The sequence below is a fragment of the Vigna radiata genome, chromosome 5 (genome assembly GCF_000741045.1).
Source record: "Vigna radiata var. radiata cultivar VC1973A chromosome 5, Vradiata_ver6, whole genome shotgun sequence".
In the NCBI taxonomy this organism is placed as follows: domain Eukaryota; kingdom Viridiplantae; phylum Streptophyta; class Magnoliopsida; order Fabales; family Fabaceae; genus Vigna; species Vigna radiata.
This window is the reverse complement of record NC_028355.1, coordinates 14,075,824-14,147,912: the sequence shown is the minus strand read 5'-3', so window position 1 is coordinate 14,147,912 and position 72,089 is coordinate 14,075,824. Positions and strand designations below refer to the sequence as shown.

Genomic DNA, 72,089 nt, shown 5'->3' with positions numbered 1-72,089 from the left:
TTCCTACCAATCTTCAAATTATCCTGCAATTCTAAAAACCATGCAAATGGCGTCTTCGAAATAACATCCTTCTGCTCCTCGGTCAATATCGCATTCAAACCAGCAACAAAATTGGTTTTCATTGAATGACGAACAAATAACTGCAACAAACAACACAAACATTCCTTTTTTAAAACAAATAACCAACAAAAAAATCTTCACCAAAAACCAATGCATTCTGTTACCATAAACAACTAATATCATGACCCAAAACCACAATCATGACCCAAAACCACAATACGATAACGTAACCACGATAAAGGTCATACCTTGTTTGAAGAACCATTATCACCAGACGAACCCATGACTTCAAATATCGAACACGTGAATTTCAATAACAAATCCCTACGATTGACAAAATACTGTTATACAAATCAGATTTTAAAATTAAAAAAAACATTACAAATGGACAAATTAAAGAACCACCATGTTCAAACTTCAAACAAAAACCACATTCCACAAAAACAAATAAAGAACCACAACCTTCAATCAAACGTTCCACGGAGTCCCGATAAAGCAGACCACAAACTCCACACCAAAACGACCTCCAGATTGAAGCTCAAGAGAAACCAATTGAACGAATGAAACACACAAATTAAAATAAAAAACCTTAAGATGGCAATGGGAGAAGAGAGTGCGCGTTGGAGAGAGAACGAAATTTTCAAAATGCAATCCCTAGGAGAGAGAACGAAATTTTCAAAATGAAATCCCTAGGAGAGCATGGACTGCAAAAATAACCAGGGGCACTTTCGGAAAACCACTCCAATTCAATTTTTCATATTAAAAAATGATTTCCAAATGCAACCAATGACAACGCGACACGTGGCGTTGTCAAAGGCGTTGTCAAATATGCGTTGTTAGAATATCGGGATCCTTGTTTTTAATCCCCTGGTTGAACTTTTTGATTAGGATATCACACTTCCTAACCTAGACACCACTCACACATCTTTATCCCCCACACACCACATTCCACACACTTTCACTCACATTCCACTTTCAAAGCAAGCATGGTCATGCCACAATATTTAAACAACTGTATGCATTATATTTACTAAACTTATACATTCTTTTATTGTATACTTGGGATAATAATTGTGAAGATGAGCAATTTGTAAATCTTTTATTAAAATTCAAACTTTTAAAATTCGGCTTAAAATATGTATTACTCATTAAGAAGGGTACGAAATTTCATAATAAGATATCAAATTTCAAAATTTCATTAAAAAAATTATTAGATTTTGAAATTCGATTTAAAAAATTATTGAATTTTGAGAGATAATTAAGTATTGTATTAGATTTTGAAATTTAATATATATCTATATAATTTTTATTTTAATTTTTTAAATCTTCTTTTAATTTATTTTTAATGGCTTATAGTATTGTTAGTTTTTTTTTTTAATTTTATTTATTTTGTGTGTTATTGTTTTGTTTATTTATTTTTTTAAAAAACATTAGTTATTTGTTAGGAGTATTGGCCTTTTGTTTGAATTTTGTTATAGAAATGAAAAAACATGAGGTGTTTCTACATACTGAGTTGAGAATTTTGCACAAGGTGAAGCTAAAAAGAAACTTATGGCATCTGTTTGTAGAAAAAAATGTGAAGTTGGAGAAGCTACCACATTAGTTAATACTGATGTTGATGAGCAATAGGAGAATGTTCTTCACCAAGAAGATGATAATGGTGACAATTGCTTGTTATTCACATTTATTAATTGTTTATGTGCCAGTTGAAGATAATCATCGAGCGGTGTCGTTGCCCAACGAGCTAGTACTTTTTGTCACTCACCCAATGTGTTAAAATGTTAATCCAACGAGTATGCATTTTTTGAAGAAGTGTCTAGAGAAAACCAGAAATGCACTTTTTGGTGAATGGACACAAAAGAGATTCCAAGCTCAGGTTCAAACTCTTCTAAGGTGCAAGGACTCCATCTTCCATTTCATCATTCCAACTCCATATTGTATTCTAGATGTCTATGAGTAGCTAAACTTTATATCATTGGAGTTGAATATAGTGTATCAAAACTCTTTGTAACTCTTTTTGTGCAATAAAATATCCACGGTTATCAAACTCTCAAGTTAACTCGTTAACTCAGACAAGTTTACGTTCTTAGTCGTGCTTGCCGAGTTAACTCGGTAGTAAACTCGTTGGACTTGTTAGCAAACTCAGTAAAATCGTATAAAATCGCGATTTTGCCACGATTTGGAGAGTTTAAAAGAGGTAAAAACGAACAAAGAAGATTTCATTGAGATTAGTATTTAATGACCTGATTGGGTTTCTCTTCTTCGTTGTGCTTCACTCTACCACTGTCTGCATTCGTGATCGTCATTCGTGGTCGCCGTTTGTAGCGTTCTCGTTCGTGGTCTTGTCGTCATGCTCTGGTGGCCTGGTTTGCACTCACTGTTGCATTCGCCGTCACGTTTCGTGGTCGTGCTTCGTTGGCTCGTAGTCACGCACTTCAGCCGCTCATCGTTCGCCTCATTCGTGGTCGTCGTTCGACTTTCTCGTGGTCGCGTCTTATTCGCCATCGTGATCGTTGACATGCTTGTTGTCGTAGTTCTTGTGTGGCGTCACTGTGGTGGTGAGTAAAAGAATTTTTCGTTTCAAAAACCTCCTAGAGCTCTGCTGTTAGATGTGATTACATGTGTCTTTTTTTGAATGTTTTTAGTATTCATTCAAAAGCCCGTGACTTGTGGTAAAATTTTTTTACCATACAATTATATATCTTTAATTTCATTAAAGGGTGATGTGACTATTTCCTGTCATAACTTATTATATAAATGAACTATTTTGATTAAAGAGATGAGAGGTGATGTGATGTCTCTGTGTACTTTTATTATAATATACTTTTACTAATATTATATAAAATATGTCTTGATTTTATAATGAAAATTTTGATTAAAGAGATGAGAGATGACATGACGTCTCTGTCTACTTTTATTATAATATACTTTTATTAATATTATATAAAAGATGTATTGATTTTATAATGAAAATCCGTCAATGTGTGCTTTTATCATAATGTACTTTTATTATATAAATAAGGTTCTGATTTTATAATAAAAATTACAATTTGTAGGCAGTGTTTTTTTTATTATTTTAGTATGTAAAATAAAATATTTAATATTAACTGAGTCTTTTTGTCATTGATTTTTTCGTGAAAAAGTTTACAGCATCATGTTTGGAAATTCATCAAATTCAACAAAAATTAATGTAGTTACATCTTTATCCACCAAGAGTAGAAGTAAAAAAGCTCTGGGAAATCGATCTGATATTGGATGGAAACATGGGTTTGACGTTAACGGTAATGGAAGAAAAGTGAAATGTAACTATTGCTTAAAGATTGTGAGTGAATGTATATTTAGATTTAAACACCATATTGCTGGAACAAGGGAGGATTCTGAACCTTGTGCTTCTGTTTCGGACGAAATGAAAAAATTTGATGATAAAAATAGTTATAGAAGCCAAGAATGCATCATCAAAGAAAGGAATGATAAATATCAGTGAAGACGAGAAAGAAAGTGAGAGTCTTGAAAGAGGACACAAGGTATTCGATTTTAAAGGAAAACAAAAATGTTGCTAGTACTAGCAAGGGAGGAGTCCAAGCAACTATAAATCAAATGATAGAAAAGGGATACAAAGAAGAAATTGATGCTCAAGTGGTTGAATTCTTTTACACCAGTGTCATTCCTTTTAATGTAATTAGAAATCCAGAATTTGCAAAGATGTGTGAAATGATGGATAATTATGGAGTTGGATACAAACCACCATCTTATCATGACATTAGAAAAAAGTTGTTGAAACAAGCTATGAATAAAACAGATGAAATCCTTGAGGATTATAAGGAGGAGCGGAAGAGAACTGGATGTACAATTATGTCTGATGGTTGGACAGATAGAAAAAAATGTTCTATTTGCAACTTCTTGGTGAATAGTCCTAAATGGACGATTTTTCTTTATTCACTTGACACTTCATACATCTAAAAAACAACTGATAAAGTTTTCAAAATGTTGGAGAAGAAAATGTTGTTTAAGCTGTCAGTGATAATGTTGCAAATTTCAAGACAGCTGGAGAGTTGTTGATGCAAAAGAGGGAAATATTGTATTGGACTCCATGCGCAACACATTGCATTGATTTGATATTTGAAGATTTTGAAAAAAAATTTAAAGGTCCATGAATTGACAATTAAGAAGGGAAGAAAGATTACCACTTACATTTATGGAAGATCAATGTTGATTTCCTTATTAAAAAAGTTCACTAAAGGTAGAGACTTGATAAGACCGGATATGACTAGATTTGCCTTAGCTTATTTAACTCTTACTTGTCTTCATGAATTGAAGGCATCATTATTGACCATGTTTAGCTTTGAAGAGTGGAAGATAAGCAAGTTTGGAACTTCACAGGGTAGAAAAGTAGAATAGGTGGTATTAGATAGCCGGTTTTGGAAGAATGTCTCCATATACTTGAAAGTTGCTGCCCCTCTTATGGTGGTCTTAAGATTAGTGGACCCATATGTAAAACCCGCAATGAGTTTCATTTATGAAGAGATGGATTGTGCAAAAGAGAATATTAGGTCTAACTTTAACAATATCAAAAAGAGGTAAATTTTCAAACTTGTACTCATTTAATGTTTAATTACTTATGTGTGAAATTATTTCTGATATAGCATAATTGATGTAGTTATGAAGAGGTTTGGAGATTTTTGATGCTCGATGGGATAATCAACTCCATATGCCTTTGCATGCAACTGCCTATTTTCTGAACCCCATTTCCACTATGAACCTAACTTTAGATGTGATGATGGTGGAGAGGTGAAATAAGGATTGTATATTTGCACGAGAAGATTGATACTAGATATGTCAGAAAGAAGAAAAATTAATTTACAAATTGTTGAATTTCATTATGCTAGAGGACTTTTTGGAATGGAAGATGCAAAGGAGTGTAGAAAAGAGTTAAATTATGGGGAATGGTGGGACATGTTTGGTGATGAAACTCTGAAGTTGAAGAGATTTGCTATTCAAATTCTAAGCTTGACTTGTAGTTCTTCTGGATGTGAGCGTAATTGGAACTCATTTGAATCGGTAGTTTAAATTATTTTTAATTTATAAATTTCTTTATTATGTTCATACAAAGAGAAGGAACCATTTGCATCCAAAAAAGATGAATGATTTAGTCTATGTGATGTATAACTCCAAGTTGAAAAATAGATTCGAAAAACTATAGCTCTTCCATTTGATGATATTGAATTAGATGATGAATGGATAGTTGAAGAGGGAGATGATGTTGTTGAGATTGATCAAGTTGAAAGTGAAAATGATGGTGAAAATGTTCACTTAGATGGAGCAACAATAGATCGTGTTCTAGATGTTCTTGATCTTAATAACATAACATTTTGAGACAATGAAGATGCATAACATTCATCAGAGGAAGAGTTAGATAAGGATGATGATGGAGATGATGACACCATTATTAAAGGATTAGAGGATTAGGTAGAGACTTTGACATTTCAATTTATATTTTACATTATATTTCTATGAACTTATGTATTTGAATTTATATATTTTTGTTATTTTATTTGAATTAGGATGTTATTTATATTTTTTTTTCATGGAAAGTAAAAGATTTTCACAAGTTTACGTCAATTCTCGAGTTTGACAACCTTAAAAATATCCTTCATTAATTTCATGCTCTATCCTTATTATTTACGTGCATGATGAGAATTTTTGATATCTTTGTAGTTTGGAACTGAGACACGTAAATGCTTGCTTTGGAACTGAGACATGGGTAGAACAACCAAGAAGGTTTGATCTTAAACATTACTTTTAATGTTTGAATATTTAAGAGATTAATAGTAATGATTTAAAATTTGTCATCTAAGGGATTAGAAACTTGTATGAATGTTTGATTATGTTAAAAATATATTGTGTAGATGATTGCATATAATTTGATCCATGAAATCCAACCTCACTGACATAAATTTTTAAAATTTTTACATTTACAATTTTATATATTTTTAACTTGTTCGAAATTAATGATATTCATATTTATTGTGTAAATTAGTAAATAATTATAATTAGCTAAACCAATATAATTCTTTTAAAGACATCGTGCTTGACTTACCATTTATAATATTAGTGGTTGCCAAATGGGTTATTTTGTCAGTTTCATTTGATGCCAAAAGTTTGTATTATAGTTCGATAATGAATAAGAACGTAGAGTGCATACTTTCAAAATTTATTATCCGTCTTTGCTCACATACGTAGCCATCGAATTTCAAAATTGGGTTTGTATCCAACTTTCAACCTGCAAAGAGGCAAACCAGAACAACACAACACTTACCTTTCGAGAGGGATAATGAATCAAAGAGAACGGATGGAGGTGCCGTGAAGAATGATGAGCACTAACAGAGATCGGAAAGAAGGAAGAAGGTCTGCTGCTAAAGAGAATGAGAAATTGAGTGACAGACAGAAGGGTGACTCCACAATGGATTTTCTTCAACACTTTCTAACATCCCAATGGATTTTCTTCAACACTTTCTAACATCCCAATGGATTTTCTTTTTTATATCTTTTACTTTCCTCATTTTTAATTAATACTCAGAAATATAATCATAATATATCATTTTTACAATATTTAATTATATATTCTTTTTGGTAAAAATTTCATTTTTATTAAGATAGAATTAGTTTAATCAGATTAAGTTACGTTTCAGTTTATGAAATCGAAGTTATAAGTTTTTTAAGTTTTGTGTAATCACTCTTAATTGGATTGTTATAACAATTAATACATAATAAATGTAATTATTTATTTATTTTTATTTTAAATTTGTATTTATAATTTTCAGAATGAATTCTGACTAACAACCGTCTTCAATTACTAATAATCATGTTATTCTCTAAATTAATTAATTATTGTTGATGTATATCTTGTGAAATAACGATTCAATTAATTAAGTTATAACTATTTGATCTACCAAGTAGATATGATTGTATAACCATAGAGTTCAATAACATTTAACATTTATGATTTGTAGCTAATGCGGGTGGGGTTTATATTGTTGATTTGTTTTACTAGGGAGGGCTTATTCAATTTCCGTGTCTTGGGTTGGTACGTAAAACAGCCCCTTGTTTTTGTTTGGGTCGTTCCTTGGCTGTTGGGACAGACCACGCGCCACTTCGCAATACCAAACTTGTCCCTCTCATTTTTTTCTCCTTATATAAGAAAATGTTTTCTTAACAATTTTTTTTTATAAATTTTTCATAATTATTTACGTGATAATTTATAATTAATCCGTTTTAAATATATAAATTAATAAAATAGTAAGAAGTAATCTATTGTCTAACATTATTAAAAAAATTATTAACATATTATCATGTAACACTCTACACTTTTACATGAGGTTTTAAATTATATCTTTGAACGCTCTCCAATCATGGGAATCTTGGAGACATTTGACCCCAATTGCATTGCTTTTTATTTAAACAATAAAATAAACAAGGCTAGTAGATCGACCACTCAGTTTAAACCCATTGGCCACAACAATTGTGGCACCTCGACGCAACCTTTTTGCCTCTTCAGATTCATTGGCCGCAAACTCCTACACTTTAAAAATCTATGCTGCAATAGCATCCTCATGTGCATCTCCTCTTTAGATTCGCCAAAATATCCTTACTCAAACAAACAAAAAGTGCAACACTTGTTTCCTTTTTCAAGCAAAACAACCTTAGCACGTCGATTCTTTCTAAGAACGGGGATGATATCCTAAGAATTCTCTTTCAACTTGTAAAATTTAGGCTTAAACTCTCCCTTGGTCATAATATTTGTGTGGAAATCTCAGTTTGGTTCTTAAGTTTTGAACTGTTGCAATTAGGTCATAATTTTTGTAAAAATGCACACATTTTACCCCAACCGTTAACTGGTCTCGCGTTAATTGATGTTGAGATGTATTTTTTATTTTAAGCTTAATTCCTCCCTTGGTCCTTATGTTTGTGTGAAAATCTCACTTCGGTCCTCAAGTTTTTTCTCAAGTCCTTATGAAATGCAAACATTTTACAGCATTTTACCCCAACCGTTTGAGACGACGTTAACTTTGAACTAAGCTGTAATTTTTTTATGTTTTAAAATCATTAAATCCACGTGGCTATGGTTTCTTTTTCCTTCCAATCGCTGATCACATTTCACTCATTCCTCCACCCTCAAACCCTCAAACCCCCGACTGACACCTTTTCTCCCTCTCAAACTAAAAAATGCCACCGTTGTCGACAGTTCAAAAATTATGACCCAATTGAGACAGTTCAAAATTTGAGGACCGAATTGAGATTTTCACACAAACATAAGGACCAAAGGAGGGATTAAGCCTAAAATAAAAAATACATCTCAACATCAATTAACGTCGTTTGAGACAACTTAACGGTTAGGGTAAAATGTGTGCATTTTTACAAAAATTATGACCCAATTGAGACAGTTCAAAACTTGAGAATTTTTCACACAAATATTAGGACTAAGGGAGGGTTTAAGCCTAAAATTTATTTAAGAATTCCAATTTTTATAACTATATTTGAAGAAATATATATCAATACAATTATTACAAATATTAAACAAATTTACATTGTCGTATAACGTGGCTTTAACATTTTGAACTAGAAACTAGAGAACCGTTCGGACCATTATCTACATTTAGATATGTATCCTTTGCTAGAACATTGTAACACAATCTAAAAAATCATTATTATATTTTTTAACTGTCGTTGATGTCTTCTAATATCATAGATCAATATATGACATTGTCTGTTTAAATCACATAAAGATATAAGACATAAAAACTCTATAAATACACATTATATTTCATTAAAAGAAATACTTTAAAATATATATTCATTATTTTATTTATGAAAAATTTAAACTCTTTTACTTAATTAAGCATTATAAAATCTTTTGTTCCAAATTATAATGTAGATAAAACTTTATCTTACCTCCACCTATGAATTATGTTGGCATTTTTTCTCTTAACTACTAAACATACTATGTGTTGACTAATATCCGTGTATAATCACCACATACCCTATAATATATTAGTCAATGTCCATGCACTTTTTAATGATTTGTGCAATCCATATTGTATTGGTACATCTTTGACTTCTGACACAAGTTAAATTTATCATTCCATCAAATTTCATGGTCAAATTTGATAATAATTGGAAATGTTACTGCAACTTCAACAATCATTATTGATTTTCCAATAAAAAAGAATTTGTTTAACTAAACTGCAACTACAAAACATAATAAGAATATTCTATCAAATCATAAACTCTAATAACACTCTGTTGAAAAAAAAACATCATCATAAAGAATACCACCGTCTTTTACTCCTGAAAATTACCTACGAGAAATAAGGAAAAAAAAAACAATTAACACAAGAATATAACAATATAACGTGAAAACTTAAAAAAGTGAAAAAAAAAAAAACACAATCATTGTCTAATGAAGAACATAAAATAACTGCAAAAAAAAAAAATTGCAACATATAGACCATTCCTCGATGCTCTTTGACCCAAGCATACGTCTGCGAAACAAAATTTTAACCCATACACCAAAATACTTTACAACAACAGTATAAGAAAAATCAAATAAAAACTTAAAATGTTTTTAGTGTTATGGACTTTAAATTCGATATATAACTACCATTGATGATATTAAAATTTTCAAGATATGTATTATTTTATCAATCATATATGTGACATCCCAAATATTATATAGACATACATATAATAGGATTCAGCTATTATAGTACGAGAAAGCAATTAAGAGTTAATAAAGGACAGTATTAAGCATACAATCATCCAAAATATGGTTGAAATTTAAAATTTGATACAAGTTTAATAATTCTCCAAAATACATGACCAACTAAAGATTTAAGGATGCTTAAAGAGTGTTTCCAAAAATATAGAACATGACAAAACAAAAGCTAGAAAAGATCCTAAGAACTGGAAGCTGCGTCTTCTTCGTTCTCCAATGCTTGCTCCAGTGGTACTTCATCAGCTTCTGCTCACATCCAAAGGATTGGATGATCATCGCAAGGAGGAAGGCAAATACATACAACACACACAATTGCAAGGGTAAGCTAGGTATATATAAAAAAAAGAAACATGTTATCAATCAAGTATTTCAAGCATGTAATGAGAATGATACAACACAACTGTAACCGAAAGCATTTGATTGATACCAATGACAGACCACGTGATTTGACCGTCCGGACTAGTATGAAATGTCGAGTTCCAGGGGTTTGTGCACTTGTGGTGGCCCTACTGCTTTGCAAAGCCATTGCCGAGGGGTTTCACCCAACCACACACAAGTGTAAGTCCAACCAAACTCATCTTGGCCCATATAAAATGGAGACACCCAAGACTAGGACCTCCTCCTATTCTCACCGCATGACTCATCACTCTCTAATTGAGCATGGATGGTCATTAGAATGTCAAAGTAAACCCCATCTTGAACTCCGGCCATTCATACGGTCAATCACGACAAACTATAGTAGCACCACCATGTAACCTCCCTTGAGGATCATGGAATTACGTCCAATAACCATAATTTTACTTTGAAACTTAACTCAACACATGAACCACCAAATACCATGACATTATCTCACTGAATCAATATAAAACCATGTACATGTAACCCTTCAACTTTACTTTGCATACAAACATATATATAACATTAATTTCACTTCAAAAAAACCACAAACGATCCAAAATCCAATGAACTCATTCTTAGACAAGGAAAATGACTTTGAAACCATCACCAACAGTTCCGGAAGGGTCTAAAACCCCCAGAACGACCTAAAGAACGTCCAAAACGGACATCCGGAACCCCTCAAACTATCAAAAATAAAAGCAACAGCAGAAAAGGGCGCCCAGCGCCCTTTAGGGGCGCCCGGGCGCCATATTTCTGGCAAACGCCGAATCAAAGGGCGCCCAGGCATGGATTCTGCAGAATTTTCTGCAGATTGTGCAGATTTGGAAGAACTCACACCCCTAAGTTTCGTTTTAGGCCTTTTGGTGAATTTTGGACACTCCTAACTCGAAGTATAGGTTGAATCTAACTTGTTTGAAGACTCACACACTATCCTAACTCAAAACTCTAAAAGATATGCAGAGAATTATGATCAAAAACTCTATATTGGTTCACTTAGGAACTTGGATTCACATTCACTGTTTAGAGACTCTTTCAGACACTTTTTATGCTTCTAATAAGTCATAAATGACTTACCTAAGTGACTGCAATAGCCTAAACCTAAGTCTAACCTATAATTCTCAAATTCACTACTCAAGTTCCCTAATTTGACTCAAATGTTGAAATTGACTTAGCCATTTACTCACAATCTGCAGAAAACTGAATCCTCATTCTTAAACAATAAAATTCACATCATATACATAGTCATACAATTCACAATTGCTCACTTATCAGTTCATATCAAACACAAGCCATAAAACATCAATTTCAGCACATGTTCTTTTACATCCAGTTCAAAAGTAAAGCAATTCTTCACCCAATTTATACATGCATCAAATTGTAATAATTCTACCTAAAGATCAAACAAGGATGCAGATATTGTTCAAACAAGAATTTAGAACCTAACTTCCCTTACCTCAAAATTTCACTGCACAGTACCACGAAAACCCCAATAGCTGGCTTGTAACTCAAAATAAGCTAGAACCACTATAGGTTATCAATTGGGAAAGGAAAAACAGATTTTAGAACCTAAATTTGATTGGGAATTAGTGAAATGCTCAGGAAAGCTACATGCAACAGTTTCATTGCATGATCAAAACTTCTTAAAGCACAGGTTGATGAAGAACGACTTACCGGTGGAAGAAAGGGGAAATCGATCGGTTAAATTGAAGCTTGCAGTGCCTAGATTTCTTAATTGCTTCCTGATTTTGGAACAATTGGTTCAGGGAGAGAATTCTAGTGGAAAGCAAAGAAGAAGGGAGTGATTAGCTTTGAAACGTAGCAAAGGTTTTTCAGAAAATATGAGAGCACTTTAAAATTGAGTACTTAAATACACACTACTTTTTAATAAGCTCTTTGCCCTCTCATTTTCTGTTACTTGGCTATCTCAAGGCTTACTCATTTTTTTTAAGTCTTTACAATATATATATATATATATATATATATATATATATATATATATATATATATATATATATATATATATATATATTTTACTAAAATTTGTAAGGGAAAAAAAAAGAGTGACTTTCTTCTATCTTTTTAGAATCGCATTAGTATCCATTATATATAGTGAGTTTAATATAAAGAATTTAACTAATTTATGTAATTTCTGATTAATTTCAGTATTTCTTTTTCTTCTTACAAAACCAAAATCATATTCAAACTTATAAATTTTTAGGCTCAGGAAATTGTTTTGAAAAGTAGACACTTTTTAATAGTAAAATTAAACTATCCAGGAAACAAATGATCAACGTAGTTTCTAATGATGATAATCGAAAAATGTTCCGAATTAGAGAAATTCTGATTATCTAATTTTTGAATGTATTATTTTAAAAAATATTTAAAATATTAATAAGAATAATATAAATTGTTATAATAAAAATTTTACTATTTTTAATATTAAAATCTTTGAAGTTTATAATTTTTCTCTAAGTAAACTAGATTGAACCAAAGTTTCAAAAATAAATTAAATTGAATCAAAATTTCAAAAATAAACTAATTCTAATTTTCACTTAATGAAACATATTTAATCTTTTTAAAATAATTAATTATAATTAAAATAGAAATTGAATATATTTATTTAAATTAATAATTTAAGCTAATATTAATAGTAATTTAATAAATTTAATATTAATAACTTTAACATATTATAATAATAATTTCATATAAATTTATTTATATACCTAGTATCAAATTTGTTAAAATAGTTGCATGACACAAAATATATTCAAAGGATAAACAATAATAACTAATTAACCAAACGATAATTCAATATTTATTATATGTTACCCATTTTATTTTGAACTTGTTGAAGTTAGAAAATACTTCCTTAACATCTATCTACATATCTTATATCTTATCTTTATGCATATGTCAATCTTGTCACAACTTTTCAGACAAAACAATAGCTGTATATTTTATCGTCTTAGAATGAATTTGTCATCAATAATAAATTCAATTTAATAATAACAGTCAATTTTTTCAACTCATAAAACTTAAATTATTGTTTTGATATTTATAATATGACATTATTACTAATAAAAATATTAATTTATCATTAATAATTTAAGGTGTTAAATGAAAATTATTTAAACGCATCATTATCACTACTAAGCAAATTTTCAATTAAATATATAATAATTATTGATTGAGTAGTTCTTAATTAAATATAATGATGCAAATTTTGAAAAATACATAATTCACCTTAGCAATTATATTAATATTTTGAAAACCACTTGTTTTTTTCAAAACATTTCTTAAGAAAAAATGATGTCATTTTGTTATCATAATTCACATATTTTTCACCCATTATCTATGACGTTGAGAATTAGGTTTTCCAATAGCTTAATTCGGAACCGCTACAATATACAGGCTAACCTATAAATATTTTTTCTTTGATTTTTAGTCTAACTATTCTTCTTTTTTGAACAATAATGGTGTTTATCACACCATTTGTCTTTAGTGATAGAGAATAAATAATTAAAAGACATTTTTGAGTGCTTATCAAAATAGAGTTAACTTATTTATTCTTGAAATTTTAGTTTTTTTGCCACGTATTTTGTGCAATTTCTTGCTTTTTATTTACACCGCTATCTTTATTTTAGTAGATTTCCTTCTTATGTACACTTTTTTTGTTGTTGGAGTATATGTCGTTGCTGCATGTAAGATAACCAGTTTACCTTTTTATTACAAAGATCATGAACCTAATTAGAATATAATATCCGAAATATATGTTTTATGTTATTTGTCAAACACAGTATAACCATTAACATCTATAATAATTATTTTAAAATCAATACGGAACAAAATATTTAAAAGTGAAACTTTAGCTTTTATAATAATAAGAATATTGAGAGGAAAAAGAGAGTCTATTAAATAGTTATATATCCTCTCATTTCTTTAATACAAGAAACTTCTAATATTATTACATAAATCAATAGAACAATTGGTTTGATTAATTTTTTAAAATGTTATTACGGTATTAAATTGACATTCAATGTTCGCATCATATTTATTAAAACTAGAAAAGTCTAAAGTTAATTATATAGAAATCATAAGACATGCTATAAAAGATGTGATAATTTTTGTAATAAAGAAGGTGATTATTATTTTTTTAATAAAATGAGGCTAATATGTAATAAGTTGATTGATTTATGTAGAATAAAGAAAGCATATGAATAATGAAAAATGATTGATTGAGATAGTGTAAGATTAATTTAGAGAAGAATATTTGAAAAAAGAGGCTTTTTGTTTATAATAATAGAATAAATAATTTATGAAAAGGGAATGGGTGGATTATAGAAGTTTGGTTTGAGTGGGACATGGTATATGGTACACAGAATAGTCTCACTCTTTTCCCTCAACATCATGGTTTCGTAAATTTCCTTTCGTACCCCCACCAGTCTTGTATATAACTCCCCCAATCCCTGCATCTTCCTTCATTCAAAAACAATTTTCCTTCTATCAACGTATAATCACTTCTTAAACAAAACTCATCTTTCCTAATTTCCTACTGCTCTCACTCCCTCCATTCCCTCAATGGCGGCTTCAGTCCACAACCGTCCGTTCACCGTCCACCAACACACCGTCGTTCGCTCCTACAAGCCCGCTCCGGAACTCCCGCGTCCTATCAAGTTACCCCTCCCACCACCACTCTCCGATTCCTCAAGCGACGACGAAGAAGAAACCACTGTGTTGAAGGAACTCATTCTAAAGTCCAGCGTGGAAGTTGAATCCTCCATTTTCGACCCTCGCGACGATGGAACCTCCGACCACTGGGTCAAACGAAACGCTTCCCTGATCCGGTTGACGGGGAAGCACCCCTTAAACTCAGAGCCACCCCTCTCTCGTCTCATGCACCACGGTTTCATCACTCCGGTTCCCCTCCACTACGTCCGTAACCACGGACCCGTGCCACGGGCTCGCTGGGATGACTGGACCGTTGAGGTCAAGGGCCTCGTTAGTCGGCCCACGTGCTTCACCATGGAACAGCTGGTCAACGACTTTCCCATCCGCGAGTTCCCTGCCACACTTGTCTGCGCTGGGAACAGGCGCAAGGAACAGAACATGGTGAAACAGAGCATCGGCTTCCACTGGGGGCCCGCCGCCATATCTACTTCGGTGTGGCGCGGTATACCGTTGCGGGCCCTGTTGAAGCGGTGCGGTATCTACAGCCGCGCGAAGGGAGCCCTTCACGTGTGCTTCGAAGGCTCCGAGGATCTGCCAGCTGACGGTGGGTCAAAGTACGGGACCAGTATCACGAGGGAGGTTGCACTCGATCCCTCTCGCGACATCATCCTCGCTTATATGCAAAACGGGGAGCTTTTGTCCCCGGATCATGGCTTCCCCGTTAGGGTGATAATACCCGGTTTCGTCGGTGGCCGCATGGTGAAATGGTTGAAGCGGATCGTTGTCTCTACCCAGCAATCTGAAAGCTATTACCATTACATGGATAACAGGGTGCTTCCATCTCACGTTGACGCCGAACTTGCCAATGCAGAAGGTATTTCCCTTCCCTCCAATTACTGGGTTTATAAATTATTATCGATTGTGATCAAAAGTGCGTATATATTGTCTGTGTATCAAAATTTGTAGCTTGGTGGTACAAGCCAGAGTATTGCATCAACGAGGTGAACATAAACTCCGTCATAACAACGCCCTCTCACGAAGAGATCTTGCCCATCAACTCATGGACTACTAAGATACCTTATTTCATCAGAGGCTACGCCTATTCTGGTCAGTTTCATCTCTTATCATCAAATATTGCCAGTTCTTTTTTGGACGCTGATGGTTTGAGAGAGAAAGAAGAGAAAATACACTGATATGATTGTTGATGCAGGAGGTGGGAGAAAGGTGACACGTGTGGAGGTAACGCTGGACGGTGGTGAAACGTGGCAAGTGTGCAGCGTGGAATGTCCGGAGAAGCCGAACAAATATGGGAAGTACTGGTGTTGGTGTTTCTGGTCCTTGGAGGTGGAGGTTTTGGATCTTCTCGCAGCAAAAGATATTGCGGTGCGAGCTTGGGACGAGGCCCTCAACACCCAGCCTCACAAACTCATCTGGAATCTTTTAGTAATTACCTCTCTCTTTTTTAAATCCATTATTCATTACCTCTACCTTATTTTTCTCATTTAACAAACTAAATTACTCTTTCTTAATTACTACTCTTCCTGCTTTTTTCTTTTAGTTACAGTTTTTATTTTAATAATTCCTTTAATTCTATATAACTTTGTTAGAAAACAACTTCAGTAAGACTTAAAAACTCTATCTTAACATTCTAATAAAATAAGTTAAATTAAAAGAAAATAGAAAAAAATGGTAAATTATGTTTTAACTCCTGCACCACAATATGTTTTTATTTTATTTTACCTATTATGATCTTATGACGTCAACCTCTCTGTCGTTTTTCTTTCCCGCGTGCTCATCGACAGCGACCAAGGTTTGGTAGGTTCACATCGCACACAACTTTGGCCCGATTAAAATAGTGACAGTTGGTAAATAGCTATTTCCATGACTTAGGCATCTAGGTTTAGTATTAGTAGCTTTAAGTAATTATAACAGTTATAAAATATGAGAATAAAAATACATAAGATTAAAAGTAATTGGGTTTTTAATAATTATTTATTAAAATTGATGTTAATGAATAATTTACGAAATAAGGTTTTGAATTGCAGGGAATGATGAATAACTGCTGGTTCAGAGTGAAGACGAACGTGTGCAAGCCGAAGAAGGGTGAGATTGGTATAGTGTTCGAGCACCCCACCCAACCAGGCAACCAATCTGGCGGATGGATGGAACGAGAGAGACAGCTGGAGATATCATCGGAGTCCAACCCATCCCTCAAGAAGAGTGTTTCCTCCCCATTCATGAACACATCCCCCAAAACCTATTCCATCTCCCAAGTCAGAAGACACAACAACAGAGATTCGGCTTGGATCATAGTCCACGGCCATGTCTACGATTGCACCCGCTTCCTCAAAGACCATCCTGGCGGCGCAGATAGCATCCTCATCAACGCCGGCACCGACTGTACCGAAGAGTTCGAAGCCATTCACTCCGAAAAAGCCATGGCAATGCTCGAAGACTACCGAATCGGTGAGCTCATGACCACCGACTACACCTCTGACTCCTCTTCCCCCAACTCCTCCGTACATGACAATTCTGAAACCACCCACTTGGCCCCAATCAGAGAAGTGGCTCTCAACCCACGCGAGAAAATCCCATGCAAGCTCCTCTCCAGAACCTCCATCTCCAACGACGTCAGGCTCCTCCGCTTTGCGTTACCCAGCGAGGACCAGCTGATGGGTTTGCCAGTCGGGAAGCACGTATTCTTATCTGCCACTGTCGACGAGAAGCTATGCATGCGAGCCTACACCCCCACAAGCAGCATAGATGAAGTGGGTATCTTTGACCTCCTCGTCAAGGTTTACTTCAAAGGAGTGCATCCTAAGTTCCCCGACGGTGGGGCCATGTCTCAACACTTGGACTCGCTCCCCATTGGCTCTGTCTTGGACGTGAAAGGCCCACTAGGCCACATAGAATACACCGGCAGAGGAAACTTCCTGGTCGAGGGGAAGCCTAGGTTTGCCAAGAGGCTAGCCATGTTGGCTGGTGGCACCGGGATCACACCCATCTACCAAGTGGTTCAAGCCATTGTAAAGGACCCAGAGGACCACACCGAAATGCATGTGGTATACGCGAATCGAACCGAGGATGATATATTGCTGAGAGAGGAGCTTGATGAATGGGCTAAGAAACATGACAGGCTGAAAGTGTGGTACGTGGTGCAAGAAAGCGTAAGAGAAGGGTGGGAATACAGTGTGGGGTTCATCACCGAGACTATCCTCCGAGAGCATGTTCCACCTGCATCTCCTGATACCTTGGCGTTAACTTGTGGTCCACCACCCATGATTCAGTTTGCGGTGCAACCCAATTTGGAGAAGTTGGGCTACGACATCCACAAAGACTTGCTCGTGTTTTAGGGTAATGAACTACTTTTTACCGATATGATATTCTCACAACTATTTCTAATAATTTTTTGAGAAGATGATAAATATCATTTATTTTATCAGTCTATTTGAATTCATAATTAAAAAAATATTTGAAATACATCTGTTTCGGTACGGAGACGAGTTACTTCTGAGCTACACAATTTCTTCTCGAGATCTTCCAATCCTAGCTCCTCTCGGCTTAAGAAATTGGTCTATAGTTCGTTATCGTCCGATCAGGTATCTGTCACAAATACTCCGACGCTCAATTCAGTAAGAGGCAATATTAATGGTGTAATAAATGTTCAGAATCCTCTTTACCTGTCAATAGTGCTCGCTATTTATAGGCTTTTATCATGGGCCGTGTTTAGTGATTTTTTAATCACGGCCCAATCTAGGCCCATTCTTAATAATTGCAACTTACATTAATTAATCATACCAATGTTTAACCTCTTAATGGCCGTCCGGGCATAGGTTTTGCATGGTCCTGTGCCTGGTCGTCCGGTCATAGGTTTTGCATGGTCCTGTGCATGGTCGTCCGGCCGTTTCGGCTGATCTTAAATATTGCTGATGTGGCTTTTGGATTTTGGTTTCTTTGGTTCGTCCGGCTCAACCAGTCGACCAGTACATTAGGCCCCCCAAGCCCTAGTAACCGGTGTGACGTTGGGCTTGAAAATGCTTCGTCTGCGAATGGAGCGCTATTTTGAAATTAGGTTTAGGCGGGAAACACACGTGTCGAATGGGGGTGCTTTCGACGTGGGGAAGTGGAATCGCCCTTCAATCTGGTTCGTTGGATGAGGACCCGTTTAAGGGTCTAGATGTTGCGAAGGATTTGGGTGGTTTTACTATAAAAAGGGGGTTAGGTCGTGAGAGTAACGCACTTAACTTCTTTTCCCTTGCTAGAGTATTCTTTTTCCCTCAGGTAATAATGTCTTCAGCCAGTATGTATTCCTCAGAGGAGTCCGCGGGTCAGGGCGGCGTGGTTAGGGCGGGCGGTGCAGAGGGTGGCACGTCAACGGGTCCCGGTATTTCAGGTGCCCGTGCGTCGGGGATGGTGGTGCGGTCTCCTGATGAAGTTTTGTCGTCGTTTCTTGAGGGGTCAGATGATTCGGGGCCTTCCTCACCTGTGTATGGAGGAGAGCGGATAGTAAATGGGATCGGGTTATTCTTGTTGCGTGGCGGTATTCGGGTTGACTCGGAAATGCCCGAGCCCGCTGGTGGATGGCCAAGAATCCAAGGGTACCGCTGGGCGTCACCAGACGTCGATCTTTATACTTCGGATTTTGGCACTCGCGCAGAACTTTTGTGGTGGTCCAAGCGGTCACAAGTTGCAAGGGATGTCGAAGACGCCCGGTTTTTTCGTTTGGGGGTCAGTCATCCAAATGAACGTGTCTTCCATGGGAAGGGTAATTGTAGTGAGGATTTTTTCTTTGTATATACTTATATGTTCGACCAATTGTACGTCCGGATTTCCTTTACCTCGTTCCAAGCTTCAGTTCTTCAAGAGTTAAACATCGCCCCAAGCCAGTTCCATCCGAACGGTTGGGCCGCCATCCAGGCTTTTACTTCCCTGTGCGCCGCCGTTGGAGTGCCTCCTATGGTGAAGGTCTTTCTTCATTACTTTAACGTCCGTCCATTACCTCGACGCGGTTGGGTATCGCTGTCATCGGTATCCGACTGGACGCTGTTTAAATTCTTTTCAGAGTCGTTTAAAAATTTTAAGACAAGGTATTTTAAGGTGATAATAAAAGGATCGGGCCGTTCGGAATTCTTCGACGACGGAGCTCCAATGTTTCCTTTTTATTGGACTCAGGATCTGCGCCGAATGAATGCCTTCGCTATCGGCCGTATGAACCCTGAGGAACGCGACGTTGTCAGGGTGATCAATGACCTGTCCCGCCGCCTTAAAGCCCGCGGCTTCGTTGATAGCTTGAAATATGAGGATTTTGATCAAATTGCTTTCGGTACGCTTATCTTTCTGATTATTTTTCCTTTTTCGTTGTTTTAACTTAGCTGAATTTGATTTTTGACCTTAGGATACATGAGTTTGCCCGCACCTCGCAAGACCAGCTGAGCGACTTCGTCGCACCGAAAGAAGGGTCCTCAACTTCAAAAGGGATCGGAGGTCCGTCCGGAGCTTCTAGTCGGGCAGCTTCCAACACTGGGTTGGGGGTTAATGCCCAGGGCCAGGTGACGGTGGTCGTCCCTCCTCCTCAGCCTGAAGTTAACGCCCTCAATGTTAACACAGCTGTAGAGCGGGACCCCTCCAAGTCTTGAATCTGGAGGAGTCGTTTGGGACTCCTACCGAATCTGCTGCGCCTCTGGAGAGGAAGAGGAAATTCGACGATGCTGAGAAGTCGAAGGAAACAGAGAAGTCTTCGTCGAAGAAGAGTCATCGGGAGCCGCACCCTCCCCCTTCTCTCCCGGCCGGCATATTCGATCCAAACTTTAACGCTATTGCGCACTCAAGTCTTCGGGCAGGCCCTTCACAACGGGCGGTGATTGAAGGGATGACACGGGATGAGATGTTAAGCGCTGGCTTGGAGTTTACATTCGGGGTGCTATGATGACCCTTAGTGTGCGGGAGTTCGATCGGCGTCAATCCAATTCGGATGTAAATCGCCAGCTGGCCGAAGAAAGGAAGGCGAATGATGTCTTACGTGCCAAGGTGGAGAGGTTAACTTTGGATCACCAAGGGTGCTCCGAGAGAAGCGGCCCTCTTCAGGCGGATTTGGATGAAGCTCGCCGTGAACTAGCAGAGACTAAGGAAGATTTGAAGGCGTCTCGTGCACTGGGGGAAACGCTTTCGGAGGATGTGAAGAAGTTGAAGGTGGAAGTTCGTAGGGTGGGTAAACGTGGGGAGGAGCTGGCCGGTCAGAGTGAAAGGTTGTCTACTGATTTGCGTGCCGAAAAAACCGAGTGCTCTCGTCTGGCTACTGAGCTGGTGAAGGTGAATGAGTAGATTACTTTGCTGGACAAAAACGTCGCCATAGAGCATGAAGAGGGTTTTAACAAGGCTATGAGGTAGGCGGTTTATCTTCTGAAGGTCGATCCTTTGGCCGTGGGATTCGATATGAATCAGGATGTTTATAATGGGGTGATGAAGCCGATCGAGGATTCCGACAGTATTGACTTTAGCGGTGCAGGTGATCAGGATGGAACGGACGGTGGTGATGGTGGCGACCGAGCGAATCCTTGAAGGAACAACCTAGTTTATTGTTTTTTTTTTTGTTGGTGGGCATACATATACTTTTTGGTGGTCGTATTCTATCGGCGTTTTTTGATGTAACCGCTATAGCAATTGACCGTGCGGTGAATACATTTTGTTAGCCTGTTATTTTGAATACATGTTTATTTTACGCATCCTCGCTTCTCATTCGTTATTGCTTGCTTGAATACTTAAGTTGTTTTATCTGGTTGGTGAGGGTTCCATTTGAACGCTATTTATCGGCGAGGTTAATGTTTGAAAATCTTTAGAAATCGAGGACCAGATGGCAGGGGTTCCACCGAGGGGAACTTCGTTCACCATCCGGTTAAGCTAATGGTGCGTTGAATCCGGACGGCAGGAGTTCCAGAGGAGGAACTTCGTTCACCATCCGGTTGAGTTAGTGGACCCGGACGGCAGGGGTTCCATAAAGGGGAGCTTCGTTCACCGTCCGGTTAAGTTAATAGTGGTTCTTTTTCATAACACTCCGTTCATTAACTTAGTATGAGCATCTTTCTAGCTGAATATCTTTCGCATGTTGTATTTATCGTTCAATGTTACATAAAGCATTGCTAACTTTTCTTTCGGCCTGACAATAACATTAAGTTTAGCTAAAATAGAACTTCAGATGGGAGGCGTTTCAGGTGTTAGGGATTGTTTTCCCGTCCGGGTGTTGAAGGCGGTAAGCTTCGTTTCCCAAGGATTCTACTATTCAAAAGGGTCCTTCCCACCTCGCTGCTAGTTTACTGTGTGCGGTCGTCCGTCTTGCCTCTCCTACAGATCTCCTTCTTGAAAGGCTCTCGGCCTTACTTCCGTATTATACTGGCGTTCCACCATTCGTTTGCATGCTTCTGCCCGTAACGCGGCTCGGTCCCTTCGTTCTTCCAGGGTTTCCAGCTCGATTCTCAGCTCTTCATCGTTAATTTGGAGATGGCTCGCCCAGTTCCACCGGCAGCATCGCATCTGTCCCATAGGTCAGGTTGAAGGGGGTTTCCCCTGTAGAGTCGTGCGGCGTGCACCTATACGCCCATAGTGTCTCTAGTAGCTCATCCACCCACGCGCCTTTGTTGTCCCCCAACCTCCTTTTAAGCTCCGCCACAATGGTTCTATTGACAGCCTCAGCTTGACCGTTCGTCTGGGGGTGTTCAACTGAGCTGGTTACATGTTTGATGCCTAAGCCATTGTAAAATTCTCCCAACTTCTTGTCAATGAACTGCCGTCCGTTATCGGTGACGATGATTCCGAGCAGTTCGAACCGACAGATAATCTTCCATACGAATTTTTGGACTTGACTTGCCGTTATGGTGGCGAGTGCTTGGGCCTCTTCCCATTTTGTAAAGTAATCAATGGCGACCAGTAGCAATTTTTTCTGTGAACGTCCTGGAGGGAGAGGCCCCACTATATCCATTCCCCACTGAAAGAATGGCCATGGTGATAGTATGCTGTGAAGTCGGGCTGGTGGGGCCTGTGGTTCATTGGCGTGAATTTGGCAAGTCGGGCATCTCTGGACCATATTTTTGGCGTCTTCCTCCATCGAGGACCAAAAATACCCAGAACGGATAGCTTTGGCTTTCAGTGTACGCTGGTCGGTGTGGAAATCGCAAATCCCGTTATGCAGTTCGTCTAGTACGTATTGGGCTTCCATGGTGGAGAGGCACTTGAGTAGTGGTGTGGAAAATCCCCTTCTGTATAAATCGCCCCCTATCAAAACATATCTTGCTATTTTTCGTGATTCGGCCGGGCTAATCGTCTCTCCTTGGTCTTGCCCTGCCACCAGTAAGCGGATCTCATCTCTCCAATTAGCTTTCGTTTGCGTAGAAGTATTGAGGCATTCGGCGGATGGTTGTAAGAGGACCTGCCTAATGATCGTGGCTAGCTGGCCCTTCTCCTTCCCTTGACTAAGCTTGGACAGGAGGTCGGCTTGTGCGTTGTCGCTCCTCGGGATGTGTTCGATCTTGATGTTGTCGAAACCGTCTTTCAAAGTCGACGCTTTGTGGAAGTACTTGAGGAGGTGGTCGTCCTTCACTTGATATTCATTGTTCATTTGACCCACCACCAACCGTGAGTCAGTGTAACAAGTCAAGTTTCTCACCCCCATATCTGTTGCTAGTTCTAGCCCGGCTATCAAGGCTTCATATTCCGCTTGGTTATTAGATGCTTTGAACTTGAAGATTAGAGCGTGCTCTAGCAGGAAACCACACGGTCCCTCCAACACAATACCCGCGCCTCCTCCGGCTCGCCCTGAGGCTCCGTCAACGTGTAACTTCCATTCGGTTATTGTCGTGGCCGGAGGTAATTCTCCAGCGAAATAAGCCAGGTGCTAGCCTTTTATGGACCCTCAAGGCTCGTATCTCAGTCCGAATTCAGATAATTCGACCCACGAGATCTGGTTTCCTTAGAATTTTTTAGATCGGGTGGTCGGTTCGCACGACGATTTGGTGGCTTTGGAAGTACGACCGTAGCCTCCGGGAGGCGTGGAGTAATGCAGCGCGACCTTTTCCACCTGGTGGTATCTGATATCGGGTCCCTGGAGTACGCGACTTACGAATTACGAAGTAGATGAGCTTCATCTCCGGTTTCTCCTGTACCAATGTCGCACTTACGGCCTCACCTGAAACGCCTAAGTATAACTGTAACTCATAACCGGGCGAAGGGCGGCTCATGACTGGCGAGTCGGTTAGGACGGTTTTCATGTCTTGGAATGCCTTTTTACATTCAGGGTCCCATTTATCGGCTGTTTCTTTCTTCATTTTTCTAATGATGGGACGAGTTTTATCAACTAGTCAAGGAATGAACCGGGACAGGGAAGTGAGGCGGCCAACCAATCTTTGGATTTCCTTTAGATTAGATGGGCTCCGCATTTCGAGGATAGCGGCGCATTTTTCCGGATTAGCTTCGATACCTCGGGCGGTCAGCATAAAGCCAAGGAACTTTCCTGTCGCGACCCCAAATGTACACTTTGCAGGATTTAGCCTCATGTTATACCACCTAACTTGTCGGAAAACTTCTTCAAGGTCGCGAATATGGTCGGTGTTAGAGTTGGATTGGACCACCATGTCGTCGACGTAAACGTACCATGCACCGGCCTATCTGTTGTGCGAAGATTTTGTCCATCAACCGTTGGTATGTGGCTCCTGCGTTTTTTAGGCCAAACGACATGACATTGTAGCAGTAGCTCCCCTTCTCTGTGATGAAGGTTGTTTTCTCCTGGTCCGGGGCGTACATGGGTATTTAGTTGTACCCTGAGTAGGCATCGAGGAAGCTCAGGATGGTATGACTGGACGCCCCATCTACGAGTCCGTCAATGCTGGGTAGGGGATGAGAGTCTTTCGGGCATGCTTTGTTCAGATCCGTGTAATTTGTGCACATGCGCCACTTTCCGGTTGCCTCTTTTACCATTACTACGTTCGCCAACCAGGTGGTGTACTTGACTTCTCTAATGAACCCGACTTCCATAAATTTCGCTACCTCCTCCTGGGCTGCCCGTCCCTTCTTGGCCCCCCTTCTCCTCCTCTTCTGGGCAACTGGTTTTGCTTCCTTGAAAATTGCTAACTTATGGGTCATCACGGAAGGGTGAATTCTCGACATGTCGGATGCTGTCCATGCAAATAGGTCACGGTTCTTCCACAAGGTTGCTCTTAGTTCCTTTTCAAAGGCGCCTTGAAAGCCCCGCGCCATGTGTGTGATCTGTTCACTTTTCAGACCGATGGGGATCTCGTAGAGCTCCCCCATGGGTTCGATGCGGTCTTCAATATTGGTTCTCGGGTCAAGATCTGCTAGGGCGACCTCCGACCGGTTAGGTCGGCTGCCTCCCTCACGCGGGTAAAGCTTTAATCCCGCTGCATAACATGCCCTGACTATCTTCTGGTCGGCTTTTACGGCGATCACTCTTCCTGCCTCTGATGGGTATTTTAAAGTTAAATGGGGGTGGGGACGATCGCCCTGAAAGCATTGAGGCATGGCCGGCCCAACAAAACATTATACGAGGTGTTAGCCTCAACCAGCAAGTACCGCACCGTTCTCTCGTCGCCACTACGCCCGGTACCCAGGTATGTCCATAGGTCTATATATCCACGGGTATCCACTCTCAAACCCGCGAAGCCGACAATCTGTTCATGAAAGGGTACTATCAGATCCTCCGATATGTCCATCTGTTGGAAGGTTTTCCAGTATAGTATGTTAACTGAGCTTCCTTGGTCTATTAAGACTTTACTAATTTCGTATCTAGCTATCTCTGCTGTGATGACCATCGGGTCGTCTTGATCTGGGTCAGGTGCATGGAAATCGTCATCAGTGAACGTGATTGGGGGCATGGATTGGCGCTTCTGTACATTGTTGACCGATCGGAGAGTACGAAGATGGCGCTTCCTAGCCGATGAAGTGGACCCACCCCCCGAGAAGCCTTCAGAAACTGTGTTGATGATCCCTCGCACCGGTCGGTCATCATTCGGCCTACGGCTTCGGCTGTGACTACGGTCTCTCCTCATTGGACTTGGCCGATGGTGTCTTTCAGGTCGGCGTGGTGCCCGATAGTATCGGTCGTCATAACCGGATTGTTCTTGAGTGAGGCTTCCGTGAGGGCTCCTTTCTCTGTGTCTAGCGGTTTGGGCTCTCTCGCTCTTAACATACTTCTTTAAGTGCCCCGCTCGGATCAACTCTTCTATTTTGTCCCTTAGGGTGATGCACTCCTCCGTCGAGTGGCCCATGTTTTTGTGGTACAAACAATGCTTGTTGGTGTCCGCCCCGGGCGGTGTGGGGCGGCGTTTGGGTATCGGGATCAGTTCAGTGGTTAGCGCTTCTTGGAGGATTTTCTCCCTAGTGGCATTAAGCGGTGTGTATTGTTGGAATTGGGGAAGCCGGATTGCCTCTCTCGGTCCCCCAATTTTGTGTCGTCCCGTTTGGTTTTCTGGCCGTCGACCGTCTTTCTCCATTTTAGCCTCCGAGGCTGCCTTCTTATCTCCTTGTTTCATATTTTCTACCCTTATCTCATCAGCGACCCTCTCTCGGAGTTCCTCCATAGTCTTTGGGGGCCGTCTGCAAATACTGTCCTTAAAAGGTCCGGGTCTCAAAGCCGGCAGGACATATTGTAGCGCCAACTCCAACGTCAGTCCCTCAACTTGTCGTATAGTCTTCTGATACCTATCAATGAAAACTTTCAAGGATTCCTCCTTCTCCTATCTCAAGTTCATCAGGTCCACAATTGTAATGTCTTGTGTGTTAGAAGTGGCAAATTGCTTTTTGAACACTCGTTCTATGCTCTCGAAATTTTCGATTGAGTTGTTGGGGAGGGAGTTGAACCACTCCAAGGCCTCGCCTTCTAAGGATAAGGAGAACGCGCGACACCAGATCGCATCACATCCCGTTCGGAATGCCATGGCGTTGGTGAAGGCCTTGATGTGCGCCTCCGGGTCCGTGGTCCCATCGTACATTTTGAACGTAGGGGGGACGAACCGTTCGGAAATGTGCACGTCCATGATTGCTTGGACGAAGGGTAGAGGGACAGTTCTCTCAGTTTTCACGACCAGGGTCGCGCTTTCACCTTGGTGAGTCTTTGCCTTCTTGTCCTTGTCGTCTTTATTCTCTCGATGGTTCAATGCGCTGCTATGTTCCTCCTCTTGCACACGAGTTCGTTCGGTCGTCACAGTTTTCTCATGCTCGTGCTCTCCCGCAGCCTTTTCCTTTCCTTTCGCCAATCGGGCCTCGAACTCGGCTCGGACGACTCTCAACTCTTCCTCATGTTAGCGTTGCATCTCTTCCATCTTCTGTTGTAACGTTCGCAGTACTTCACCCGGATCTTCCGTACTCATTCCTCTTGTGGCTACCATTGGGTCTTAAGTTACTCGGCCCCACGGTTTTGAACATTTATTACACCATTAATATTGTCTCTTACTGACTTGAGCATCAGAGTATTTGTGACAGGTACCCGACCGGATGATAACGAACTATAGACCAGATTCTTAAGCCGAGAGGAGCTAGGATTGAAAGATCTCGAGGAGAAATTATGTAGGTCAGAAGTAACTCGTCTCCATACCGAAACAACATCAATCATAAATTTTCATTTGTCAAAATGTTTTTAAAAAATATTGTCGAAATAATTTTTTCTCTCTATCTATATATCTTATTATATTATATAATAATTCAACCATCTTCTTTAAAGATTTTTTATCTTCCCATTTTAAAATAAAAAACATGGACAACTAGCTAGCTACCAACCTAGGTTTATTTTTCCTCCTGAAATTTCATGTAGAGTATGTTAATTGCTTTTGACTACTTTTTGTATTATAAAATAAGAAAATGTATTTTTAACAACTTTTTTTTAACAACTTTTCTTTTGATAACTTTTTACAACCGTGGCTTATATGGTAGTTTGTAATTTGTCCATTTTAAATATATAAACCAATAAAATAGTGACACATGATCTGTTGTTAAAAAGTTGTTAAAATAACATAATCCTATAAAATAATATAAAACCAAGTATCCAACTATCACTTTTCAATTTATGTAACGGTGTTATATGTTAACAACTTTTTTAAAATATTTTTAAAGTAGGAATATACTTGATCCATCTTAATTGATCTTAGAGTGTACTTGAGGCATAATAATTCATCATTCCAATTTATATTTATTTTATATACATAAAGAATAATAAGAAATATATTACTTTTGTAGAACTGAGAGACTAATCTTTATGGCGTGACTTTACTGTTTTTCCTCAAGTAGATGTCTGTTTGAGGAGTCTGCTTTCAATTTGAGTATTTGGATCTAGTAGAACGTGAGTAGAACATACCTAGTTTTTGGCCTTGACCTTATATTTATAATTTGTCTCATGGATCCTAAACTAGTACTGATCCAATAAAATAAAAACAGGTTTACCTTTAGATTCGGTTAGTCCTCATAAACAATTTATTAACACCTTTAATCAGATATATTTGATTATTTTATCATCCGTTGGACTATTGGCCCAATAATAATTTAAATGCAAACCTAATTATGGTCAACATTATTAAAATCATTTTGACCTAATTGACCGTTGTTGTTGTAATGGATGAACCAATAGGTGTGAATATTAATTGCTAGATCTCTATTATATATCATATAAACTAGTTTTACTAAAATAATCTTGTTATAGATATGTTACTTTAGATAAGAAAGAAAGTAATGAATTTATAAATCTATTAGAGAAAGAAACTAATACTTAAACGTCACTATTTTTATTCTCTTGTACAATCAAAAGTAAAGTTATATTGGAATAATTAAGGTTGAAGTATATTATTCTCTTTGTCTCCTTTTATATATTTAAATTATTCATTTTCTTTAAATTTTAATAGCGTATTGTTTCTATTATATTTTTAATTCTCACAATAAGTTTTATTACGTGTATTTATTTTCATTATTAATATTTTAATAAAAAAATTTAAAATAATAGATAAATAAGTTAAACATCGATAATTTCTTAGTTTATTCTAGAATCTACAAATTAGAAAATTATTTCTTTTTCTTTTCCATCCTTTATAAATACATACGAGATTTTGACTGTAATTTTACTTTTACGTTAAGATCATCTGAAGTTGGAATAGAATATATAAAGTTCATGTGAATAAATGTTAGTTTTAAGAAAAATATTCTTTTATATATCTAAATTTTTTATATTTATTTGATATTATCTTTATTTATTTTTTATTCTTTTTTTCTTAAAAATTACAAAATTTTATACTTTTTGAACTATTTTATTCTTATATAAGTCAAAAGAGTATAAAAGTGTTTCATACTATTATTACTCTAATTTTAAATAAAATTGAAAGACCAACACCATTAAAGAAGTTCCTCTAGTGCGCTTTATAGGTCCTGAAAACATTTGTACCTGTATATTTTATACAGACATGTTGACAAATATGATAGTCTTTTTCTTTTTGTAAAATGTTTCAAACTTTTATTTATATATATAATATTAAAAAATGTTTTTTAACAATTTTTTATTAATAATTTTTTAACAAAACATATATAATATATGATTCATTTGTTTCAAATATACTTTTAGAATAAATTCAAATAGATCAAATAACATATGATTCATTGTAAAATAAAATTATTAAAAAAAATTGTTAAAATATCAAAATCAAATAATATTACAATTTTCAATTTTAAAATTATTACCGACAAGAATCGAATCTACATTAATAAATTAAATTACATAAAATTGGAGATGAGCTCCAAGGACATTGGGAGGAAGAATCAATCATTAATAAAGTCGGTGTATATGTCCATATATGATGGGTGTAAATAAACTTTTTTCTGTTGTATCGGGCGGCTATAAAAGGATAACAAAAACCGTATCATGTTTCGGGGCAAATCTGTGTGTTGCGTGTGCAGAATCACTCCCAGTAATTATATTACTATTTTAAGTTCCCTAAACTAAACCTATTCATTTTCAAATAAGTTAATTAATGCAAATTTAACAAAAAGTACCAACTCACAATAGAAAACATTTAATATATTCAAAGGTTTTTATGTATGTAGATTTGTATTAATTGTGTTTTCGTATTTTAAAAGTTTTCAATTGGATTTCTATTTTGGTAAAATTGAATTAATAATGTCGTTGTTATTAATTATTGTGGACGGTGTTAACTTTTTTATAATGTGACATGTTGAGATGTTCTTTAATTACTAAGTCGCACAATATAAGATTATTATGTGGATATTTATATCATTTTAAATTTTAAAATACAGGGGTTGACGGCAGAGGCAACAAGAGCCTAGCGGAGGCACGGTAGGACGCGACAAGAGAGTGTTTCTTCTTCGTCCCTCCGTTTTGATTCGCTGGGCAAGGAGAAAGTTTCTTCCCCTCTTCCTTTTTCTGATTTTGATTGGGTTTTAGGGGTTACTGTTCGTTATCTGACTTTTGCGAACTAGGATGGTTGTTGTGCTTCTTTTCTGCAATTGCGTTTTGAGATTTCACTGTTGCGATATTGGGGTTAGGGTTCAGATTGAGAATTTTAAGGTATTGAGTTTGAGGATTTTTGTTTTTGGCTTTTGTTCGCACTGTTCACACCTGCTTGCTCCACGAAGACGGATTTCCGAGGATGTGCTTGCCTGAAAATGATGAGGAAGAAGCGACTTTGAACGACGACCTTGCGCTAAATCCCGATTGCATTTTCTCTGATTTTGGATCTTTTTTCTCTTGAAGGTGCGAGTTAATGGTGTTGAAGCAGTGTCGCGCCACAAATTTTGATTTGCGTTTCAGGTTCTCTAGAGCTGCAATTGACAAACCATGGTTGTGCGATTAGATTTTCAATTTGGAATTCTATTGTGTTTTTGGATTTACAGGTTTGGCGAATGGAAAAACTCGCGATTAGCATTTTCACAGTAGCGCTTGGTGGCGATTTTTGGTATGTAGGTCCTGTGGCGATTTCGTGGTGGCAGCTTCAATGGAGTTGATGTGTGATTTGCGTGGTTGCCATGGAGAAGATGATGGAGTAGATTCTCGCGTGAGAAGTAGATGCACGATTCTGGGTTCTGTGGTTTGATCTTCTGCAGGTTGCTTGCGATTGACGAAGGAAGAGAGTGACAGAGGACTTGCAACGGCCGTGGAGGTTCACAACGAAGGTTGAGGGGACGACTACTAGCGAGGATGGCGGTAGCAGCTCATAGTAGCTAGGGTTTGGAAATTAAGGTTTTAGTGGAGAAGACATAGATGACGTGGCAGGAGGAGTGAGGTGGTATGTTTTGGTTGGTTAACCTATGTCACGTCATAATTAAAGGACACCTCAGCATGCCACATCGAAAGAAAATTAAAGTCGTCCCCAAATATTAATGACACCACTTTCTCATTGGCTAACACTTGTAAATACAATAGAATAAATAACAAAGAATTCAAAGTTTTCATAGTCAAATTTAACTTATTAATCTAATTTTGCTCGATGATTACGTATAGGTTGTAATTTTTGAGTTAGTTGATTAACAAATAAATCGTTTTATATGAACTTATAGAATTGTAAGAAACTATTCTATTTGTTTTATAAAGCAAAGTCTTATTATATTCAATTTGATTAACAAATATGTAATTTTTTTTTTCGATTGAAAGGGTCCAAAGTCGGTCATCCTTCTTTGCTTTGCTTTCTTTCTATCGTCCAATCTGTCAAAATGTTTCGGTTGAATTTGTTCGAAGGTCAGTTGTCCTTCCTTGCTCTGTTCTCTTCTGATCGTCAAATTCTCTCTGAGAACGCAATCCATTCCGATGGATTGTTGACATGCAGAAGAGACTCTAACGCCCAAGTCAAATATTAGAGTCGTCAAAATGGGTCACAACCCGCGGGCCAACTCGGCCCGTCACGGGTTCGAGCCGGGTTGGGTTTGAAAAATACAACCCACTTATATGCGGGTCAGATTTCAACCTGGCTCATTTAAACTCGGCTCATGCGGGTTGAACCCACGGTGAGCCGGGTTGGCCCACCAACTCACCTACCTAATTTTATTTTTTTAATTTATTATTTTTTTATGAAACCCTAAAAAATAAAATGCTTTCTTCACTTACTATGTATACCAAAAAAGTAACCTCTACTCTCATAAATCACTGTCACGGTACTTGCTCTCATTTGACGGTGCTCTCACCCTTACTTCACTGAAATTCTTCAAGTAGCAGCAGGTAAAACACCCTTTCTTTTTTCTTCTCTTTTCTCTTTCTTTTCTTTTTTCAAAAACCCTATAATGACAAAAATAGGGATTTGCGAATTTGTTTTTTGTTCTAGGGGATTTGAAGACATGGAATGATTTTTTTCATGTTCTGACATACATTATTTGAACAAATTCTTTTTTATGTCTTTGAATTTGGGAAATTATGTTACAGATTAAACTATTAATTTTTTGTTCATGTTATTGAGTATTGATTCTCTTCTTTTTTACTAATATTTTTTTATTGATTGTCGGAATTGTTCTGATATTAGTAAAATCTTTATTAGTGAATTTGGAGAGAACAAAAACAAGGGTCAAGGGTTACAACAATTGATGTGATCAACTACATTCAGGTTGGTTTGACATTCAGGATGATTCAAGAGAGCAAAATATTGTGGATTTATCTATTCAAGATTCTAATATCGTAAATGGATAAGGAACAAAAAATGATGAATATAAGAAACTTATTTGTATGTTTTTTGTATTTGTTTTTGGATGACATTTGAACTCTATTGTACTTTTTATTATTATTTTGAATTGTCTTTAATATAATTTTTTGGGAGTGAAATTTGTTTAAATTTAAATTACAGAAAGTTTGTATTTTTTTATTTTAAATAAAAATATAATTAAATGGACTAGTGAGTCAACCCGTTTACCCACCAACCCGTGGTGGGTCGGGCCGAGTTCAAGTTTTTCTGACTTGCCAATAAATGAGCCGGGTTGGGTTGGCTCACTAAGTGACTAACCCGTGGTGGGCCGGACCGGGTCGAGCTGGGTTACCCGTTTTGACAGCTCTATCAATGTCTATATTTTTACTAGGATAGATCAATGTTATCTTTACCTGAACATCAATTGTATATTTTTACAACTTGTGGCAGCCAATCCCCTTGATTAACCATTAATGCAGTATAATTTTAGAGAATCAAACCTGATAATTGATTATTAATAACTAATATTTATAAAAGGTAACACAATCTGACAAATTAATACTTGCTAATATATCTTTTAACTGCCCATAATGTCCTTTAACTCCAATTGGTATATTTTATATAATACATTGGATAATGATATTTATGATTTTAGAATAGTTTTGAAAATGTATTTAGACAACATTTTTTTGACAACATTTGAACATTATGTGTCAATATGTGATGTGATTGATCAAAAATTATTCCACAATCAATTTCCTAATTTTAGATGTGTGTTTCATCATACACCTCCAACTTTTTCAAAAGATCCTTTCTTAACCTTTAGTAAATATTTTTTTTTTAACTTTTTCTCCTCCTTATTAACCCCACACCCCTTTAACTCTACACTCTTTTAATAAAAAAATTTAAAACTTTGTTTCTTATTTATAATTTAATAAATATGTAATTTAATTTAAAAATATAATATTATTTAATATATTTTCATATTTTAATAATTATTAAAATATAATTTGGATTGTTATAATAGTTATATTAAAAAAGTTAAAATTAAAATAATTAAAATAAAAATAATAATAATTAAAATAAAGAAACACAAGTAATAAAAATAATAATATAAAATATGATTTAATATATATAAATATATTAAAATATTAAATTAATGAAATAAGATTTCGAAATTTTTACATTTCTTAATTACTATTACTTTAATTTTAATTTTTTAATATTATTATTATAATAACATAAATTATATTTTAATATTTATTTAAATATAAAATATATTAAATAATATTAAATTTTTAAATTAAATTAAATAGTTAATAAATTATAAATAAATAAAAAATTTTAAAAACTTTCTTTTCGGAATTTGAAATGTTATCGTATTACCAATATTCGATGATTATTTTGTTTTAAATTTTATTTTCTATTTAAAATTTAATAATAATTTAATTTAATTTAATATTTTTATATATATTAAAAAATATTTTATATTATTATTTTTGCTTTTTTTTTTATTTTTATTACTTTTATTTTAATCATTTTAATTTTATTTTTTTAATATAATTATTATATTAATATAAATTATATTTTAATAATTATTAAAATATTAAAAAATACTAAATTATATTTGATTTTTAAATTAAATTAAATAGTTATTAAATTATAAATAAAAAACAAAGTTTTAAAAATTTGTTAGAGGGATGCAGTGTTAAAGAGGTGTATTGTTACTTTAATAGAAAAAATTAAAAAAAAATTGAAAAATGTTAAAGATGTAAGATGAGATATTAGATGGTTAAAATTGTAATATTATTGAAAGTATAGGATGAAAATTTTGTATTTTCTATTTTAAAGTACTTGGTCTAGCTAATAATAATTTTAGGTTTTAATCCACTGATTTAGGAAGACAATATTTAGTTAATGAACTGGTTTAATTTGAGTCGGTGATCATTCTATTAAATTGTAATCATCGTGTATCAATGATTGGTTACCGAAATACAAATTGTAATGAAATTTCTGAAAAGAGTGTAATACTCTCACACTTAATTTGCATTTAACCTTCATTACTAAAAAATAAAATCAGCTCATTTATGTATACATTTATTGTATATTTGACAATAAATAAATAAATATACAAAGATATGATTTCTTTTATATGATTATAAAGAAAAAAAAAACTCTTATAACTTCTTTTAGAAACAGTTTTCTTTTTTATTTTCTCTATTCATCCTAAATTACTCTAGGTTAAACACATTTAACCGTGGAGTTCTTATGAGTTAAACTATCGAAAAACAAATGTATTTGTTGATATGAATAGTCAAATCAATTCCTTTAAGCTATCTTTCAACTGTATAGTCTCATATTTATACACTCTCTAGATCCCTCTCATTCCAGTGTATGTTCGATTTGTCCATGTGTCCCTTTCACTAGAAGCCTGCTAGGAGCTGCTCCTTATCTGTGTCTATTGCATTCCATGCCTCTTACACCGGCGATCACTCCCCGTCCTCGTCAGTGTCCGGATGTCACACCATCCAATTCAAATTTCAATTTATTACTTTTTCTCTTCTGACTTTTTATTCAAGTTATGCATGTTTTATTCAAACCATAAGTTAAAGTTATATAATCAAATTCTCTTTTACTAATTTTGATTATTTAATTTCGTTATAATATAAATAGTTTTAACATTTTAATTTTAATATTATAAAGACTAAAAAGATCATAAACATATGTCAAACTGGTAGTGGTTGATTTTACATAATTCAGTTCATATTTATTTTTCAAATATTTAATAATTGTTATAATAGACATTAAAATATTAAATCATTTAAATATTATAAATTGGAAAGGAGGAAAAGAATGAATTGGTGGGCTGTGATCCAAAAAGAAATACACACCAAATAGGGTCTGTGAAGAGAAAAAGACTTTTTAAAATGTTTCAACTACTTAATGCATTCCATCATTTAGTTTTCACTCTGTACCTCCAATATTTCTCGTTGCACCTCCAAGTAGAGTCTCTTACCCCTTATTAAATGAAGAGAAAAAGATAGATAAAAATAATTATTGTTTATTAAACGAAATTTAATTTTTGGCCAATATATTCACTGAACTCCTACACCCTCTTCATTCGTTTTCTCATTCGTTCTTTTTCCTTCTTCCTATGATTTATGGTTCTTTTGTGTTTTTGTCATTTGTTGTGCCTATTGTTGGAGTTTTGTCGGTGGTCCCTAGTAGTAGGTAGTAGTGCTTTTGTTCATCTCGTAGCTAAGTTGGTTTTACTTTTGTTTTGTTGCATTTGAAAGTTTTAGAAAATGAATCTAATGTGAAAAGTTGGTTTACAAGATCAATAAATTTTGAAATTTGGTTAAAAAATTGATTGAATTTTGAAATTCAATTAGAAAAATCATTGAATTGTATATATAATTAGATTTTGAAATTCGATTAAAAAAGTTATTGAATTTTGAAATTCAGTAAAACTTTAACCGGATTTTGAAATCTAGTGAGGTGTTAACTTGATTTTAAAATTCGGTTAAAAACTCACTGAATTTCAAAATCCAGTTAAGTTTTCAACAAATTCGAAATCTAGTTAAAACTTTATTGTATTTCGAAATTTGATTAAAACCTTATCATATTTTAAATCCAATTTAGGTCTCGTCGGATTTTGAAATTTTGTTAAAGTTTTATCTTCTACTTCTTTATTTTTTATTTAAGTTTTTTTTTCTAATTTTATTTCTAATTTATAATAATTTGTTGCACTATTATTATTAGTAGTATTAAATGAGGTGTTGAGTGATTGAGATGTTATGTTATAGGTAGGGGTGGACAAATGGAATTGCACTGTACTGCTAAAAACTATACTGAACTAAAAATTAATTTGTTTAAATTGAACTGAACTGTAAAATAGTTCAGCAAACTGAATTGAATTATTTTTTGTTTTATCAAACTGAATTGAACTGTATTGTACTAAATTGTACTAAATTACAATATAAATTGAACTGAACTACTAAATAAATTGTAAATTGTATACAATATAAACTTTGACTAAACTAGTAACTGAATTGTAAACTGCATTAATTTTAACTACTATATTATTTTTACTTTTTTTAGAGGAAAAATACTCTTATTAGAAAGAAAAAAAACACCTGAATATATAAATTAATTAGTTTATGCATAAATTTGTTTGTAAAATTTCATCTCATTAATTTTAAAGATATAAATTACATGTAGTTTATAGAAAAAATAATCTTTTTTTATTATTTTTCTTCCATAAATATTTCTGGATAAAGCTAATGCGACCCTACTAGTTTAAAAAGTATATGAATAGAATGATAAATAAAATTAATATATTTAGTACAATTTATATGAACTTCATCTAATACTGAATGCGTAAAAAGATAATGTTAACAATCAATTAGTTAAATTTAATTTATTTGAATTAATATATAACAAATTAAATTTAAAGATAAATTAACTCAATGTTTTTCACTTTTGTAACAAAGTAGACCATTTTTTTTAATAAATTTACTTGTATATAATTACATACGAGAAAAAAAAACTATAGTTATTTTAGGGCGTAAGTCAGTACAGTTAACTGCAGTTAACTGAACCAAAAATTTGTTAAGTTCAGTTTTTAAAAATAAACCATAAAACAGTATATTTAAGTTATAGTAAAAATGGTTAAGTTCTTTTTAGTATAATATAGTACAATTAACTATATTAGAGTATAATTTAGTATTTTTTGCCCAGCCCTAGTTATAGGTCCTTAATATTTTATGTAGACATTAGGCAGTATTGTCTAGTTTAATTGCTTTCTTTAATTGCTTATAGTTCAGTGTGTGTTCACTTGTGTATCAAACCTAATTTCATTTGAGAAGTTTCGTTCAAAAGGGTTTGAAGTAAACTTTGACTAGGAAAAGTTTGGTTATCAAGTAATCCTTTGTGATTCACCCCGTTTCCAAGAAGTGAACTTGAGATCATTTTGCCTCTTTGAGCCTCTCAAGGATTTTCCTTTTGAAATACAAGTTTGGATGTACATTACATCATTTTGAAAATCTTATGAATGTCTAAGATTCTTTTTGAAAATTGTTTTCCTAAATTCTTTTAAAAAGATGAGTTTTATAGTAATTTGCATTTAAGTCATCGTGAGGATGAGTTGCATCATAGAGCTGAGAGTGACATTCCTTTATTTGATGAGAATATTAGTGCACTGTCATATCTAGCTTGAGAAAAAAAGATAGAAGAGCTTCATCCATTATTTGTTAGTGAATATCATATACTTAGTTTATGCATTTCTAGATTTGTAGGACATGTAAGTGAGTGGTAAAGTCATAAGCAATCTAGTGTTGAGAAAGATAGAAAATCTCCAATTAAAGGTTAGTATGATTTTAGAGCATGTATGAGAAGAAAATTTGTTTCTCCTTCATTTAAGAGAAACCAAGATTTAATATGTGAGATGAGAGAACTCATTAAAAGAAGAAAATCATTCATTAACAGTGTAAATGATTTTTATTGTAGAGAAGATGAATTTGAAGAAAAAGTTAATAAGCTCTTGAGTCGAAAGAGGAAAAGAGAGATTAAAAGAAGGATGGATCAACAATTAATAAAGTTAGAAAAGAAAGAAAAAGATGAAGAAGCTAAGAGGGAACAATATAAAAGAAAGAGTGTCTCAAATCAATTTTTAGGGTATTTTATCTACTTTAAAGACACATTCCTCAATTAATAGATATGTCTTATTCCTTGTAAAATCACTTGAAGAATTTATAATATTATGCTGCTAAAATATTTGAGTGATCATATCTTCTCCCATGTCAAGACTAGAACATCTTGTGAGGTCTTTCTAGCGACACTTCTCTAGTTAACCCAACCTCTTAAGAGAGTTTCATTAACACCTATGTCCTACCACTAAAACTCACCAAAACCGTGAATTCTGCCATCATGTCGATAGCTTCCGTACAACTTTCACAATTATATTTTTATCTTCTTGCTTTGACCTAACTTCACTTTAAAAAGGACCCTATACTTTGTTACTTAGCTATATTATTAAAGAACCACTACCAAGCCAAATACTTTAAAAAGGATCCTATACTTTAAAATTATTTTTTCATTTCATCATTATTTTAAAAAAGAAGATTTGAAGATCATGGTGGAAAAATATATATTGCAAGTTATGTTAAGGTGTAATGAGATTGCATAACGTTTGACTTACCTCATTATGCAAGTGCATGTTGTAGAAGTTGGCTACGGTTCTTCATGTAGCAACACTTACAAAATTCTCAATGGATGAACTTGTGCTGTAGAAATGCAATTTTTGATAAAGCTATCATTTAAACTCCAATCAAACAGTGCTAAAAAGTAAATTGGCTATTCCCTGCAACTTTAAAATTACTATTTGCACCCCTATAGTAATAAGAACAGAAACAAACAACATTCGCCATTGTATCCCATCACTGCTACTGTGTTGTAAAAGAAGAAGATGGGAAGAAGAGCTCTACAGAGAAAAAAAAGAAGGGAAATGTTTCGAAACATATTTCATAAGTTTCGAAAAGCTATTTTACAAACCCATTTCATGTAGGAATATTTCAAAAAGTTTATGCCTGGAATTTTATTTCAAAAAGTTTGTTCAATCATGCATTTCAAGCATTTTGAAAATTTTATTTCAGAAATCATGTTCTGCAAATCTTATTTTGGAAAATATTATTTTAGAAATTTTGAAAAATTTATTTTAAAGAGTTTCTGGGTCATCTAATCCGGAAATTTTTAAAAGGTAAAATGGTCACTTCAAAAATTTGAAACTGCAAAAACGAAATTGCGGAGGTGCAGTAAGTAAAAGCCGAAGTATGTTCGCCAGGCCTGATCCAAAAATTGATTATTTCAATTTTTAATCATATTAGATAAAATTGAAAACCAATACTTAATAATATTGGGTTAAATAGATTCAATCTTTCTAGCTGATCTTTTAGGCTTTGTTCGTGGATTAAGGAGAGAGTAATTGAGAAGATTTGATGATAAATTTTTATTGTTGTTTATTTGAATAGATTTCTCAAATCCACTATAAGACCTTATTAATTATTCTAGCTCTTAAATTTTCTAAAAAAATAAGTCATTTAATCTTTGATTTTCTAGAAATTCGTTAATATTTTATCACTGATGATATCAGTAAAAACTATTATTGTTTAATTTATGTATTAACTTACAATAAAATTACTCATTTTTTCTTTCTATTTTTCTCTCCCATTTTTTTTTATTATAATTTTCCTTCCTATATCACTTATTTTTCTTGATTTTAGTTTGTGAGGCTTATAAATTAATATGGGTATCGATATCATAGGTGAACCAATGGACTAAATACTTTTCTAAATATTAATAATCATTTCAAGACTTCTTACTTAGGGTAATATATATCGAACTGTATTGAACACATATAACTTTGTATATAAACAACAGAGAAATTTAGTTTTTTAAGTTTTATTTGATGTTTGAGTGATGTATTAACATAGATGAAGTATTGTTTTAGTTTGAATCAATATATTTCTTATTATTTTTTCTTGTCGAAATTGCAGATATCTATCTACCTTAGACTCATGTTTGAACTATCCTAAGATTGAGTTATGAGTTCAAGTATGTTGATGTTGTGTCAGACTCAAGATTGCACGTTTACTTTTGTGTGGTGGAACTTGGAAGATGTTTGTTTTTTTTATTGTGGACAATGATTTTGTTTTAGGGTAAATTGAGGTCTAAGGCACGATCTGACTTATGTGTTGTCATTGTATTTTAGACCAAATATGTTTTTTCTTGATTGATATTGTTGATTAAACAGAGTGTCTAGTTTCGTTTCATTTTCATTGTTCTGAACCACTCTTAGGACCACCAGCAATTTCGCTGAAAAGAGTTAAAATCTTGTGATGTGATTTGATCCTTTTCATGTCCCAAAAGCTCGAAATGAAGCACAATCACATATTCAACAAAAACATTATAGGCAACAACATGTGGGCACAAACCAAACATCCCACGAGAGCCTTTCCACAATCTCTCAATTATTATTTTCGTTGACATAAAATCACAACTATTTATGTGCCTTAGTGGGCTCCTTTGTTCTCATATCCAGAGACCTTACTCATGACATTCCCTGTCTAATATGTGTGTATATATATATATATATATATATTTTATGTATAATAAAGCTTTTTTGGAAAACCATTTCAAAACAAGTTTAAAGTAAGAAATGGTTTAGGAGACGTTTTTTCACTTTTTTTTAAGTGTTTTGCAGACAAAGTTTTAGAAAACAGAAACAAGCTTTAAATAGACCATAGAGTTTAAATATATTGAAGAAACAAACAAAAGCAAGTTGTATGTTTTCGAAAACAACACAAGCAATCCAAACTTTTACAAATTTGAAGAATTTGCCAACTTGGGTCTGAGATAAGGCTTTATGGGAATTTCCCAAATCTCATGATGTACATGGCACTTCTTAAATAAGCATCATGAGAAAGCTAGTTGTAGATTCTAATTATGTGGGTTATATGATCTTTTGCCTATGATAAGATCCTACTTGATTAGCATCCATGTGGTCGGGCACTAAGAACATTATAGAAAATCTTCGAAAAGGAGCTTCAAATTTTGAAGTCAAAATATGCACAACTATGTATATGTATAGATTGAAGTGATGAAGGTTGATATTTGATGATGATTGTCTGTTTATGAATTAGAGATGGAGAATTAATATAAGGTGTGAGAGGTGGCGTTATAAGAGGGCCATTGAAGAAAAAGAGAGAATTAAATGAATGTGATTATGACATATTTGAGAAAAGTGCATGGGTCGGAGAGTTTGGCAAGTGTTTTGTTTTGCCTCTTTTGTGTAACCTTAGACAGCATAATGAAGACTTTTATTATTTAATTGCTTAGTAGGTAAGTTGGAGATGCTATTGTTCCACATTACTTTGTCTGTGCTGCATCCAATAACAAAATGGAATAGAATGTCCCCTGTGTTGGAACCTCCTGTTTCATCTTAAGTAAAAACTTCTTTTAACAACATCTTTTTAACAACTTTTTTGACAACGCATATGTAACAGTTTGTGATTGGTCAATTTTAAATATTTTTTAAACATAAATTCAAATAGACCAATAAAATGATGACACATATCTCGTTATAAAAAAAGTTATAAAAAAATGTTGTCAAAATATCATTGTCTTAATATTAATTCTTATCTTCTAAACAAGGCAAACTTCAACCCTCAAATAACTTTTTTAATATTATACTCATCTAACAATTCACTGTTAAAATCATAACTTTTTGGCTTTTGTTGCATGCACCAGTTAGGGTTTCATTATCAGTCATACACTTTACTTCATCTAAATAATTAACCATCAGACTGCATCAACAAAAAATTATAAATTATTTTATATGTTTAATAAATGTCCATCAATATTACAGATTTTACATTGTGCTCAAGAGAAAGTATAATTCTAACACTCTTCTTAACTAATAAAAAAAAGAAAACTAAAGATGCAGTTTTTAACATACTGGAATTATTGATTTAAGATATTCAACGCTATAAAAAAAATGTCACATGCATGTTATTGAAAAACAATATTAGCTGGTATATTACTTTTGTCGGAATGGCTAGTGACTTTATATGGATAGTATATGTTATTCTTTTGTGCCGACAGATTTATATATTCATGTGATATTGATTAATGTAGATCTAATATATTTATATCAACAATTTAATCACAGTAAATAATAAAATCAAACTACAAAAAAATTAGAAACAAGTAAACACTAAAACTTATGATTTTCTTAAAAATATAAATGTATTTTATAAGTAATTTTATTTTACCATTTAATTAGCAGCACTTCTTAACATTGAATTCTGGTTCTGGTTATGATTATTATAATAAAAAATTTAAATAATAATTACTTTTAATGATCAAAATATGTTTAAATATCAATTTAAATATCAATTTTTTATAATTAATATTAATGACTAATTTAAATATCAAATCATAATAAAAATTATTTTAGTTATCAATTTAAAAGTTAATTCTAATATTTTATTTATAATAGAAATTAGTTTTTAGTTTATAGATTAATATTTAAATTGATAATTATAATAATTAATTATTTTTAATTATTATTTTAGAATTTTATTGGAGTGGATTGAAATGTGCATTTATGAGTTAATACTGTGAAGATAATAAATTATGCAATGCCTGAAGTATCTCTAATGTTCATTATGTGGAAGATGGTGATAATAGAAGAAAATGTTGGAGCATTAAATGTACATATTGATGGCATGGTTGGAAAATGAGGACTCTATAATTGGTTAGAAATTGAAGAAGTGGTAAGTATTTTGTGTTTGTTATTATATTTATGTGAGTAGTCATTTGAAACTATGAAAGCAATTATTATGGTTGTGGGGAAGTGGTTTTCTTCCTCTTTTGGACAACCTTAGTTGGAAACAATTGTGGCTTTTTCCTTACATCTCCACACCACCCAATAAATAACCCTCACTTACCTTCAAACATTCTCATTACTTCTTTATTTCTCATTTAATGACTATTTCAGTAACAAATACTAGATAAAATATTACTCTTCAATAGTTTGTTGTTGTTTTATAGAAAAAAATGGAGATAAAATGAGGAAACAAAAAGTGAGATTCATTAAAACACATATTGTCATAACTTTTTATCTTTTAGAGTGTATCAATTAGAGCTTTCAAAAAGGATAATCCAGCTCAACCTGGTTCGATCCACCACGGGTTGGTTACTTAGTGAGTCAATCTAATTCGGTTTATTTATTAGCAAGTCAGAAAAATTCAAACCCGACCTGACCCACCACGGATTAGTGGATAAAGGGGTTGGCTCATTGACCCACTTAATTATAATTTTTCTAAATAAAAAAAATTACAAATTTTCTATAATTCAAATCTAAACAAGTTTGACTCCAAATTTCACTTCCAACATGGATGTTTAATTAATTTTGAGAATAAAGAACTTAAATAATTTTTCAAGAAAAAAATAATAATAAATATTTTTTTATAAAATTAAAATTTAATTTTAATAAAATAAAATTAGGTAGGTGGGTTGGTGGGCCAACTCGGTCCACCATGGGTTCAACCCGCACGAGTTGGGTTGAAATTTGACCCACAAAAAAATATAATTTTTTTAAATCCAATCCGACTCAAACCCGTGATAAACCGGATTGGTCCACGGATTGTGACCCATTTTGACAATATCAGTACGATTGTAGAGTCTGTAACATGAATTTGAAATAAAATTATATAAATAATTGTAATGAATACTTTAAAATATATTTATCAGGCCATCAGTTAATCTTATTTTTCATAATACATAAAATGAATTTTATATTTTTTTAAATATTTTAGTTCTAATACTTTCTCGTTTTGTTTTCCAATAAGGTTCTTTTACCCCCCCTAATTTTTCTAAAAGGTAATAGGAGGATTTGTAATAGGGCTACTAAATTAATTAAAAAAAGAGGATTTGTTATCAAATTTTATTAGATATTATACAATTTTGAAAATCTCATTTTTTACTTAATAAACTATGTTCACAATACAAGAACACCACTAATATTTTTATCGTTTTAAATAAATTTTTAACTCATAATATAAAGAGGTTTCTCTTTTAATAATGCTGTTTAAAATTGTAAATTAGTTTTCGTAACTAACATTACGTTTAGTACTAATATTAATTAGTATTGCGAGGTTAATCAAAACGAAAATTTAATCCAAATTATACAACATTAAACATCCAAAATATTAAAATATTATAAAAAGTACATTAGTGTGACTAGCATTATTGTAATTAATTTTTGTAGAGTACATGGTCATTTAAAGAGTTAAAAAATTATTTTCTACTTCAAATCTTCTTGTAATTGTTCGTCCATACCGTATTTGTAGAAGATATTTCCATATCAAAGTCAACTTAATGTTAAACAATTCAGATATTAATAGCGCAATAAATGTAATAATATATATTTATAGATTTTAAAGTGGGTTTTTTATTAGTAACGGCCAAGTTACCATCCAATTGTTGATAATCATACTTTACCTTAAGTTATTCAAGATTAAAGTTATATGTCTTGACAATTGACTCAACAGTAAGACTCCATGATAGTTTAGTTCTAATGATGACTTATTGTCTCATTAATTGTAACATCCCAATAAATATAACCAAAGCTATAATTCATTTTAGGAGTTAACATGAACAATAAAGGAGAACAGTAGTGAATAAGCATAGAGGTGAAAGAGATAGGAAAATATCATTAAAATTTAAAACTGTACAACAGTTAGATTAAATACAGTATTTACAAAATAGACCGAACGGTTTTACAAAACCAGAACCGGACAGCTAGTTAACTAAAAGAAAATAAAATAAACTAGTCTAAAGGCCGGATGGGTCTGCATAGCTTTCGGGTACGGCCTCCACGGGTTGCTCAGCCTGCACAGCATCCTCCAGAGTGTCTTCCAAAGTAGCTTCCAAGGTATCCTCTGCTCACATCCCAAAAGGACGATCATTGCAATGAAGAGAATAATCGAACGGTCGGATACCGAACGACAACATAGACAAAGCACAACAGATAAGGGTAAGCTTATGTAAATTTAATTAATCGTTTCATCATACAAGTAAACATACAAACAAAACCAAATCAATCATGCAGACATACAATTCCTATACATGCATACAAAGTAGATTAACTTATGACTGACTACTACGACACTGTCCGGACGGTATGAACCACGTAGCCCGACGTCCCTAGCACCCGGTGTGGTGTAATAGCTGCCTTTACTTATCAGCTGCCACCCGAGGTTAGTCCTCAAACGATCATCTGTTCGTATGACCGCGGACCTCCCGTCATTCCCACACATGAGTAACCTTTCTCTACCTGAGAAAGCGTCATCACGGAATATCAGGATCAGGACGACACAGGGTCTGACCATGTTCATACTTTACCAATCATCACCAATTCATGAGACATTCCTCCATTGGAATTCCCTTACTCAGCCAAATTCAATCAAGGTTCATTATTACTTTCAGACTGGAAGGATGTCAAGAAAATGATCGGATTATCAACGATAGAATAAATGATGGAATGAGACAAGGATNCATGACCGAATGGTCCAACAAGAACTAAAACTGGATGCCCTAGAACATTTNTAATAGTTGACCGGCTGATCCGGCAACGAATAGAANTATCCACCAAAGACTTAACACAAATAATGACCGGACATTCAAATCAAAGGTGAGACTGAATAACAGAAGAATGTCAAATGGTTGGCCGAATGGTCCGAAAAGGAATAAGACCGTAACCCAAAGGATTGACTATAAGTGATAGTCATCCGGACAGTTTGGCAAAGAATATTATAAAACAAGTACAAATCGTGGTCGAAGGCTGGTCTATAACCGGACACTTCTCAAACAGACGGAATAAGAAAGGAGAAACTCTTTAAAGAGGTAAAAGAACTTTAGTCCACAAACCGGACGTTTCAATAAACAAAAGCTCACTAGACCATTCAGTCACTAAGTGACCGAACAGTTTCAGAAGAAGGAATATCAGATTTGCATATTTTACAATTTAAGTGTCAGCCTAAGGCCGAACACTTGTAAGGTCGAACGCTAGGTTTATAACCGGCGTTCTTAAGTAACTATCAATAAAACAATTAAAGGAAACCAACTAAGTTTAGTAAACACACTAGGCCGATCAGTCCGAACAGACCGAATGGAAAAAGGGAGGACCGGACGGTCCTAATGACCTTCGATCTCAGATTCATATTTTCTCTAAGTTTTATACATACTCATATCAGTGCAGAATTTATAGTTCATACTTATCATACAACTCATACAACAACATACCATATTTCAATCATAAGAAATCAAACAAACTACTTTAGATATCAAACATACATTAAATCAGGCATACATTCAAACCATATAGAGAAATTATAATTAAACTTTATAAGCTTCCCTTAACTCTAATTCCAGCTAAGACTTCGAAAGTAGGTTGGTAGCAACTATCTCTTCTAAGTTTCCCAAGGTCTAGAGTCAAATACCAAAAGTAGGTTCAGAGAAATGGTTTCACAGGTACATGCAAGCTTTAATGGTGCATGCATGCAGGAAGTGAGAAAGCTTAAGTCAATAACGAAGTCTTTGGAACTTACCGGATGCAAACTGAAACCGAACGGTTCAAGTGAAAGGGACGAGCACCAGGAGTCTTCAGACGTGATCTGAATGATGATCAGAACAGTAGATTGGTTAGGATTTTAGAGAGAAGGTTGGGAGGTTTTAGAGAGAAGGAGGAGGATTTGAGATTTTCAGAAAGTTGAGTTTGAGGAAGATGAAGTTTGCGTGGGAAAAGTGGCGTCAGGATTTTTCATCTTACCTTAAATACTGCCTCCACTAAGAACGTTCGGCCCACTCCCAGCGTGCCACCTGACTTCCACTTTTTGGGGCTTCACTGCTCTGCTGCTGTTACACGGATCACGAAGGAAGGGAATTAAAATCTTGACAGAGTTGGTCTCCCACTTTACCAGGGAAGACCGGACGATTTGACAAATGTACTTCACTAATGAGGAGTATTAAATGGGGTGTGACATTAATAGCTGACTGTTCGATCTATGACTGACCGAACAATTATACGATACACAATTCATTACAGTATTTTTTTTTTCAAACAAGTATGGCAAGATTAGCTACATATATTGTAGGCACTTCTTTCTAAGTATAGAAGGGATGAATTTGAAAGAAGAAAAAAAAAAGCATAATCTTTATCAATTTATACATGAACTACATGTTGACACATTCATGGGTTTGTATTATGTATTTGACCTTATATGAAAAATGGTGAAGTTGAAAGAGATTGATCATTCATGCATGCATGGTAGTGGTGGCTCGTGTTTATATTATCGGAGGGATGATAATGCATACACGCGGATGGTGGACTATGGTTGTAACATGCGTAACAAAGATTATCACCATAAAAAGTAACGAGACTTTAATTTTTTATTTTTTTTGTGTATCTATGAAAGGTGTAAACTTTACATAATGCTAAAGGAATTATTACAAAATTGTAAAGAATGAAGGCGAAAAATGTTAATTATATGTTTTGTATTTCTTAAGAAAAAAGAGACAGAATGATTTTGCTATCATAAATATCTTTGAACAAATTAATGTTGACAGGTATGGTTAGGTATTGTGAGGAATGACAAAATGATGCATGTGTTTGAACGAAGAAAAAGCAGTTGGCTTCCGCAGGACATCATGTTTGTTGATTTCACCTAGCTCACTTTACCTTTACAATGTTCAAGTTCCAAAACTTTCAATTTCCAAAGCACCACCAAAACCTCTTCAGTCATCTTCTGCCTTCAAGATAAGCTTTTCCTCAACAGCAATCATATACTCGTTTATAATCATTTTCCTATTTTTCTTTATATTTTTATCATAAAATAATTTGATATTTTCATTCACCAGATCACTCTTTTTTTTACCTCTTTTGGCTGTAGAATATATATGATTTCTTCTTTCGATATTTGATAATTTAAATACTAATTGTTTTAATAACAACGTGTTGTAAATTTATTAATATTTAGATGCATATATATATTGGTAACCTTGTATAATAATTAGGACATGTTTTTAATCAAGTTTTGGGGATGTGGAATTTGACTTGAACGCCGTTGGATGGAATTTGAAACGTGGGTATTATAATAGTACTGAACTTAACTACTAAAACGGCTTAAGGTATCCATCATTGATTAGTGAGTCGATCGATGCTTTTAACAAACGTAGCAGAAGAGATTAGGTATATTAAAAACCCTTGTTTTGGTGGAAGCACATGGAAAAAGCACTGTTTCTGAGTCCTTCTGCTAGGGCAAAAGTGCAAAGGCATGCACTTATATACGGATATATCTACATTTCTCAGATCTAAATTTCTGGTAGATGATGATGATGATGATGATGATGCATCAATCCAACACATGCTCACCATGTTTCCAGGCATTAATGTTTCATATTCAAAAAGGTAAAAATATTTCATTGATGGAAGGAAGATTTTGTGAATGCGATTTGTAACTCAAGGCGAGGTTGGCATTCTGGAAATGGAACAAATAGGAATGACCCCACTTACTCACAGTGACGTTACGTTGGTCGATTGCTTCCTGTGTCAGCAAACGGACAACACAATAACCCAACAAGACAACAAAGTCAAAAACAAAATCTCTATTCTTTTTACTATCTGTACAGATTAATCAAAATAAATTGGCATAACATAGAGATATGTGTTGTTTTCTTTTTCTTGCGTTGAAGGTTTGATGAGAAATGGTTAGAGGGAATAAAAAAAAGAAGGAAAAGCATAAACTTTATGCCTCTGCCACTGACTTTGACCTCTGCAGCGAATTTCAAACTTCAATCAGACATATCTACCTTCACAACTCCCATGGTTCATTGGCATGAGCAACGCATAATTGTCCCTCCATCCCATCTCACAATTAATAATACTTTATTCACTCTACTAATCAACGTTCGCCACCACTACAACTAATCGCCTATTTCTTTTATCAAACAATTATCTTGCTTTATCTTTCTCTTCCCGTCTCTCACATTTTTTAACTGAGTAAAATGACAGTGAAAAATAAAAGTAATTTAAAAGATTTTTGTTAAATGATGTTTAAAATTGCACAAGAGATACTAAATTACAGTCCGAAAATAGGTTTTGAAGACAGGGTCAACATCCAATTTTTGAGAAATGAGAAGAAAAACAGTATAAGATGGAGTGAAAAGTTAGAAAGTAAAGAAGATGAGAGGAAAAAACAAGGGTTTGCGAATCTTTCTGGTGCTTTCTCTGCTTTTGATACCTCGCAGCCCAATGCCCCTACTTTCACTGCAAAAGTTATCATCCCCTTCAATTTTAATGTTCCTCAGCACCGTATAGAGCTGAGTCACCTTTACTCTTTTATTTTTTTTATATTAAAAAGAAAAAAGTAAACGACTTGGGTTGTGTGGGAGAAATCCCTATGAGCTGATGGCCCTCCATTTCACAACCTTGTCTCCAAAATATCTCTAACATCCAACAAGAAACCGGCAACTGACAGGAAGAAAAAAAGAGAGAGAAAATTAGTCAATATTAGCATTTTTATTTTTAAAACAATACCCTTCTGCAATCTATGCTTTCTGAATGAACTGTACACTTTCTTTATTAACAAACTATCCACGCACTGTGAATCCAATCTTTTGAGAAACACTTTCAAGTCTCCTCTATCTATAATTTTTCACATCATATTCATTATCCTATTTGTGACCACAAAAAGAATCCACAAACCCAACCCCTTTCACGGGGAAAAACAAGAGAAAAAAGACAGATCATTTCTATTTCCCTGTCTTCAGTATCATGGCTGTGCATCTTCAAAATTCAGCCATGCAAACAACCTGCATTCAGGTGATCTCTCTTGGTCACCGCCGCAGAAACAGGTCCACCGCCAACCGCAAGCTCTCCCACTCCACCCACCAACGGTCATCTGTCAGCTATTTTTTTAATACTTCAGATGAAAACTTTTTTTACTCACTATCACCGGTCTTCAATGAATATTCTGCCCACAAAATCCCGGAACCTTTTTGAGTAGAGCTTTGGATCAACGGCTGAGATTGATGACGGGTCAACCTGTAAAGACTTGTAAGCATGCTCCAGTTTCTTGCTGATATCATAACCTTGCAGAATGTCAATAATCCCAAAATATAAAACAACGTCGTAAGTTTCACCACTGCAACAAGGGGTGTATTGATCAAAATCACTCCTCCGAGCCATACGCTCTGCTCTCACTGGCATATTTGCTCCTAATCTAATCAACGATCTCCTGAAACATGAAGAGATATATGTATAAGATGGATGGAGTACAGTACATAAGTTAAATACCGAATGAAAATTAAACAAAAAATGCACAAGATAATATGAAAGAATATCCAAGGAGAAAAATCAACAATGACCAGAGCACATAATAACCGGGCCAACATTAAATTAAGAACTCCAAATTGTTTTTAAAGAGATTAAGGACCACAACCAACATGTGTGATGTATCCCCCCCACAAACAACTGTTTCCTGCTACTCTATCCCTAACTACACACTACGATGATTCAAACTACTTGCAAAGTTGCAATTATTATGTATCATGAATGTCGTCAATTCAGCAGGTCTACAACTATTCAAGAGTTCTTATCTACTTTTACAGTAAGACGGCAATGTGTAAAAAATACACGCACGCGTATTCCTAGGTTCTGAAAACTAAAACTGATTCAAGGAAAACACTGTACCTACCCATTAAGACATTGGAGGCAGATGTTAGCACAGCGCAATTATTCTATCAACTAAAAAACAAAAAAACAAATATGGGTAAAGGAAGTGCACTTTTTTCACATACCGACCAGATTTAACCCAATCCCTATCTTGCAGCTCTGCTTCGAGAAAGCGATAACCACGCATGAACTTTTCACTCTGATAAGAATCCTCCCACTTTCCTAAAAGAAGCAAAGCAAGAACAACAAAATTACTCATACACAGTTACTATCAGCACTGAAGTGAAATATGGATATATACCTGTGCGCAAAAGGAACGGTGACAATCCCATTTTTTCATATGTATTATCATCACGAAAATGAATGCCCACTAAGAGACTGTAATCCATAATTCCCTCAGCTTCCAAGAACTCACAGTCCCGCTCAATTTGTCTGCACATAATGTCGACATAAGATTACATAAACAGACATGCATGGCGTTTCATTGCCAAGTAGCAGCCATGAAAGTGTTAAAGAAAATAAAAACTAAACGGCATACTCGATTAGATCCTGGAACCAATTTTTTTGTAGACGAAACACAAAATTGAGATCGAGGTCCTTAAGGGTGGTGGTTTCATCAATTTCCTCCTTGGTTTTGTCTATTGTGCGGCCATGGGAAGATCCTTTCAAGTCAAATCGTCTATGGATTGGATATTCCGAGCAGAACAGATTGCCCATCACAATAAAGCGTGTCTGGATTTCAACAACAACAATTAGGCACTCAGGCACATAGAACTACTGCTTCAAACAGCAAACAACTTATCTTTGAAGATATATACCTTTTGGCCTCCAATTGGCTTGACACAGTGCACTCCGTAGAACTTTGTAACAAGCGAGTTCTCATATTTAGAAACATGTTGGTAATAGCTTCGAAGCATCCGAAGAAGGACCTGAAAGTTATGTTATCGTCGCTAAAGTTATGCATTAATAAAAATGACAACCAAGCCAAGGATTTCTAATTGCAGAAAAGTTCATAGAAGGACAAAAATTAATAACTGATTTGAATAAATTTCAAAAGTAAAACAAAAATGGATCTCTCCAGAGATAAATAAATTCTCATGGTATGATGATAAAAGCGATTTAACTATATACTGCTTTGGAGCAGAAACTAGGGTCCTTTGAAATAAAAACACATCCATTAAGAATGCTATTAAACATAGAAGGATTATTCAAATTTAACGAGAGAATCTAAAACAAACGCATCTAACCTTGACTTCGGATTTCTTCACCGTCTTTATCATAAACCTGTCATCCTGTGTCAAGTAGAAAAAGCTTCCACTTTTCCCCGGAGAAGAAAGCTCCCTGAGGGCATCATTCCCACATATGGCCAACATGTAATCCGCAGGGTCCACTTGAAAGAGCTTCCTCAATTGTCTGCAATACAAAAACAGAATCCAGTCAACAAGAAGCAGAAAGAAAAGGCTGCAATGAAACTGTAACAGGATTCCCCAAAGATTGAGCATGTAATTATCATTGCAGTGTTACGGTTATAAAAAAATATTATCTAACCAATTGTGTCTATAGGATAAAAAAATGATAAAATTATAAAGCAAAAAACGAAAAGATATACCTAAAAACCATAGGGCAGTAGTCTTTCCAGCGGAACTCCGCAGATTGGTGCGGTGGCGTAATCTTAGATCCTTCAGAGGGAAACCTAATCCAGAACTTCTCCTTAGGTTCAAAATCGGTCGATTTGAGCCCTCGCGAAATGGAAGCTTCCTTACCAACAGAGTACCTAGGAAACAACACAAAAACCAAAATCCATGAACATAAACTACAAATAATGAAGAGAATAAACTCAAAAGAGTTAAATAAAAACCAACCTTATACCCAGTTGCAGTTTAAGCATAAGATCATAATTCTTATGCCCCTTTGATATAGTCTGGCCAGGTCTCTTCACCTCACCGGAAAAACAACAAGGATTCCGTCGAAACGGCTTAACAAGTCCCCGATCCGACCCGGATTCTCTCCCATCCCGATATAACAAGGACACATTATCGATGATATCACAGGTTATATCCCCCGCGTCACCCTCGGATTCCCAGATGCAAATCCGGGGAAAACTCTTGACCCCACTTGCTCTGGAACTGTCAACGGAAGACCTCTTCCTCATAGTGACAGTGAGATTATCAGCACTCCCGGGGTAAAAGGTTCCATCAAGCTGGTGCACCTTAAGGTCTTTGTTCCAGCACCCAACATAGCAGCTCCCATCGGGCCAAGTGAAAACCCCTTGACCCTTGGGAACCCCGTTCTCCCACTGCCCCTCGTACCGATTCCCATTGGCCCAAATCAGCGTACCCCGCCCACAAATCACCCCGTTCCTCCACTCCCCGTAGTACTCGTTACCGTTTACCCACACGTACCTCCCCTCCCCCTCCTGCACGTTCCGCTTCCACAACCCCTCGTAGAAGTCCCCGTTGGCGTAACGCTTCTGCCCGTACCCTTGCTTCCGGTCAGAACTCCACGACCCGCAGTACGTCTCGCCCTCGGATCCGGTAAAGGTCCCAAACCCCTCCATCCGACCCGATTTGAATTCACCCTCGTAGGTGGCTCCCGAAGGCCAGGAAAACTTCCCCTTCCCGCACGCCTTCCCTTTCTTCCACTCACCCTCGTACATACACCCGTCTCTCCACAGATACTTCCCCGATCCGCTAGGCGCGTTGCCCGAGAAGCTCCCCATGTAGACGTCACCGCTGGGCAACCGCTTCTCCACCCTCCTGCTACTTACTTCCGATTCCTCCTGGCTCGGCGTAACTCTTCGGTTCCCGGCTTTTACCCTGTAAATCTCTCTCTCCGCTTCTGGGGTTTTGCTCCTGCCCTCCTGTACAACTTCTTGGCGCATTTTTTCTGGTGCTGTCGATGGAGGTTTCGTGATCAACGCATTTACAATGTAAACTCACTCGCAGCCTCTGCACATTACCAATAAGAAGTGAAATGGAGAGTGAATGAGTGATGAGATTGTGTGTAGAATTATCTTGCTTTTTTATGTTGCCCTTGCTCTGCGTTTTGGTGGTTGCAATGGTTTTTGTATTTTCTGGTGGGGTGGAGGCATATCAACAGCTCATAACACAAGCCAGATGGATAGAGATCAGAGAGAGAAAACGATGGTGTGTTGTGTGTGTACATCATGCATACTCCTGCTCTCCTTTTTTTTTTTTTTTTTTTCTTTTTTCATTTTTAAATATATATATATATATATATATATATATATATATATATATATATTATTTACTGTCATTAAATGAAAATGGCTGAAAAGAAAAGAAAAGAAAAGAAAAAGATGTCTGGGTTTGAGTAATTAATCAGGCGGCTTTGCCTAGGGAACGTTGCTAACTGTTGAATGTAGAAAAGCAGCAGCCAGCTAGGCATTCGTTATTTTCAACAGGACAAATATACCCTCCTTCTTTCTGTAAATACCCTGCGTGTTTCTCTTATGTGTTTTGCTTTCCTTTCATCTCCACCTAACGGAATTGCCTGACTCATTTATGTGTCATGTTGCATATTAATGCTTTGTAGCCAAATTTTACAAAAAATATCAACCATTCTATAAATGTCTAACATCGGTGCAACATTTAAGCCATGATAGATAATTCGAGTAAGAATGAGTCCATATTAGACTTTAAAGGCACTCACAAATGTGCCATTTCCCATAAAACTGTTTCATTCATCCAACATTATCCTCCAAAAGTAAAGCATGTTTCTTAGCATTCCAAACATGTTCTGTTCATAACCCAATCAGAAAGAGGGTAACTGAATTCTAGCATGCCTTCCTTTAACCAAGTCAAAGCTAGCCAAAAATTCCTCCATATTTTCCAAGCATACCACTTTCGGAGGGATCAGTTTCCACATAGCATAAGAAAAGATAGTTTCGTGACGATAACAATTTTAGTAAAGAAATAAGTTTCTTATAGTAATTATCTTTCGGTTTAGTTTTAGCTCTGCAAAAAATAAGTAGTTTAGATTATTAATAAATATAGAAAGAGTTAACTAAACTTGTAAATAGTTTACCCAATTCACTATTGAAATTAACTAGTTTACTTTAGTATTTATATTTTAATTTAACTCAAATTTTTTAAGTATTTGATAGTTTAATTTAATTTAGAATACTTTTTTTCTTTTAAATCATTAAACTACGATAAGTATATTATTGGTTATATCTTAGTCATTTTAGAGATCTCTATTTTTTCTTATTAAAAGTTACACTTTTTCAAAAAAATTTCTAATTAGGTCTTAAATAATTGAAGTAATGCAGTTTTTTTTTTTTTTTTAAATAGACGTGGTTTAGTGAACATATTAATAATATGGAATCAAATCAATCAAATGCTATCACGCCATCATCTTTAATCTCACACTAAAAACCTTAGCCACCAAATCACTGCAACACTGTCACCAAACCATGTCATTGACCACCGTTAACTTCCATGCATAAGCATGCCATCCTATTCAACCTATATTGTAAGCCCTAAACTACAAATCTACCTCACCTCCATCCTAGATGCACAAATGAATGAACTACCACACTTTGTCACAAATCTACAACAAATATTCAAACAGAACCCTAAACACCACCACCCATTGACATAGACCACCTTAAGCAACTACATCTCCTCCATTGCACAACTCATTTGCTTCACCACCATAGAGCCTCGAGCAACATGCAAGAACGAGCAACCATGAACCACTCTGCACCATTGTGAGCCCTAATTCAAAGATTTACTATAGAACCTCACTTCCATAAACCTCACTCTCGCCAACACCAAACCACCACGAAGCTCTAAAACACGATATTAGAATCCACCATCACACCAAATCTAATCACCACTAGCACTCACAGATCCATAAGGCTCAAAACATTAAAATCATAAACATTTAGTATACCTGATTGTATAACATAGGCCAACAACAAGGACGTGAACCATCGTTGCAAAACGAATAGTTGGTTTGTTCCACTATTGCAAAAGGAAGGAAGAAAGAAATTGAGGATTTTCGATTTTAGGGTTTTGTATAGAAATTGGGATTTTCCAATTGTTTAGCCATGTTCAAAACTCACGATACACTAGAAAAGACTTAACTGACCAACTGGTGATTTCTAAAGTTAAGACTTTGCAAAGATTTCGTAATGGTTCGCAAGATGAATATTCAATGTATTTTTTCCAATTTTTTATTTAAGAAAAACGGAATTTCACGTCACTAACTTATTTATTAAGTTATGTCATTTGAAAAGTTCACAAAATCATGTTACGAGTTAGTGTTTTTTTAACACACTTTAATCAATTTACTGACAAGATATACGCATTACATTTTTTTTTTAAATTAGAGATCCAATTAGAAGAAAGAGAATAAGAAACTAATATATAATTTCCAATAAGAAATAAGGACTTTTTAGAATGATTAAACTATAATGTATATAATTTTAAGTAAAATTAAAAAAAATAAATTGTACTAATATTCTTTTAAGCATATATTTGTTATTATAGTTGAATAGTTTAGTTTTTAATTTATAAAAATGTTCATAGTCATAAAACAAAATAATGAGGTAAATTAATTTATTTAAAATTAATTATATTATGTACATAGAACACTGTTTTTGTCTCCAAGTGATAGCTGATTGTCTCACATGTTGTGGAAACCAAAATTCATAATCTTTTCAATTCTCTCCCTCCCTATTAACTCCAATCTCATTTTTAAGTAAACAACAGTTTCCTAAACCAAAATCCATTATGATACGCTATTTCTCACACCTTTTAGAGCTCTCAAAACGGGTAATTTGACTTGACCCGATCCAGTTATTACGGATTGATCACTTAGTGAGTTAATCCAATTTAACTCACTTATTAGTGAACTGAAAAAATTCGAACCCGACTCGATCTACCACGGGTTAATGGGTTAAATGGATTGGTTTACCAGTTCACTTAATTACAAGTTTTTTTAAAATAAAAATATATAATTTTTTAAATTTAAATCTAAATAAATTTCATTCTAAAATGATGTTAAACTTTAAGGACAATTCAAAATAATAAAAAAAATCATACAATCCAAGCGTAATCCAAAAACAAGCACAAAAAGAGAACAAATAAGATTTTAATATTGATAATTTTTGTATCACTTGTCCATTTATAATATTAGAGTTTGGAGTAGATAAATCTATAATATTTTTCTCTCTTGAAACATCTTGTTTTCATCCCCATCTACAATATAATAAAAAATGCTAACTAATAATATTGAAATATAAAATAATAAATAATTAAATTAACTTAGGTGGGTTGGTGAGTCAACCCAGCTCACCATGGATTCAACCCGAACGAGTCGAGTTCTAAGTGAGTCGAGTTCTAAATGAGTCGAGTTCTAAGTGAGCCGAGTTGAAAACTAATCCACTTCAAAAATTATATTTTTTTTCAGACCCAACCTAATTCAAACTCATGATGAACCAGATTCACATAATAATTACTTCAAACATTAGTTATTCACAATAATTACTTTTTTTCTTTTCAATTTTTATGCATTTATGGTGACATGAAAAAAAAAAGGGTACAATAGAAAATGTCATAAATATTTTATTAAGGTAAAAGATGCTATTTATGTTTTTTATTTTTCAAAAGAACGTTAAATGAAAACTTTTAAGGCTTAGACAGTACTATTTAGCTGAATTATTAAATTTGACTTAATTATCATAGTGTTACTATATATATTATCTCGATAAATATAACTATGGCTGCTTTAGAACAATTGTTTTCCTCTTCAAGAATTCTGCAAATAAATAGTGTTGGTGCTGTTCAACGCTGATGTGAGGAACTCCTATTGGGTTATTATTGTGCAGGTTACGTAAAAGAAGACAATGAGAAGCATCTGTTGACTGATTTATGTTGTTTTTTTTACAGGATATATATGTATTACGGCTGAGCGTGGCTTTCCACGAAGACAGGGACACGTGCCCCAAATTAAACAAATGTTTTTTTTTTAATCTAGTGACACATATTCTATAATGTTCTCTATCTCTTATGCTCATCATTATGCAACCTAATCCTCCAAATTATACTTATTGTCTTTGTGACTTAAATCTATTCAATTTTCTCCTAAAATAAAATCAAATTTCAATGTGGTATGCGAAGAACAACTTCCTCAGTTAAGACCTTCTTATTAAATGATATATATAATACTATCAATCACCTTTTTTACGAATGTATAGATTATAGAGTTATCTTGTTAGGTTTTAATTTATTTTCAGTAAATATTAGTTCAATACATTAAGTATTAATATAATTTTTTAATATAATAAGAAAAAATGTTTTTATTTTAAATAAAGTGTTTTTATTTAAGTTCAATACATTCTGTTAATAGTTTACTGAGCCATGTATTTATGAATTTAATCTTTAACTATAATGTGTATTTTTCAAAGAAAAAATTAATTTTAATATTCAATTAACCTTAAAAAAAATTCTTTTTTACTACTCATTTGTTTTTTATTTATATAATTTGATTTGATATTTAGTGAGATGTTCTAAGTATTAATGATATATATCCACAACATTATTAAAATTTCTAATTCTTATAGGAGTTTCTTCATCAATTGTTTTTAAAATTTTGAAATAAATATATTTCTTTTCTTCTTTTTTTTGTTTTTTTCTTTAGAATTTAAAAAAAAATCACATAAAAATGTAAATGTAAAAGCTTCGAATATTGAGTGTGTAAAGTACATTTGTAAATAATAAGTGTGTCAAAGTTGATAATTATACTTAGCCTGAAAACAGTTAGCATTCTGTTACTCTGAGTATATGTAGATGACCCAAGATTTTAATTATAGTGCACAGAATTTTTATTTAACTTTTAAAATTAAAATGTTGGTCAATTGCTACATTATAGAATTTAAGAATAATAATATCCATATTTTTTAAATATAAACCTATAAAAAAGCAGGCCTTTAAAATGAATTTATGTGGTTTAATATTTTTATCTAATAGTAAGCATAGATATATGATCAATGTTTACTTAAAGACATATTTTTAAATATTTTTAATTAATACTTGTAAATTAGTTGGTCGGTTCTGTTGTGGATAACATGTAGCTGTTCAATTGTTTCATCAAAATTATATTTAATGTAATTATCAATTGAGAAATATTTTAACTAAGTAAAATTTTGTATTGACTTCCTTTTGTAAATATGTTTTTAGTTAAAACGCAGGGTCTAAATTAATAAAAAAAAGTTTTTGGGTCATGAAGCAATTAGGGCAAATAATTATGATAAAATAATAGCAACATTGTATATAATATTTTGATATTACCATTTGTAACGTCCCGGCAACTTTGTTGACTGCCCCCACAAATCAACACGAAGGTCACCCATCCCATAATTACTCTAGGCTAAGCACGTTTAACCATGAAGTTCTTATGGGTTAGGCTACCGAAAAGTAAATGCATTTTGGTGATATGAGTAGCCAAATCAATTCCTTTAAGCTATCCTTCAACTGTATAGTCTCATACCTATACAGTCTCCAGATCCCTCTCATTCCGGTGTATGTACGATTCGTCCATGTGCCCCTTCCACTCGAAGCCTGCCAGGAGCCGTTGTCCGTGCCCCCTGCACCATGCCTCTTGCACCGGCGATCACTCCCCGCCCTCGTCAGTGTCCGGGTGTCACATCATTTGCTATTATTTCTAAAAAAATTATTAAAAAATCAAATATAAATTTAGAATATTTACTTAATGATAAGTATGTTTTCTAATTAATGTATTTAATTTTGTATTGCACAACAAACTTGTAATTAAACTTTGACTTCTCTTAAAAATATTAAGGCTTTATTTATATTAAAGTAGTTTTGTACATATAAAATAATAACCAAAAAAATTATTGTTTGTATATGTTGATATGTAATGAAAGTTGTGGATGAAATCAAGTTGGAAGGAAGGAAATTACTTCTCATTTTTTCTTATATAATTGATTATGAAAACATTGATAATTCACTTCATATAACATAATCTTTTATCGATACTTATTATATAATATTATAATATAATAATAATAAATAGAAATAATTAATAATAATAACATATGTAAATTAAATATTAATAAAAATATTAGAAACAGTTATGAATAATTTAGTTATTTTATAAATTTTCTTAAAATTATTATATGTATTAAATCCCTTACAAATTTTTACAATTTTTTTTTATGTTCCTTCACTTTTTCATTTATTTTGTTTCTTCCTATTTAAATGATCTTACTTTTCTTTCTTTTTTTTCTCTTTTTATTTTCATCTTCTTCAAATTTACTCCTTGAAACAAACAAAAGATAAAGCAATATGACACAAGTAGGTTAATATTTGAGATCAAACATATATATCTTCGATTGCTCGGTTGGCACATGGTGGATGGCATTACATGATAAAATAATCCTAAATTATTTTTCTTAATTTTGGTCAAAATCCTAGCCATGAAAATTTGGTATCTGGTATCGTATAAAACAAAGTTGTAATGCCTCTATACCAAATAATAATTTTTTTTTATAAAAAGCTAGATAATATTCATCAAAAAGAGACAAAATTGCAACATATTTTGTATCAATTGGTATGATTATATTAAGGAAACGTCGAATTCTTTTTGCTGTTGAAATAATTCCTTAGAAAAATATTGTGGAAAACTATGAAAGTGAGACAAAGTTGTTCTTTGATCATAACTACCTAAAAAATAGTCAACGATAAAATTGACATATTTCAGCCCAATAATATAACAACCTAAATAATACTAATTCATAAAATGGTCAACGACAAAATTTGACATATAATTCAGTGATATAATATTTAGCTATCTAAATAATACTAATTCATAAATTGGTTAAACAAAATTCTAGTTAGATTCTCTAATTTAAACAGTAGAAAATACAAAGAAAGATTGGGTATAAAAACTAATAATAGATAATAATTTTACTGCCAATATTGTATTTTCAAAATCTTGAGGTTCCTATAAATATACACTCTACCCTCCATAGATTCCAGTAGTTTGAACTTGGTAGCAGAGAATCCATTGTTTTTATAAGTTGTATCCAATTCCAAAGTTATATCTTGTCGTAGAACTGTACCTTAGATTCTGAAATTGAATATATTTTATTTGTTGTCATTTCAAACTTGTTTTGTTTCTCCAGCTCATATATCTATGCATTACATGCTATTTTTGAAGCTTAAACTGTTAACCATGGGGATATTACAAATTACTATAGATTGATAGTTTCAATTCACTATCTGCATGCATGACATGAAACCAACAAGGAAGGACTCCATCACTCATAAGTTTCTACATACATACACACATAATAATTATAATAATATATATATATATAGAAGTCTCAATATATGTTTTTCTATTCAACGTGTTTTCATTAGTACAAAATATGATTTCTAACTAACCTATTAAGCTTTAGTTTCGAACAAAACGAAGTATAAAATGATACGATGATATTTTTGCAATTTTCGCAAATATATAAGTCTTGATTAGTAAAAAAAACTTTTGACATATGTTAGTAAACAACCAAAGTTTAAAGACGGGTCACATAACCACAAAATTTAAACTTTTCAATTTAGTATAGATTAATCAAAACTTATGACATCAGTTCTCCTCAAAATCGATATCATAGGATCCTGACATTTCCCTTGTAGAGAGATTATGCCAAGCGACATTGGCAATTACTTGTTTTGTTAACTTGAAAGTTTCATCTGTTATTTTAAGACATAATTATTAAGTTATTATCTATTCCAGGCGACATTAATTGGTAGCTATTTTTGGTTTTCCTACCGGACAACTTTGTTGTGTGGTTCTCTTTATTGCACAAGTTTCCTCCCAAACATCTCAAACAAGTAGTAGATTGGTAAGAACCTCAATTTTATGAACTTTATTTGTTATATAAGTGTATCCTAAAACATTCTCATTTTTTTCATATTTCATTTGCGGCACATATGATGTTGTTAGAAAAATCAATTGCTATAATGCTACAAAACTTGGATGGTTAGCCCTCAAGATTCAATATTTTGGTCTATATTTTCTTATAATTGTTTTATTCCATCTATATTTTTTAATTAATTATTATTGTGATGATATATTTTAGTATAATAGACAAACCAACTCATATGAGTGCAATTACTATGTAATGAATTGAATGGCGTCAATAATTCGTGTCCGTATTACACGTAGTTGGAAAACGGTAATATTTGCATTTAATGAAAAAAAAAATTGTCCATCACTTGAAAATCATGTATACTAATAGAATTTATTTTGTTCTATTGTTAACGGATTGACAAACGTACCAAATCGTATCAAGTAATAATAAATGGTAAGTCCAAGTATCGTTTTCCCAAGAGACTCGAAAGGCCTTATCGTTCGCGTGAATTAAAATCGTAAGACTTGAAAAGAAAAATTAATTAGTTGAGTTTAAGAATAAAATATGAACATGCAAAAGAGATTGATTCAATTGGCAAGAAGAAAACAATGGATGAATGAAGTTGTTGGGGGTTTACAATTTCATCTTATCCGCTCTCTCTTATTTACTCCTCTTGAATTATTAGTTTGATTGATTAATTGTCATGCAACTTTCTTAACCTACCCTTAACCCAATCTCTCGGTGAAAAGAGCCTATTACTAATTACTGGTTTGTTATCCCTAGCCTCCCCTAGCAATTAATAAAGCATTATAGAGCAGAAGTTAAAAGCAATTGATCGTCCTACCCCTATCCCTAGGTGGTATTGCTTAATCAAGGAATTACTCACCAGTTCATGACATTATTGTACGTCCCCGTATCAATAAAGACAAACAACAGTTATCGAATGAGTTAAACGATAAAAGCATTAAGCACAGATGAGAACCCAACAATTAACAATCAAAGCATATGGAAACCATATAAATAAACAAGAGTTTCAATAAAAGAGAGTATCAAAAGATTACATTGTTTCCCCCAACAACAATAGGGTTTAGTTCACCATTGACATGGTGAAACTAGATGAAAAATGGATGAAGAATGAAAAAGCAAACCCTAGAAAAGATGAAAAAGAGCCTAAGCATCCAAAAGATCCTCTCTAGAGAGTGAAATTAGGTCTGGCCGCCCCCTTCTGTCAAAAGAATGCATCTAAACTCGCAATAGGGCTATTTATAGGTGAGGAGCGCAACAGGAAACAGACCCAAGCCCAGCAGACAACCGCCCGGCGGAACAAGTGTGGCGGCCGGCGGTTTCCCACAAATCGCACTACCGCCCGGCGGTAGGGGTCTACCGCCCGGAGGTTTCCCTCTAATCGCAAATCCGCCCAGCGCCAACGCCAGGTGCCTACTCCTCGCCCTGGACCGCCCGGCGGTGGAATTTGTCGTCGGGCGATGCGTCGACTCTTCAATTCTTCAATTTTCTTCTCTTTTCTCGAGTCAACGACCTTTATCTTCAACTCCATTCTTCACTTTCTTAAAAATGCTACAAAACAGTGCAAAACAAGCATAATATCGCTAAAAACAACTTTTGACTCTCTACAGACTCATTTATTGAGTTTTGCTTGATTCTAAGCTCATTCTAAGTAGTAAAGGGAGTAATTTGGTCTAAAATGACATGAAAATAACTGTTTTTCAACCTTCATCATCTATGCAGAAATTCAAGACTCTTGTTCACTTCTTGACATGTTCATTAATTTCACAAAGAAAACCATTGCAAAATATATCATATATTTGTACAATAGTATGTAGGTGTTAGGTTACATTATTATATACATTAGAATATGAAAACAATTGAGTTTCTATGAAATATATATGGTTATAACAAATAACCATATCTATTTTATTGAAAAATATATTATGGTATGTATTTGTGATGTACGTATTTTATATATTAATATGCAGGTCTTTTTCTATGATTTATGTGATGTAGGATGTCACCGAAATAGAACCACATTTAAAAAAATTTGACTTTAAAAAACGGTTGTGGTAAAAACTTAGAAAAAAATGAGCATATGGCCTCAGTTTAGCTCAAACTGAGGCCATAAACCTTTACATTAAAAAATATTTTAAGTAAAATTAGACTTATGACAACGTTTACATAGAAAATGAAGCAGAAATAGGTCTAATCATTGCCATACAGTTTGAAAATTGAATAATAATTTAAAATCTGATAGGGATTATGGTAGCAGTTGCTATTAGAACTGCACCATAAACCCAAAATTATTTTTTTTTTAACTTTTTTTTATTGTTTTAGTTTTCTTATAATCGAAAATACCCCCACCTTCCTCCTCTTTTATCTCGTCTTGATATGTATCAGTTCTGAAATTGTTGTCATAACTCGAAAATAACCACTGGCGTTTTACTTGATTCAGCGAGATTATCCTTCGTTTCCAGCTTGCTTTCCTCTACCAAAGGTATTTCCTATTACTTATTTACATACTCAAAATCGATATTAGAGGTAAATAAGGTTAAAAGAACTAAAACACAAGCGAACATAAAAATACATTAAACTTCTAATCCAAAGAAGGTAAAAGTTATGAAGAAATTGATTTATTTAACAAAGCATACATAAAAAAAAACGTAAAATCAACTGTTATCAATCTACAAAATGAAATTAAACTCATATGGCTCCATCGAGAGATACATGACTCGCCTTGTCAAAAAAGGATACATAGAATTTGAAGGGTTAGAGTTCATTGATATCTTTACTACTTTATGTTTATTACACCAGTACAAAATAAGCTTTTTTAGTATGTTATTTTGGACTTTTTAAGTTTGTTATTTTGGACTTTTTAAATCTGTTTTACAACAAATTTAGATTCAGCAAACTTAAAATTTAATTCAATTGTTATCCAACAAATTTTCATCAAAAATTGCAAATCCAATCATATATTCCATTGGCACCTCAATCAATCACCAGAAATTTCATCTTTCTTATATAAGTTTCCATATACAATAAAGATGAAATTGGAACATAATACAAACAATCATTCCCTTAATTCAATTCTTATTCACAACCAAAGAAATACACCAAGTATTTGTTAATCCAATCACATTCTTTACATAACATAATACAAATCAGAAAGAGGGAAAAGAAATTGGAGTGGTTAATCACTCCAAAAAAACACTAAAAATTCTTAATCCTAAAATCACTATAACATCAATATTAAAATCTAAAACCCTAAAAACAAAACAAAAATCCTAATTCTTAATCCTTACAAACCAAGACCAATTTTTTTCAATTATACATCGAGGACAACACAACACGAGGCATTTGCGATAGTGCAAGAAAGGCAATGGTGGCAACGACAACGTGGCGGCAACGACAACCTGAGTAGAAACGACGCTAGCAACGGAGATGCAATGCGAGTGGCGGTGCGACGCGAGCAGGGCCTATGCGATGTGAATGCTGATGCGATGCGAGTAACGACGACATGAGAAACGTGCAGCGACAGCAATGACGCAAGAGGAGGTGGAGGCAACGAGAGCGACGACAACGGCAACGACGTGGGAAGGGAGACAAGATCTATGGGGTGACGGCTAACGTAAATATACTATTGGTCTCCTCCACAAAACTGGCTTATTAGATTGTGCTCCCATGCCCACTCATATATCACGCACATCCAAGCTCCATCTTCAAGGATAATTCATCAATGAAGAATAATCAGCCTTTTACAAACGCATCATTGGTCGCTTAATTTATTTAACCAACACTTGTCTCGACATTACTTTTGTTGTCAACCATCTCAGCCAATTCATCTAAGCACCAATTGATTTACACTAACAAGTTGCACATTGTGTCCTTCGCTACTTGAAAGGCAATCTCAGTCATGGCATTTTTTTTCTTCAAAACATCTAATATTCATCAACTAGAAAGTTATAATGACTTTGACGAGGCCTTATGTCTTGACACTTGATGCTCTATAATTGGATTTTCCATATACCTTGGCAACTCCTTCATCTCTTGGAAATAAAAAAAGGTAGCAGTCCTTCTCTCGCAGTTCCTTAGAGGCAAAATACCACACTCTAACTTTCACCACTTGCGAAATCCAATGACTCACGTGCTAAAAAAAAATGTGACCCACACAAATAATTTGACTCTTTAATTCACTGGGATTTTTTCCATTGAACCTTTAAATAGGTGCAAATAGGGTATTGGGCCAAATACAAATAATAAAAACTGACAATAAAATATCAACACACTCAAAATAAAATCTACTTAATTTATCTATATCTTATATCAACAAAATAAAATAATATTTCACCTAAATAAATGGAAATCAAAACTACTTATCGCTCTTTGATCTCTATCAAAATCAAACTAAATATTACTAGACCCAAAACTAATAAAATAAGATTTAAACAAAATTATTAATAAACTCCTAAAATTTAAGTTTTTCCTAACAAAACTCTCCCATAAACTTCAATTTTTTTCTTCCTTCATTCGACTTTCCATGTGCATCATCCCATACTGGGCTTGCTTTTTTCAATCATATTTGACTTCTTCTTTTTCCTTACTACCTTCTTGTTTTTTTTTCTTGGTTGACCTTTTTAATGCTTTTGTCAACTTTGTTATATTTAACTTCTCAATAAGTTTGACCAACTTATTTCTAACCTTAGGTGATTTCTCAATAATCTTGGCTGACCTCTCAACAACATTTGTCAACTTCTTCATCTCATCTGAAGTCATACTTATCATATTTTTTGCCATCACAGTATAGAACTTCTCACACCCTGATTCTTCTCAACATTTTCATCTTCCTCTTTCTTGTTTTCACCTAGTTCAAGAACACTAGATGTTTCCAACTTCTTGTCAAGAGTTTCCTTCTTCAACTCCTCAAGCCCAACCCTCTATTTATTCATATTCTCATTGGCTTCATCTAGAAGTCTCTCTTCCCACTGAATCTCTTCATCTTTTTGTCTGAGTTTCTTCTCTAGGTTTTCCATCTTCACGTTTGCTGCTCCATTTTGATAAATATGAAAAAAAACATGTTTTCAGACTTATTAATTAGCTCAAATTTATATTTATTCATGAAATAATGTGTTTTCCTCATTGAAAAGTTGTAATAGGAAGTAAGAAAGTTGTTTAAGCAATTGTACAGGAACTTATACATCAATGGAGTGCTATCAGGTGTTTCTCGCTAAGCCAGAATTAAATCACTCAGCTAAAAAGAGTTTTATTCGCTCAGCGCATCAGAACAATCCGCTGAGCGAATAAACGCCAGTTAAAGAATTGCAGTTGAATATTCGCTTAGCGCATGGGATCTTTGCACTTAGTGAATTAGTTATTTTTTTTTTGCTTTTAAAGTGGGAAATAGACAGAAAGATCGAACCCTGGACAGAAATTCCAGACAGAGGAAAGAAACGAAAACAACTCAAGAACTTCAGGAGACTACTTCAAGTTATCAAGACACCATTTTTGCAAGGGATTGCTTCAAATGTGTATGTTCTAGATGACTAGGAGTAGTTAAATTTCTCTTTCATTGGGATTGGGTGTAATGAACTCACTGTGATGTAATTTTTCTGTTCAATATATCATTGTTCGTTCATGTGCTCTTTCTTGAATTTACTATCATTGTATGGAAATATAATGTTATTTGAATGTCTCTGATTACTAGAAAGTAACTTTGAACAAGGACATAGATAGAACACCTAAGTGATTTGGGATCTAGGGATAGACTCAATAAATTGGTCATTCTTATGATCAGACTTAATGCAAATTGTATATTAAATTGACTAAGGGATTAGTAGTTTGATATATTAATTTAGAGCTAGTTGCTAAGGGATTAGGACTAGTATGCCTTGATGTGAATGCTTGAATGAAATAATGAAATATTTAACAGAGTTTTATATTTATATGATTCATGAAACCCAATTCCAACGAAGTTTCTTTTAAATATAAATTCCCGGCAAACCAACTGTTTAATACCAAAAAACGTTTATTGTGTTGTTTTGTGTATTTTGATGTCTAATTGAGTTGTAAAAGGAAGAATTGTCATGTGTTGCACAAGTCCTTTGGGAGAGAACGATATTTATCACTTGCTATGCTGGGAACGGTGCACTTGCCGTTGGTTTTGTAGTCAACAAGTTTTTGGCGCCATTGTCGGGGACTTGTGTTTCAACACAAGGCAATTTGGGTAAGACTTTCCATTGATTTAGTTTGAACTTAATGCTTGTCTCGAGGTCTGTCTTAGAGCATGATCTAGTTGTTGGAAGATCCTAGGGATGGAATTTCAGCAGCTGAACTAGTTAAATCAACCCAAATTTTACAAATAACCAGGGATGGGATTGTGAGTTTGACCCTCATTGTTCTGACTCTTAATGAAAGTTTTGATACATTCTTAGGCCAAGAGATTAGGTGAGGTATGTCAAACTTAGATAGGCGCAACAAGAGGGATCTTAGTGTTTTTACCTTAGAGAACAGGGAAAGTAGTATTTATCACCTTAGGGGAGTACTAAGTGATCTTGCAACAAGAGGGATCTGATTGAGGTTATTTAAGAAATCCATTTCAATCATTCTGTATATTGGAACTATTGTTTGGTTGGTGTGCTCACGTTCTACAATTTTTGGTTTTTCCTTGTCTCTTTGTTTGTGTTTTTCATTTTTCTATTTTACTTATCTATATGTTACTTTTATTTTTATCTTTAGGTTTTTCAATTTTCAATTCTCAAATCTTAGTTTTTAAAAAAATTGGACTAATGTGTTTTTTGAAGTTCTGTGTTCGTTAGTGTTGTATTGTGCTTTTTATTCGCTCAGCGCACATTTGCGGCGTGCTTAAGGAATATGTTTGTGAATATTGTGAAAGAAATTGAGCAATTTATTCGCTCAGCGAGATTTGCACGCTGAGCGAATATTGTGGAAAAAGAGTTTATTTGCTAAACGAATTTGTGAGATGAGTTAATCAAGAGTAAATATTTTTGTAGTTTTATTCGCTTAGCGTATATATCTGATGCGCTTAGCGAATAAAGACAAATATGTTTTTTAAAACAAAAATTAAAAAAATTGTCCTTTTATTCGCTTAGCGCACGCTTAGCAAATAAAGCACAAAAAAAAATCGCTCAATGAATTTCTCATTACAACTTTGGTTCTCTTAGTCACCTTATTCGCTCAGCGACCGCACAATTTCTAATTTTGTGCAATTCTCACCATTTGTTCAATGTTCTTTTGTGCTTAACTAATATTATGCAAATGACTTCTCCTAAGACCACCCAGGATCTTCTTCACGGTCACAACCTGCTAAGGCACAAGAAGAAGACCTTGTTTTAAACTATGATCAGCATAGATCCTCCTTTGTGTTTGCAGCAAGCCTTCTACGGCCTAAGGGTAGGCCTAAGTCCAGGTGGGGGAGTACCGACGTGGAAGCTGATGATGCTGATGATGATGAGGATGATGAGCAGCAATAGGAAAGTTAGTGGAAATCTAGGCATGATGGTTCCTGATAATTGGATAGATGGAGAACTTTTTCGTTGTTTAGTTATGTTATTTGTGACTTTGAAAATGTTTTGAACTATGTGTTAGTTGTAAAGACAATTGACTTTTGATTTGATGGTTTATGCATTGTCTTGATTAAGTTGATGTGATTCTTAAAGATGATAACATATATGGTTGTGGTTGCAATGTGCTTCATATTTTTAATATTGTGTGTAAGTATGAACAATGACCAGATTTGTTGAGTGTTGAGCGCATAGTTGAGATTGAGAGATACTTTGAGTTTGTCTGGATATGGAATTGATTTTTGCATGATTGTGATTCTACAGACATACACACACTTTTTGGTTAAGAATGAGAAAGGTAATTTCTTATTGATTGTATAGCTTCTTGGCCAAATAGCCAACCTTGGTACATCATATATGATATATTTGTGAACCCTTTTGAACCTTGATTTCTTTCTTCCACCTTGAGCCTATTATATGTTATCCTACCTTACACCCTAGAAGAGAACATGTATTATGCTTTAAAAGAGGGTAAGGTTGAATTTAAGTCTAAGGGAAGAAAAGATGTTCATATAAAAAAAAAAGTTGATCAAAAGGGTGCTTGAATTGAAAAAGAAGGTTGAGCTGTGAAAGAAAATCGTATGGAATGAGTGATATATATTGGGATTTGATGATTGAATTGAGAATTGAAGCATGTACTTTGTGTTCTCTTCTTAAGAGGTGACTTTGAATCCAGGAAAAACTATGATTCTTTTTCTAGTCAAGCCAAGCTTTAACCTGAAAAGACCTTTTGACTTAACCAATGGTGTGTGAAGTATGTGAATTAGATGAAGTGCAAAAGCTGATGAAGTTCTATGAAAAATCTACTATCATGTGAGGACAAACACTTAATTGGTGAGGATGTTAAATTTTGATCCGGTTGTTCATATTCTATGCATAGGTGAACTTTTGGGTGACGAATGCACCATGTCATATTTGTTTGAAATCTTTGGAAATGCATGTGAATTTTTCTTATGTGCAAGGTCATTTTATTAAAATGTCAGATGTTTATGGTTGTGTCTGTATTGTGATTTCATGAGGACATGAAATAATTCAAGTTTGGGGGAGTTTATCGAGGTCACTTCATCCATTGTTGGAACCGAGCTCTCCATGTCTATTGCATCCAAGCTCTTTGCCATCAACAAGATTTCACACTCTTCTTCATCTTCTTCTTCCGTAAGAAGGTTTCTCTTACTTTTCTTCTCAGCATGACAAAATTTAGCAATGTGACTGGACTTACCACAATTATAGTACTTCCTCAATCTACATTTGTTTGCATAGTGACCATAGTTGCCACACTTAAAACACTCTACTCCTGACCGATCTCCTTCGGCTTTCCCTTGTCCCCCGTCACACCAATTTTGTTGACCGGTTTGTTCTTTACTATCATTCTCAAAATTACCTCAGCCACGTCCACCTCGTCCTTGGCTTCCTCGTCCTCTGCCTTCAAGACCTCGGCTCTAAGTAATACGAGTTTCATTTGAGTCAAATTTTGCCTGCAGTGCTTGATCAAAAGGTTCAACCTGATAATCCCAACTCTGTCCTTTATTCGTGGGCTTCTAATGACCCAACAAGTTCATTCACCGTGAGAATTGACAAGTCCATCAATTCTTCAATGGCACACACGATACTTTCGAAATCTTTTGTGAGGGATCTCAAAGATTTTTTCCACAACCCAACTAGGTGGCATTTGTTTTCCATTCCTGCCAAGTTGGTTGACTACCTTCTCCACCCGAGTGATGTACTCGATTATATTCTTTTTGGGCTCTATCTTTAACTGTTCAAACTCCCCTCTGAGATATTGTATCTGGACTTGTCTGACACGATTGTCACCTTTATATGCAACTTCAATATTTCTCAAGCTTCCTTTGTTGATGCGGCATTGGCTATTTTTTCGAATCCCGACTCATCTACTACATTGTAGAGAAAATACAATGTCGACCCATCTCTTGCATGTGTTTTCTTCAATGTTGTCATGTGTGTCATCGTCTGATGTTCATCCTTAGGTTCTACATACCCGTCTTCCACCATATCCCAAATGTCTTGGGATCTCAATAACGCCTTCATTTGTAGGCACCAATTATCATAATTTGTTTTTCTCGTCAATTGTGACACACTCATACTATTGACAATATATTGTCATCTCTCTCACTCAAAAAAATAATAATAAATAAGCACTCAATTTTCCCTCATTGTGTTTGACTCTCCCCTCTCTCTTTCTCTCGGTATTCAAAGCTCTTATACCACTTTGTAAAAAAAAAAAAAGATGATCTAAACAAATAATTTAACTCTTCTATTTAATGGGATTTTTTTCATTAAATCTTTAAATAGGTGCAAACAGAACCTTAAGCCAAATACAAATAATAAAAACTGACAATAAAATATTAATAAACTCAAAATAAAATCTATTTAATCTATCTCTACCTTATATCAACAAAATAATATAATATTGTATCTAAATAAATGAAAAATCAAAAACTATGTATCCCTCTTATATATCTATCAAATAATATATAAACAAAATTTTTAATAAACCCCTAAATTTTAAGATTATCCTAAGATCACATACATCCTTCAAGATCCTGAGATTCATTTCATTCTACCTGCTCTGCTATAGTACGACAATCAATCCATTGCTTATAATCCTGTCTTCCACGAACATACAAAACATATCAACATTCATTGCCTTATCATCTGTGAGGAAAATCAAAAGGGACTTCTCAAACTTCTCCAATTTCTTCTATTGAACAGACTGTTGATATCTTCA

The 72,089-nt window shown here is 34.3% G+C and overlaps 4 protein-coding genes across 8 annotated transcripts; 2 read left to right on the top strand and 2 right to left on the bottom strand.

Moving 5' to 3' along the window:
- Nucleotides 1-14,717: 14,717 nt before the first annotated feature.
- On the top strand, nucleotides 14,718-18,346 carry LOC106761747 (nitrate reductase [NADH] 1). 2 transcript variants are annotated; one of them, XM_022780672.1, is made up of 4 exons: nucleotides 14,718-15,773; nucleotides 15,866-16,006; nucleotides 16,113-16,342; nucleotides 16,945-18,346. In XM_022780672.1, exons 1-4 carry the CDS (start codon nucleotides 14,810-14,812, stop codon nucleotides 18,250-18,252), a joined length of 2,643 nt encoding a protein of 880 aa, XP_022636393.1. In that variant the 5' UTR covers nucleotides 14,718-14,809; the 3' UTR covers nucleotides 18,253-18,346. The 2 variants fall into 2 exon arrangements, with proteins under 2 accessions (XP_022636393.1, XP_014500805.1); XM_014645319.2 differs by having other exon boundaries at nucleotides 16,110-16,342.
- Nucleotides 18,285-20,407, top strand: LOC111241662. Of its 3 annotated transcripts, XM_022780674.1 has the most exons (3): nucleotides 18,285-18,498; nucleotides 19,162-20,222; nucleotides 20,295-20,407. In XM_022780674.1, the coding sequence occupies exons 1-3, from the start codon at nucleotides 18,317-18,319 to the stop codon at nucleotides 20,330-20,332; spliced, it is 1,281 nt and encodes a 426-aa protein (XP_022636395.1). In that variant the 5' UTR covers nucleotides 18,285-18,316; the 3' UTR covers nucleotides 20,333-20,407. The 3 variants fall into 3 exon arrangements, with proteins under 3 accessions (XP_022636395.1, XP_022636394.1, XP_022636396.1); XM_022780673.1 differs by lacking the exon at nucleotides 20,295-20,407 and having other exon boundaries at nucleotides 19,162-20,283; XM_022780675.1 differs by lacking the exon at nucleotides 20,295-20,407 and having other exon boundaries at nucleotides 18,492-19,043; nucleotides 19,162-20,283.
- Nucleotides 20,408-24,694: 4,287 nt separating this feature from the next.
- LOC106760353 lies at nucleotides 24,695-26,838 on the bottom strand. The gene is made up of 3 exons (XM_014643791.1): nucleotides 26,710-26,838; nucleotides 25,480-26,637; nucleotides 24,695-25,405 (listed from the first exon to the last, which is right to left on the bottom strand). Exons 1-3 carry the CDS (start codon nucleotides 26,836-26,838, stop codon nucleotides 24,695-24,697), a joined length of 1,998 nt encoding a protein of 665 aa, XP_014499277.1.
- Nucleotides 26,839-49,738: 22,900 nt separating this feature from the next.
- On the bottom strand, nucleotides 49,739-54,027 carry LOC106762509 (phosphatidylinositol 4-phosphate 5-kinase 2). 2 transcript variants are annotated; one of them, XM_014646470.2, is made up of 8 exons: nucleotides 52,717-54,025; nucleotides 52,464-52,628; nucleotides 52,102-52,267; nucleotides 51,673-51,783; nucleotides 51,393-51,586; nucleotides 51,156-51,286; nucleotides 50,980-51,076; nucleotides 49,739-50,417 (listed from the first exon to the last, which is right to left on the bottom strand). In XM_014646470.2, the coding sequence occupies exons 1-8, from the start codon at nucleotides 53,733-53,735 to the stop codon at nucleotides 50,132-50,134; spliced, it is 2,169 nt and encodes a 722-aa protein (XP_014501956.1). In that variant the 5' UTR covers nucleotides 53,736-54,025; the 3' UTR covers nucleotides 49,739-50,131. The 2 variants fall into 2 exon arrangements, with proteins under 2 accessions (XP_014501956.1, XP_014501957.1); XM_014646471.2 differs by having other exon boundaries at nucleotides 50,274-50,417; nucleotides 50,984-51,076; nucleotides 52,717-54,027.
- Nucleotides 54,028-72,089: the final 18,062 nt, after the last annotated feature.

Excerpts from the sequence above, each read along its gene's own strand:
- LOC106761747 (XM_014645319.2), top strand. The coding sequence starts at position 14,810 with ATGGCGGCTTCAGTCCACAACCGTCCGTTCACCGTCCACCAACACACC. Across the intron at positions 15,774-15,865 it reads CGAACTTGCCAATGCAGAAG|CTTGGTGGTACAAGCCAGAG; the intron begins GTATTTCCCTTC and ends CAAAATTTGTAG. Across the intron at positions 16,343-16,944 it reads AACTCATCTGGAATCTTTTA|GGAATGATGAATAACTGCTG; the intron begins GTAATTACCTCT and ends TTTGAATTGCAG.
- LOC111241662 (XM_022780673.1), top strand. The coding sequence starts at position 18,317 with ATGATAAATATCATTTATTTTATCAGTCTATTTGAATTCATAATTAAA. Across the intron at positions 18,499-19,161 it reads GTTCGTTATCGTCCGATCAG|AGTATTCTTTTTCCCTCAGG; the intron begins GTATCTGTCACA and ends TTCCCTTGCTAG.
- LOC106760353 (XM_014643791.1), bottom strand. The coding sequence starts at position 26,838 with ATGGCATTCCGAACGGGATGTGATGCGATCTGGTGTCGCGCGTTCTCC. Across the intron at positions 26,638-26,709 it reads ATTTCGAGAGCATAGAACGA|GAGAAGGAGGAATCCTTGAA; the intron begins GTGTTCAAAAAG and ends AACTTGAGATAG. Across the intron at positions 25,406-25,479 it reads GTAGTGGCGACGAGAGAACG|GGCGATCGTCCCCACCCCCA; the intron begins GTGCGGTACTTG and ends CAATGCTTTCAG.
- LOC106762509 (XM_014646470.2), bottom strand. The coding sequence starts at position 53,735 with ATGCGCCAAGAAGTTGTACAGGAGGGCAGGAGCAAAACCCCAGAAGCG. Across the intron at positions 51,077-51,155 it reads ACCGTTCCTTTTGCGCACAG|GAAAGTGGGAGGATTCTTAT; the intron begins GTATATATCCAT and ends TGCTTCTTTTAG. Across the intron at positions 50,418-50,979 it reads GATTGGGTTAAATCTGGTCG|GAGATCGTTGATTAGATTAG; the intron begins GTATGTGAAAAA and ends TTCATGTTTCAG.